Source organism: Cyprinus carpio, chromosome B1 (assembly GCF_018340385.1).
Source record: "Cyprinus carpio isolate SPL01 chromosome B1, ASM1834038v1, whole genome shotgun sequence".
Classification (NCBI taxonomy): Eukaryota; Metazoa; Chordata; class Actinopteri; order Cypriniformes; family Cyprinidae; genus Cyprinus; species Cyprinus carpio.
The window spans coordinates 19,885,505-19,957,593 of record NC_056597.1 but is presented as its reverse complement, the minus strand read 5'-3'; the positions used below and the strand labels follow the sequence as shown (position 1 = coordinate 19,957,593).

Below are 72,089 nucleotides of genomic sequence, written 5' to 3'. Positions count from 1 at the left end.
TGAGTAACCTACAATGTCCAGTCTGTTATGACTTGAATCTTTCCCATGCAAATGAAACGCACACACATACACACATCTTCCCCTCATTGAGACATGCTTCCTTCCTTTTTCCAGATGCTTTTGTGTGGAGAGCCACCCAGTTATTTAAAAAGTCCATTAGGCACTTGTTTGGAGAGGATGAGATTAAAAATAACAAAAAACAGGCCTAGAGTTCAACATGCTGGCATCACATGTTGTATGCTGTATGTTCGGGCATTTGCACAAAAATCGGGAGAAAAAAAGAAATACCAGGAATTGAAAAACTACTAACAAAGACATTTCCAATGTCTAGTTCAAAGTTATTATCTAAAAAGGTCAAATTAACTTTGACAATGGAAAGAAGACTAGTCTAAGCATATGGCCTTCCTCAAGGGACATTTTTATCGTCAAGCATGTCAGAGCTTAATCAGAGCTGAATTTGACAAACACCAGGAGTGTTGTTTTTTCTTCTGTTTTTTTTTTCCCTTTCTTTTACCACAACCTAAACGAAATACATAATGACATTATTTTTATAACTTTTGTCACTATCAACAACATATTTAAGAAACAGCATCAATTTTGTATTTCTGTATACTTGATGCACAAGTTCGGCTTTTAAAAACAACAGGCTACGTAATCCTGCCTATGTATGTTTCCATTTCCGTTGTTGCTTTAAAGCTAACTAACTAAAGTTAATGCATGATAATGGTAATGCATCCTTTCCAACAATCTATCATAAGAATAAACACTGCAACAGTTCATTGTTGCATAAAGTACTTCTTTACACTGTTGTCGCACACCACACACTGAGTGAAGGTCCCACAGTTGCCTGGAATCATAGATGCTGGCAGGCTGAAAATGGGAGGCATGACATAGTCCAAGAAGCATGAAACTGTCTCACCCACGCGCTCCTGCCTGATGTAGCCCACGGAGACCATGTTGTCCTTCATAGACTTGTAGCTACCTCTAAGCTGAAATGTCTTCCTCTATTTGTGCCTTCGTTTTTGTCACTTTGTCAAAATCTGTTGAGTGAGATCACCACTTTTGGCTTAGTGATGTCTGTGCATCTGGACATGCAGTATTTTTATGCATTTGTTAGCCACATGCTGTTATTTCTTTTTATTAGAACATTGAACACCTAATTTGTTGGATTCGCTATTCGTCTATTTTTTCGTGATTTATGCGATGAATATGTAAAGCCACGCATTAAAAGAATTCTCTCCTGATTAATCACTGTTATACTGTCATAAGTCATTTGCAATAACAACTGCCAGTTTGCTTATGTTGCTGTCTGTGCTGTAATAAAAATGTGTTCCCCTTTGCTGAAAACGTTATACAACGACGTCTTTCAAATGATGTCTGAGAGAGTCACTGCAAATGTTGACCGTCTTTTAAGAAATGATTTGTTATAAACTTCCAAATCTCTCTGGAAAAATTACCTTTTTGTATTTTGTAAGCGATTCATCATGAAACTTGAGTATGGTACTTGATTATATTTTTTGAACGTTTTTCAAATAACCGTGCTTTAACCTTAATGAAAATTGAAGGCAAATGTAACTTTAAGGGTCTATAGAATGTGCTCTAATTAGTTGGCTTTACTGAGAAAAAGCCATACAGACCAAATGCCTTTATAAACATACTTGGTTAAAATAAAGTAGACTTAAAATCTTTCCTTGTACAGCACTTCTGTAATCAAATTTACCTAATCTGCTTTTCTAAGGAATACGTAACTTTAAAAAAAAAAAAATTAGCTTTCTTGTTCTATTTTGTTTTGCAAGGATGAATTTATCAAAAGTGATATATGTGAATATACATATACATATACATTTCAGTAACAAATATATATATATTTTCTATTCATCAAAGTAAAAAAAATAATGTATCATGATTTTCACAAAAATATTATTCAGAACAACTTTTTTCAACATTGATAATAATAAGAAATGTTTCTTGAGCAGCAAATCGGCAAATGAGAATGATTTCTGAAGGATCATGTGACACTGAAGAATGGAGTAATGATGCTAAAAATTCAGCTTTGAATCACAGGAATAAATTATATTTTAAAATGTATTAAAATAAAAAGCAATTATTCGAAATTGTAATAATATTTCACAATATTACTGATCTTATTGGATTTTTGCACTAACAAATTAAAGGATTTTTTGAAAAGTTGTGGTTTGTTGAAATTGCAGTTTGATTCCCAAACTTTTTAAATATTTTAAGTAAAGTTTAATTTGGGTAACTTTGTTGTTTTTAATCAGTTTTTAGAATTTAAACTTGTAAAAACAGAAAAATAATTTAAATTTTAATTTGTTGAATTACACTTAAGATTAAGTATTTACAGTGTACAGTAAATCCATAACTAATTCTAACTGAGAACTCTAATGTCATGTTGTTGTTTTTATATATATATTTTCTTTTTTTAATTACACAAAAATGCAGTACATGCAGAAAAATGTTTAAATGTATGGTTAATTCATTATGTACTAACAAGACCAACCAACAGAATAAAAAAAATAATAATAATGTTTTAACTTTTTTCCCAAATAAACAGAAATTGTTTTAGTTCGCTTTCAGTAAAGTAACATTACATTAAGCAGTAAGCAATCCAAACAGTGTGCTCATGGCATGCAAACCCATTAGGCTAAATAATGAAGACAAGGCTTTTCCGTATTTAATGTGTACAATAGTCTACATGTTTACACCACATTCATTTCCCCACCAAAGTTTGTAAATAGTACTAAATCATAAATGTCTGCCATGCCATGGGTATGGGTGCATATGGCAGTCACCTGTTTACAGAGTGCTATTCAAATTTATGAATTTCTGTGGTTATGAGACCTCTTACAACACGATTAAGAAAAGTATTTTGTTTTATTTGAGATGAGAACCCTCCAAAGGTTTGGCACGATGCCGGCAGTTTGATTTGTGTACCGTGTTACAGCCCACAGCTAGATTGACAAATTCCCTCTCTCCGTCCTGGCTCTGTATGAAACACAATGCATTATGAGGCAGGACTTCCCCTATTGTCTGAGCCCGGGTGTGGACCAGAGCACTCTGTCGCCACATTGTGCCTCCTTTCCTTTCCTCTCCTCCCTCTCTACCTTGAGAAGCAGCAGAGAGAAGAGAAAAGAGTTCTGCTCCCTTCTTATCTTGGACAATATTTGTAGTGGAGTTAATTAAAGAACTCAAACTGAAAAGCAGATGAAACCAGGATGAAACTGCTGGCTGGATCAAGCCTAGATATTTGCTTAGCAACAGTCTCTTCTGCGTTTGTTCTTTAAACAGGAAAAGTGAAGTCATTTATTTAAATGCCTGTTTTAGAATCTCATTGGAAATATCTCAGTCACAATATCTCTAACCGAAAACTTTCCAAAATTTAACAGTACAGATACAATAGTTTTTGTTTGTTTGTTTGTTTGTGAAGAGGGCAACATTTTTAGTGAATAATGATTACATTTTCTGTGTTCCTCACATAAGACTATTGTATGGTTTCAGAAGAATTGGTCACATGATTAATATGGACTACTTATATATTTTTGTCTTTACAGATCACAGATTTTCCAGTCAATGTATGAAAAAATAGCATGCATGAATATTTTTCAAAAATTCCTCTTTCATGCTTCATGGAGAAAATATCAAGAAACGATTTTGGAATGACATGAGGGTGAGTAAATATATTTTTAATTTTGACTGAAAGCAAATTTTATCTTTCTCTTAATCTTTAGAAGGCACACACACACACACACACACACACACACACACACACACACACACACACACACAATAAAATCGGTAATACTGATTACAATGACAAATAACTGTTTTTGAATTTGAATATATTTTAAAATGTAATTTATTTCTGTGATTCAAAACTGAATTTTCAGCATCATTACTCCAGTATTCAGTGTTCCTCCAGAAATTATTCTAATATGCTGATTTGCTGCACAATAAACATTTACTATTGATGCTGCTTCATAATTTTGTGGTTGTTTGACCATAATGCAATGCATTACATTATACCTAAGTGACAGAGAGTGCAAATTTATGTTTCTGCCCCTGAATGCACTCTGTATTTGTTTGCATGTGGACACTATTTATGTACAGTCACTGCACATCAACATTGCAATTCGTATTCAGATTTAGGGTCAAAGGGACACTTGTGCTTCAGGGCAACAGCTCTTTCAAACTGCTGAGTTATAGTCCTGCTCCATTAGCAGAATCTGGCTAATGCATGCTTGAAATAATACAGTGAGTCTCCTCTGGGGCGAAATCATTTTTCCTGCTCCCTCGTTCACACACACGCACACCTCAATGCCTTACAGACTTCTGCACCTTTCAATCGGCAAACGCAAACTGTAGCGAGTGTGACCGTGCCGCATACTCTGTCAGACGCTGATGTGCTCACCTGACAAAATTGACAGTATCTCCTCCATGGCTTCACAGATGTTCTGAGAACAGAACAGAATCGCACGCAATCCAACAGGCTAAAAAGCCGAAACGGAGAGGATCTCACAGCCACATTGTCAAATCTGTCATGAAGGAACAGGGTTGAAATAAACCATCAGGACCCGAGGCTAACACACCGCACTGTAATTTATGGCTGCTGAGGCGAATGCTGACTGCCTAGTCAAAGTATAGCGGGAAGGCAAAACACAAGCTGTGAAAAGCATTTATTAACTTTCACTCCCTAGACGCTCGGAGCCTGCGCTTGTGACAGTGAAATGTTTTGTTAACCCCTTTTTGCAAACGAAACAGTCTAAAACGATTTTTGTGACTTATAATTATATATTTTTACAGATATACACCAGCCATTTTTCTCTGACATGTTGAGTATGTCCCCCATACAAAATATACATTCTGTGTGATTAAATTGGAACCTTCTGGACTATGAAACGGTCCCCTCACGGCAGGCCTGGAAATCCATTCACGTGCACAGCTCGCTATGTACAATTACCACACAAGTGGAAAAAAGGTATGTAAGTGCAAGTGCAATGCACAGAGAGACTTTGAGAGGAACAGAGAAACAGAAAGAAAGAAAAATAAGACAAAAACAACAAACTAAAGTCTGTCTGGAATGCAAAACTAGCTCGCTACAGGTACTGTGTAGCCTATATTATTTATTTTTAAAAACCACGTGAATGCAACGTTAAAAGTTTCAAGAAGTGGGAAGCTGCATTATTGCCATGTGACCTCTTTAATTCAGTGAACGGCGTCTAGTGCATTTAAAAAAATATTTTGCATTTTTAATCCAGTTTAATGTAAAATGCCTTGTCTGATTAAATAATGAATGAAAGAAAAAGCTGATAACACTTCCAGGTCATTGTCAAATATTTTAACAAAAATGTTTGTTTTTATTTAAACGTCTATATCAGGAATCCTCAAATCTGGACCTCCAGATCCACTTTCCTGCAGAGTTTAGCTCTAACCCTAATCAAACACACCTGAGCATGCTAATCAATGCCAATCAATGTCTTTGGGATCATTAGAAAATCACAGGCAGGTTACTTTGATCAGGGATGGAGCTAAACTCTGCAGCGCATTGGACCTCCAGGGCAAGATTTGCAGAAGGGGGATCTTTATGATTAATAAACTGTGTGCATTAGTGTTGGGACTAAGTAGTTCAGCTTTAAAACATAGTGTAGATTTTACAGTAACAGCCTACTTTTGCTGACTTATTATCAAAATACTTATGCATGTCACTAGCTTTCATTTATAAAGCTCTAAAAATGTTATTGAATGATGTTTTAGTGTATTTCCTGCAAATATGGAAAAAATAAAGGGTCTCAATTAAATATGTACAGTGCCACATGGATAGTGCAAATTGTCACATGACCAGAGCAGTTTACTTCCTGCTGGCACCATGAGAAGATGATGGCTGCATCAAAGCTCCAAAACAAAAGGCTAGTAAAATATGTAAACATAAAGATATGACAAAGATCTTTGGCAAACTTTATCTCAAAGGTGTCTAGCATTAATATATGAAATCGATTATTAAGTTTTGATGAGTGTGGTCATATAATTAGGAAACATGTGTACATATATACATATATATATATATATATGTATGTATGTATATATATATATATATATATATATATATATATATGTGTGTGTATGTGTGTGTGTGTGTGTGTGTGTGTCTTATATTATTGCTTATATATTATAGTTATAGTAGCACTGCCGTGGCATGATGTCAGCCTTGCTACAACTGCTCTCTTCCCTTCCCCCGCACTGCAAAAGCCAGTCAGAGGAAATTATGTTTTTTTTTTACACAGAATATTTTCCAGGGCTTTCTCTTTCTGTCTTTTTCTCTCTGTGTGTTATTTTCCTCTTTATCTTTTTTTTCTTTCACTTCTCTAATTTCACTCTCTCTTTCACAGTGACTTGTCTTTTGCTGTAACTTGTATATTTGCATGTATTTGCAGGGTGCCTGTGTTGCATCTTATGAACTAAACGCTAGGCTGCTGCTCATTTAGTACATATCTTTCTGCTCCTTGATAGCTTGGCCATCTCTGTTGATATAAAGCCCCTCTAGAACTACTGCTGGGTCTTCACATAATAACTGTGTGTTTTGCAAACCTAAAGGGATCTTGGAGCAGAAGTGGGCCCCAGAAATGCATCCATGCAAGTCCACTGTTGCGTGGACACACCCTGCCAGCAATCGACCTTTGCCCCACTGCCTTCTGGGTAATTCTAAGAAGACAAAAGCTATGGGAGCACACACACATACTGAAAAAAACAACATATTTTGGTGATCCAGTAGCACTTGTGGAAGGCCTCAGTTTGGGGAAGCATAGGATCTTTCGGTGCGAAGGAATAGTCCATCCAAAAATGAAAATTGTAATTGTATTTTACTGGAACCCTGAAATTGTTCCAGTGAGTTTCTTTCATTTGTTGAGCACAAAATAATATATTTTTTTAAGAATGCTGACAACCAAACAGTTGATGGTAGCCACTGACCTCCATATATTGAAATCTATACTATGGAAGTCATTGGCTACCATCAACTGTTCGGGTATCAACATTCTTCAAAATAACTTCTATTGTGTTGAACACAAGAAAGAAACTCATTCGGGTTTGGAACAGGTGGTGGATGAGTAACTGATGACATTTTTCATTTTTGGGAGATAAGATTTAAAAAATCCTAAAAGAAGCATGTAACATAATTAGTCTACTGATAATTGAAGGAGGAGGAAAAAACATTTCATATTTGATTCACGGATTTGTTCTAGTTAACTTGACCAAAATACAGCTGTGATAATTAGTAATTATATAGATGAGAATCTGGATCTCAAGAAGCGAAGCAGGATGTGCATGTACAGTGGACTGTATGTGGCATGGCTGTGGTTTTCTGTGATTCATGGGTTCCATAGACACAACAGTAGTGGTCTCTTTTTCAAAACAAACACAGAAGCTGCAGAGTTTAAACAAAGTAAAGATGGTGGTTGTGGCTAAGCTGGAAAAATACTGTGGCTTTAAATGTTTTCCCAAGCTTGGCCTACAAGGTGATGGATCGAACGTGAAGAGCAGTATTGACATGGCTAATAGCAATTTATTGCTTATTTCAGCGTGATTAAATAATGACTTTGATTAATAATGATTGTGAGAGACAAAATCTAAAACAGCTTTTAAAAGCCCTAACTCAGTTTGATTTACTGTGTGATGTAGCGGCCAACATATTTGATTTACTTTTCTCCATGAAATCAAAATGGACTCTATTTAATTTTTTAGTACACATTACTGTTCTTATTGGGAATGATTCATCAGCACATATTATTCCAAAGAAAAAAAAATGTTTGTCTTTGTAATCCTTCATCCTCTGGCCACGTGTCATATAGAGTCAACTTTTTGCAATTTAATCAGTTCCCTGTGGGAAAAAGTGCAAATCATGTTCTGCCTTTTTTTTTCTTGTTAAATTTCCTCTTTCACTCAGAAATATGTCATGATGCAATAAAAATTGTCTGCTAATGACATTTGGTGAATTTAATAATTACTTTGAAAGTTTAATGAGGTGTAGCGTAGCATTGTTGTTCACAGAACAGTTTCTTCATGTTTACATGTGACAGATTTTAATAGCTTGCAAGTCTATGTTAGTGCATACTGATCTGAATGGATTAAATTCTTATAATTTTGCAGGCATACTGGTTCAAGTACATGTAGGTAAATTAAATTAACCAAATTAAAAGCCTGAATTATTGAAACTTTTTATTTGTTTGTTTGTTTAGTTATTTTTAGTTTATGGATGACAAGAAAAAATAAACAAAAAATAAAAAGTAGAAAATCTTGGGGGTGGGGAGTAGTTTGGAATGATGTTTAAGAAATAAATAATTTAATAAAAACTGTCATCTTTTATCATGACAATTTTTTTTTTTTTCATTTTATTATGACAAGAAAACTATATGTGTGTGTGTAGGTATATAGTCTACTTTTATATTTATTAGATTTTTTTGTTACTTTTTAATGATAGGACAGGTTAAAATTTCATGGTATTCAATGGTTCAAACCAGTTTGAAACCTTTTGAAATCTAATGGTTAAAATCGTGTGCACACACATACAGTACTTTTTTTTTAAGTATGGTTACATCACATGACAATTTTAAAGTCATTTAATCAACATTTATTCTTCAAAAAATGTGTGAAATGAATTATCTAAATTTGTAAGATTCCTTCTTTTCATTAGCTCAGACATTCTTACTTTCCATTGATCCTCATACAGTAGAATGTTAAAAGCCATTGCATGAGATCCTCATACGAGACTTACAGTAACGACCTACAATAGAATTAGTCTTCTTTTGAATGCCAAAGCTGCTTTTATTTATTTATTTTTTATCATGACTATAAATCTTAATATTAAAACTCTAATCCAGACTAGCTAAATCCTGCAGTGGTCCAAATCCACCATATTCTGCTGAAACCTTGTAATCCCTCCGTGCACCAACTTGGGATGGATTTTGTCATTTGTTTAAATTATTCATCATCGTGTCTTGCCGTGTTGAATCTCTGGAGATGGTAGGAGCTGGAATGATCACTCTGGTGTCAAGCAAATGTGGAACGGATGCTCTGATGTTTCCTGGAAACCGTGTGTGTACCGTAGCGTTAACACGCTCTCCTCTCTTCTCTAGCCCGCTTCCCAGGGTGCACACAGAGACTTCGTCAGACTGTAGCGTGTGGCAGATTGGGTGGACTAATTCAGGATTAATTGCATGCTTGTTACAACAGGGCGCCCATATGGCCTCAAGCTCACTGGAGTGGCACTTTTGTGTCAAATCGCACATTTGCTTGAGGAAAGGGAGGATAGGGAGGTTGCTGGTGAACCGAGTTGCGTTTCTCGATTCTGTCGAATCGGCAGAAACATCCAAAATCCTGCTGGCACGTTCCACAGATCTTCCTGAATTGCCAGCGGCAGTTCCGCAAGATTGAAAAGGACGTGATTATACATTATTCTCAGGCAAAGAATCGCTCACAATGGAGAGTGATAGGTTGTATTGTGTATTCAATCAGAAATCGAAGACGTTCGAGATGAGGGAATTCATGAGCATGTGAAAGGCACGGTGGAAGTCATTTAAGCCTGTTTAGAGTCAATGTCACACAGATGTACAGGATGGGATCTGTTTCTCAGCAGTAGAAAGTTATTAGAATCAAAAGCTCCCCGAATGCTTGTTAACTCCGTAGTCATAAATCCTTGATCCGATTCAAATTTTCAGGAAGAATGCTGTCATGATCTATATTTCACTCAAGAGGCCACTTTTGTACCAAAGTGCTTCAATGGTGATCGGTTTTGGCTTTTCGCAAGAGAATAACATTAGAAAATTCACCCTTATTATTGCTTCTCCATTCCAGTTCCTCTTTACTTTAAGCAGATTGCTTTCAACATTTTAAAATTGCTTGCAAATTACCCGAGCTTCATTTTGCTCATTCTTTTGGCAATTCTGTACTTATATGGTGACATTTTTGGACACTGAATATTGGATGTGACATTTAACCTTGTGGGCTAAATGCACATGCAACTGTGACATTGCTTTGCAATGAAAGAAGAGGTGAGCTTCACCAACAAACCTGTTCTTTCTATCCCCTTTTACCTGTCACAACAAAGAAACATCAACTCTAAATGGAAACTGGTAATATACTCACTTGGAAAAATGGTGATCATTTGCAACAGATGTTTTCATTTCGGATTCCACATGCTAGCTTTTATCATCGAGACGTATGGGACAACCTTAGCGGGCTCTAATTCAATTACAAAGTGGCAAACAAAAGGTTTGCAGAGTTGTAAGAGCAAATGTTCAAAGGTGTCATCTTCTTTTGTAGTCCACACACTACCAATTAGGGCTGCTTCTATCTGGGTGTGAAATCTACTAGCAAGAGCGATTTACCGAGCAAGTGACAGCAGACAAACCAGTTGGCTGCGAGGGTAGAAATGAAGGTGGCAGGCGGACTGTTTGTGCTGTGCCGTAAGGCTCTCACAGCGTGTTTGGCTCTCACCTGTTTCCCTGCAAACATTTCACACTTCTCTACAAAGCTAATATCTCTACAGAGGTTTGATCTAGGGGCTTTGTTCCCTCTGTCTTAGTTGTTTATATTTAAAAAAGTTTAGTTTTTTTTTTTTCTTTAATTTTCTGAAGAGCTTAAGAAGTGATTTCTTGGAAAACTCATCTACCATGCTGTTGAAGTTGGCTTGACATCTTTCCCAGTGTTTTCTATTCTCTTGCCAGGGTGTTCTACATGGTTTCCAGAACATTCTGGTGGTTGGTATGTTGTTGCTAAGGTGTTTTAAAGACGTCTCCCTAGCTTGCAGCCCAAAGTCAAAAGAGCTACTTGGACCCCTCTTTCCATGCACTTCTACACTGTAAAAAAATAAAAACCTGTCCAACTCAATATTTTCTAGTGACTGGTCAACTGAATCTCAATTTTTCAGTTGACCTAATTACATTTATGGAATTCAATTCACACAAATTCAGTTTGGCCAATTGAAACATTTAGATGTGATCAGTCATTAGAAAATTTTGAGTTGGAGAGGCTCATTGAGGAAAAGGATATTACATGCAAAATGATACTATGTTGCTTCTTGCACATTTCGCAACACTTTCAAAGTGAAATGTCGAGTTAATGGTGCTAAAAGCATGTTAAGTTTTATTTAAAAGAGGTGAAGGTGAATCTGGCAGTTTTATTATGTAGGTTATTGTATGTATGTATTTTTATCATAAGTTGTATTTCATGGGGCTATCCGAGTGCTCTGCATTACAACTGTAGTGCTGTACCGGGTGAGCTACTGAGCAAGTTTACTACATCAGAAAAGCCATGCATATGGAGCTGGTTATGTGATAAAAAAAAACACCAAAAGTTGTTATTGTTCATCATGCACCATGTTAAAAATGTTTTGAGGTCATAACATAGTGTTGTGCAAGGAACTACACAGAAATAAGTATTTATTAATCAATAATCTGTTTCTGTAATCATAATTTACCTGGAAACAGAATAAAGGTTGTTGGTGTGTTACTTCCTCTACTGTTCATTTTAGCCAAAAACTGCAAACTACTCATAAGTAGGTTTTTTGAGTTTTGTAGGTAGAGGCACATTTTTTTCCAGTGAGGCTATAGGCTGAGATTTATTTCCTCTTATTTCACCATAAGTCTCACGTTCTTCAATAAGTTATAAAACTTGAGATGTCATTCATGTCTATAGCACAAATTATGTATCACCATAGATAGATAGATAGATGGATAGATAGATAGATAGAGGACATATGTAAGATTGTTTCTTTAGCGATCTGATTAGATATTCATCCCCTCCCGCCTCTCATTCTCCATAATGATCTGTAACAAAATGCAATCAGATGGCTTTCTAATCCCTGTTTTGTGAATGGTCCTCGTGGTTTACGAGGTCAAGGTTCAGCTTCGAGGGGTTGAACTCCAGTAATTGTTTCCCTAGAATGATGTCTAGATCGCTTTCAAACTGCTTTCATTGAGTCACATTTTGAATTCGATGCTTTGACTAGCTTTACAAAGACTAAATTACAGACACTGTGAATGAAGCGGCAGATACTTAAAATGTAAAAAAAAAGGCCTCCAGACAGGGATGTCACATCACAGCTTTAACAGAAGGGGAACTCCACACCCTTGGGTCAAAGTCTTTCTAGAGCCAAATAAACGACAGACAGCACATCTGGCTGTCAGTGTGCGTTCAGCTGAATGAGGGTTTGCTTTTACTGGGTGGTGGAACAAATGTAGAAGCATTTGCAATTTTAACACTGGTTGCGGTGCTGTTGGATGCTGCTGTATAACCTGCATTCACAAGACTCCTTGAAGGAAGACCAATTTTTTTTTGACCTTGAGTCCATTGGTATGACGTGCTGGAAAGGCAGCCAGATTTAATCGAGCTTTTAACCCCGTGCCCTGTGCATTAAGTGTAGTCGAGTTAGAGAATGGACGTGTTTTTTAAATGTTTTCACACCCTTTATTAAACCTTGAAGTTGCGGGATGCACCAAGCCGTGCCAGCAGTGACACTAGGCGCTAAAAAGTGAGAAATGAGATAAAGGCACAATCAAAAAGGTGACACTGGGGCTCGGTGGGACTGTTAGTCATCTGCTTGGGTGAGGATGGTGGGGGGTGAGAGGAGGCGTTCAGCCTTTTCCTTCTCCATTACTTTAATTGTTTCCAAACCATTTGGCCTTGAACATGCGCTAGTCTATACTCTGCACACATGCTTCAACCACACTTAACATTCCTTGGTGCGCAAGCCCTTAATCTTTCCTCCACTTTCCCTGTCACTTGAACGTAAGGAGGGTGATATATGGAGTTGAGAGACACACTGAAATTTCGGGTAACTTTGAAGGCTTCATCCGCAGGCAGTTTGTCTGCAGGTCTGAGTGATTGCGTTTTGTCTTTTGTGTTCGGCATTTACTGGCAACTTATTGCTTGCAATTTAATATCGGAATATTGCATTTGGAATGGCACTTCATATATATATAAGTCTGGATAAGTTTCTGCAAGGAGCCCAGCACAAGACATGCAGAAAAAGAATAGATATTGTGCCAATGAATTAAGATTTCATTCCCACGACTTCTTAATTCATGGCAACATTTTAATAAATCGTTCCCTATTTAAATGTACTTAAATTGTGGCCACATTTTACTATTTTTTTCCGTCATTTTAGGCCAGCTGCCTGTGACCACTTTGTACTAATTTGTTCCATGATCCTAACATGGCCATGCTTTAGCTAAATAAAAACGAAGAATTAGTCCAACAAGGGAATATACAGTGTGGCCTCGATTTACCTAAAACAAGTAAGTTTTGGGAATTCATTTAAAATTTGTGGCCTTGATATCTTATTATTTCCTCCCTCCATTTTATGTGTTTATTTATTTTCCAAATTGGTCCAGGCAAATGGTTAGGTTGTGCACTTTGTGCACTAAATCAAAATTAGTTGTTGACCAATATTTGAACTCAATAAAGTAAAAAAAAAATAATAATTCAAATGTTGAAATACAGTGATTTTTGTAATGATGTAACATCTTGTATAAAAATATGTTAAAAGTGTGTATCTCCTGTACTCGTGTTTTTCCAAACCTGTATGACATTTTTTAAAATGTCAGTCTTCGTTTGTGAGAAGAAAGAAATTTGGATCTTTCAAGAGAGTAATGATACATTTATAGATTAGCGATAACGTCTTATAATGAAAAGACTATGCAGACATGTTTTCGTGGCCCATTGTTATGTCAGGTCTACTAGACATCTTGTGGAGTCAAAGTGAGCACCTTGATTTAGTCTAATACAGGTCAAGCGACTTCATGTCGTTTAAGGAATTTAAACTTGTGTACAGTAGTGTATTCAAACAGAGCTTTTGTGACAGGTCCAAAATGATCTATAGCTCTCCTTTGGAGTAAAAACATACTTGAGGCCTTTTCTTTTCTCACCCTGCATGACAGATGTGTCTCCCTTCCCCCACTACCTCCCCTCCAGCACCCCCATTTTTCCTCACTGGCCCTTTATTTCATCCTACACACATTGGTGGGGAGGAAATATGCCTGCCACATGATGATATCTTGATTTTTCCCAAAAAGTTCCCCATTTCCTGTGAGTTCTGACTCACAGACATTAACAAAAAGGCGCACAATCAACCACGTCTCCAAAAGTTATTCAAATATGGCATAAGGCATTGTGAGTAATTGTTCCTGATTTTTAACCAGCTGTAAATGTTTGGTGCGACTAGAAAAGGTCTTTTGTCATTTCTAGTCCAGATGTGTGCTTTCTTCCGGATATGCAAGTTCAGCTGTGCTCTCTCTGATTTAATGATGCATTGTGTGTTGCGGATGATGTATTTCACTCATTGTAAGTAGTTTTTAGGTAAAGAGCGTGGAACAAAAACTCTCAAGATATCCATACTTTGGTGTAAGAACAGATGGCAGAATATTGGGCTGCTAGTTTAAATTTCCTCACAGGTTCTTCAGAATAGAGTCAGGAAACATTGCTACAAATTTGAGCTTGATTGATATGGGTTATTAAAGGCACAGTTACCCAAAAATGAAAATCTCATATTTATTCACCCTCATGTTGTCTTCTATTCATCTTCTAAACGCGTATGTGCATTGATCAGTGTTTAATATGTGAAAAAAAGCTTAAATAAAACCTGTTCATCATTTAAAGTGATCTTCAGTGCGTCTTCAGAAGACTTGATTTATATTTTTTACAAGCTCTTTGAAGTGCCAACGTTTTGGATGAGGGACAGAAATCTATCAGGTTTAGTTAAAAATACCTTCATTTGTTTCTCGAAAATGAATTAATATCTTATAGGTTTTGAATGACATAAAGGTGAGTAACTGATGACTGGATTTTCATTTTTAGGTGAAGTAACCCATTAAATGCCAAATAAAACAATTCAGGGATGGCAAATTATATGTATGTTTTGTTACACAATATTTACTCATATTTTACCCAGATATTTAAAACCAGAACACATCTCAAATGACGCAAAGAAGAACCTTACACACAAAGCTTTATCAGCTGTTTCTGTCAAATTGGACTAATAAGAGCTGCTTAATCATCTTGCTTGACATTTTGCCTGGTCGGTAATAGAAACCATATCAGACAAACAAACAGAGACCTTCTGACCAACTTCCTGACATTGTTAGCGTATTCATATAATCCTGAATGCAAGAAATGCCATTCGTGTTTCAATGATTGAGGAGATGAGAAAAATACATTTTGCATTTGCAAAAAAACATCAGAAACGAGTACATTCCAGGATGCAGGATTTTGTAAAATGACAGAAGTGTTTCTTTTGGCCGAATGTGACAGGCAGCTGGCTTGACTTGTAGATTTACCACCCCATTGTTCTGTCCCTCAATAACAAAACACACTGTTTCCTGTTCTGCTCTACACATGCTTAGTATTCAGGGTGGAATATTGTTTGTAACGTTAGAGGGTAGAGGAAGGGTCACAGATAATGTGCTGTGGAAGGTTAGAGGTCCCTATCTGAGTCTGTAAGAAAAAGTGCAAACGCGGTGTGAGAACGTGTGTGCGTAGCCGGGATTGTGTGAGACGGTAAAGTGTGTCTGAGGTCATGAGGTGTGAGTGCTTCTTTTGAAATGCATCACACTACACTCCCCACCGTGGGAGAGGGATGAGTGTGCTGTGACCCAATGCGTCATTTGGAAATGAAACCAAATGATATGTGCTTCCTATGTAGTCACCAGGGACATGAAGAACCTAACGAGTGGACAGTCTTGTTTTTGATTTGATTTTGATTATTGGTCTAAAGCTAGTTGAAAGTTGCTCTAGGTATTGATGCGTATGAGGCTAAATCTCACTAAATGTCAGAAATGAAACAATTACATATCACCCAAAAATATTTTTCATAAATAAAAAGTGTTGTCGCAATGCAAATACAATTTGGTTTAAAAAAACAGACCTTGATATTGTGTTGACAAAATATGACCCAGACCCATCCTTTCTTTTTCTTTCTTTCTTTCTTTCTTTCTTTCTTTCTTTCTTTGATTTTTTAACAGTAGTGCTTTCAGATATTGAGTCAAGATTTGTGTTTTGACTTTGAGGCCACTTATTTTATTTTAACAATAGAAAACAATTTTTTGAACTTTTCATTCATTCATTCATTCAAACAAAACTAAAAAATAAAAAAAATAAAAATATAGATTAAGAGAACAGCACAAGCAACTATGGTGAATCATTTCATTCAACCTTGTCAGCCATCTGGAATGTGAAATTCCCTCAACACACTATTGGCTAGAATCAACAAACAAGTTTAAGAAATGCAAGATTTCCAAAAAAAAAAAAAAAAAAATGTCCATTATAGCCAACAAGTCGCTTCACGTCTGCTGAAGTAAACTCCTGAAGTATCTGAACAAAATCAACCGAACATTCAATGATGAAACGTAATGGATGAGCAATGTCCAGATTCACACAAAAAGCATAATTTCAATGCTTGGCTATTGTATTTACATTACCGAGTCAACAAAGGATCTTTCTGTATGTTGATCTTTAGTTTTGTTTGTTTGCTGTTTAAATAAATGTTTGAAAAGTTATAAGCAAATGGGGATAAAAGAACCACATGCGTTTTGGACCACACCGGCTTGCACGTCAACAGCATAAGGACTACAAATGTCTGAACTGACATGTTATATGCATCCATCAAGCCAGCTTTGGGATGCAAACTGTTAATATCAGCTTAAATCGCATCGGATGGACTCAAATACATTGAAGAATTGCAAAGTACAGGAATAAAGGCCTCTTCTCGTGCATGAATTAAGATCTGGGAGTTTAGAAACTAAAATAACAATAAATAAAAAAAAAAAAAAAAGGTCTTGTATTTTTGTAACAAAAATCAGTTGCTGTTCTCAGATCCTTCACATGAGATGTTTATTCAGCATGACTTTCATGTTCATCTGTAAGATTGTTTTAGGCTTTGAAAGTCATCCAGTTTTAAGGTATAAACAGAAGAGCAAATTCCCATGTGCACCAGCATCTAATCCAGAATAAAGTCTCAAAGCCAAGTTCTTCTGAATTAGACAACACTTCAGCCCTTCTAGCATCCAGCTAATAGAGCTTAAACCTCTGCCACAAGCATCTGAGCATCAGAGACGCATCAAAACACTGATGTCCATCATTTGAAACAGAGCCGGTCGGCTTTTCCGTGTCTGTGGCTTGTTGTCTGTTATCTGTCAAACTTTGTAGTAAATGTTTGCAGGATTTTGTGGTGGCATTTCTTGGACGATATAGACAGGGTGGCCGTAGTCACCGCTGACCTTCTCGTAGTGCGGGCAGTACATGCTTCCTGAGGACCGCAGCGGAAAGATGATGTCACTCGGCTCAGAGCCATTATTGTTGCTGCCACCACTGGCAGCACTTCCGCGTTTGGGCAGCGTGTTTAATGGCAGCTGGGCGGTGCACTGCGCCGAGTGTTTCTGATGACGCCGATGCAGCAGTGCTACCAGAGCGATGATGATGATGATGAAGATGACCGCACCAGATGCAATACCAGCAAACAGGGCCACTTCAGATCCAGCGGATCCTACAGACTCTCCGCTATTGGCTCCGGACTCACCGTTCTGCACGGGGTCTGGGGAATGAGAGAGAATGGGGAGTTCATGATCAGATACAGTTTATTATGTGTTGGAATAAAACACAATGATTGTGAAAGTAAAATATCCAGCTTTATACATGTAAATCATTTCAAATCATGAAAACAGGATATGCATGCCCATGTTAAACTGGCAACACTTAATTGTTTTTATTTATTTTGTACATAAATCTAAACATTTACATAAAACTGAAAATGTATAGTTATTTTACATTTCTCTCTCTCTCTCTTTCTCTTTCCTCTCTCTCTCTCTCTCTCTCTCTATCACTCTCACACACACACACACACACACACACATTTTTACAAATCCTTGAAAATCTGTCATCTATATTAACACAAAACAGATTCAAACTTTTCAAGGTTTTCAAACCATATTTAACCTAACTACAATATAATAAATCCAAATCTGGTGTAAAAACTTTTAACATTTTGACATCTGAGATATATCAAGCATATTTAATTGAATAATTAATTATTATAGTATTTGATATTATGATATAACATACTATATATTGTATTTTATATCATCTTTAATTATTTATTCCATTTATTTATTCAGATTTTAATTTTGGGGTGAAATTGAATTTTTATGATGCATGACTTTTTATATTTATTTATATTTTATTATTTTAGTAATTTATTCATTATTATCACATTTTATGCTCTAATATATTGTATATTATAATCTGAAATATAGTTTACTGTATTAAATATGTTTAGAAATAATAAAGTTTAATAATTATTTTATAATTTATGACATTTAGTGAGATTTACCTTCGTATACAAAAATACTTACCAACTCTGTTGACAGCATCGTTTTCTTTGCTGAAGGTGTTTTGGTCCTGACTGTCAGGGTATTTTGGAGGATATCTAGTTGGATAGTTTTTTGTTGAGAATGAATCTGTAGGACCTAAAAATAGAGAATTAAATATTAACAGACAGCAACTAAACAGACTAGTGGAGCAAAGCAGTACAAAATTTTCAGTAAATTGAAAAACTGATCATAATATCGGACCACCCTTACATCTTTTTGGCTTTTAGGCATTATGCCCCAGGTTTTGAGAGAGAATTTAATGAATTGGCGGAAAGCTGCAAGTATCTCCCCACAAGCCCAAAGAAGGGACAGCTGGCATCGCCACAGGAAACAAGCTCACATGACATTTCAATTACACGCTGAGGCACACTAGCATGGACACCCACTACAAGACCAGTGACGTGAAAGACTGTTATGGAAGCAGTGATCTTCATCGATGCAGGTGTAGGTATGGGTGCTACTCACTCTGTCCAACTCGCAGGACCAGCTTCATAGATTTGGTCTTACAAACACCGCCGTCGTGGTTGTCCAAACCTTCAAAAGTGCTGTTTGATGTGGCTGGAAGAGGGAAGAAAAAATTAATTAACCGTTTTCATAATTCTGTTAAATATATATATATATATATATATATATATAAATATATATATATATGATAACATCACACAGAACATGTCTGGACCACATTTTTCCTAATGAAAGCAATGTGACATTATTATGTACGGAAGCCCATTTCTGCCACTGAGAAATTGCAAGTTTTAATCTCACAATTCTGATTTTTTTTTTTCTCGCAATTCAGAATTTTCTCAGAACTGCAAGATATAAACTCACAATTCAGAGTTATAAAGTCAGAATAGTGGGATATAGATATTAAGTCAGAATTGCGAGATAAAAATTCTGACTTTTTTCTTGCAAATGCGAGTTTGTATCTCACAATTTTGACCTTTTTTTTTCAGAATTGTGAGATATAAACTCGCAACTGAGAAAACAGTCAAAATTGTGAGACAAAAAGTCACAATTAAGCAAAACAATTCTATCAATTTAATCAATTTTCTATCAATTCTCACTATAATAATCATGCAAAATTTAATTTTCATTTCTAGAATGCAACAAAAACTATATTCAGTATTTAACTGTAGTAATTACATATTATAATTCATTAACATTTGGTTATTATAAAGGTCTTTCCACATTTGCTGCATTGCTGCTGTAATACAGTAAAAATTGCAGTAATAAAATGTTTTTAATCATTTTTATTTTGCATCAGCATTATGCTTATTATTACTAAACAATGTGAATCTAATAAGAATCAACTTTGAGAATAATGAGAACTACATCTTAATAGTGAAACATCCACAATCAAAGCAATATTTTAAAAAATAGGAACATTTCAGTTCAGTTTTCTAAAGCAATATAAATTCTGTAATTCTTTTTTTTTTTTTTTTTTTTAGATTCATCCATCCAACATTTAGTAGTCTACATCTCTGATGTTGAATATTTAAAGCCCATCATCCATCTTAAAAACTTCAACATGCCACCGAATTATTCTTTCCTCCCGAGGCCCATTTCTCTTCCAGTCCTCTGTATGTATTTGGCCATATAAGGTTTAGCAGCACTAAGTGAGCTAGTTTATGAACGGGTCAGCTTTCCACATGTGTCCCCACAGGTGCTCTAAAACCTTTCAACTGTTCCTTGCGGACATTTGAGTCATGTGTTCATCAGTCACTATGCATGCGTACGCAGAAGGTGAAGGTTCAGCCTGCTCGTACAATGAGAAAATCTCACTTTTGTGGCGCGCCAAAGCTTCTTAAAAGCTTCTGTTTGTTTGCCAGTAAATCCTTACGAATGGCGCGCACGCACTCACGTGCACACTAATTTAGAAACCCCTCATACTGTGAGTAGTAACCGCAGCGTAATCACACAGGTTTGAGTTTTACAGAAACTAAGCATATTACCAAAGCCTTTTCACATCATTATCACAGAATATCAAGGATTTGCTTTGGCCGCCAATCCACGGCTAGTGGAGTGGCTTGGTCGAACGATTTAAATGCCATTGTGCCTGCGCACACATGCTGTGTCCTCTGATAGCGGAGCTAAAGAATTCCATTGGGCCGTAATCTCTCTTTCACTGCGAGGATTAAGACCAATCCCACATGAACAAATGGACTTCCCCTCCAAACTGCTTAGGGCACAGAAAGAACCGAGTGACCAGGGAGTGAAAGGGCAAGAGAATGGGGGGTGGGCAGAGAAAGCCAACCAAAGAACTAAGGAGAGAAAAACAGAGGGGGAGAAGAGAGCGCTTTTACCCAACATGTCCCAGTTCCCTACAACCGTTCCCACATTCATCTGCAGCGGCCGCTCTAGATGTGACCCGACTCTTCGGCTTGAATGAAGCCCGCTCATTTCCTAACCACAACAAGCACATTCAGCGCCTCGGGCCAGCGCAGCTCAGCCAGTCACGAAGCCAGCGACCGAGCAACAAAGTGGAGGTGGAAAATTGAAGCTGCGCACATACAATAAAGCAAGTGTATCCAAGCAGATGTTATGGTTTCTGCGGGTTATTTTTAGATTTTTGCAGACATTAAGAGACCTAACTATCCTAGCGATCATATTTTAACCACACATCCACATAGATGCATATCCTGTCTGTATGTCTGGAAGAAATGCTAATTATTTGTTGGAAGTTGCAGCTGCGGCAGGACATGATGATGTCTTGTACTGATTGTGCAGGTTTTTAATGGTTGCTCCTAATTTTGTCATTTTTATTGGCTGATGTACACACACACTCAACGTGTTTATCTAAAACACACACACACACACACACACACTCAACGTGTTTATCTGAAACACACACACACACTCAAATCTGACACAAACAAATAAATGCAATTAAACCTCCTATTTTTAATATGGGCCTACTCTTTCTACTTTCCTCTAGTTAAATCTGTACAGTAAAATATGTTAGAAATACAACATTATTACTTTTAATTATAACTTTTGTTACTAGTTTTCTTAACTTACTGTATCAAAAAAATCAGTTCATTAAAAGAAAATATTCATTGTTATAAAACCTCAATGTGTCTCTATAAACTGAAAATCTAGTACCTGGTTTAATGAGCAATAAACAAAAAAACAAAACAAAACCTACAATTCGAAAGTTGAGGGTCGGTATGACTTTATGCTCACCGAAGCTGCATTTATTTAATCAAAAATACAATAAAAACAGTAATATTTTAAAATTTTGTTACAATTTAAAATAACCGTTTTTATTTTAGTATATTTTAAAATGTAATTTATTCCTGTGATGCAAATCTGAATTTTTAGCATCATTATTCTAGTGGTCAGTGTCACATGATCCTTCAGAAATCGTTCTAATATGCTGATTCGTTGCTCAAAGAAAAACTTGTTGAAAACTTGCTAAGGTTGTATAAACTGTGATCTTTTTTTAGGATTCTAAAAAAAATAGAAGTTAGAATAGAATAGAAAGTTCATAGGAACAGCATTTATTTGAAATAGAAAACCTTGTGTAACATTATAAATGTCTTCTAATGAGCGTCTAATGTCTTTTTAATCAATGAAATGCACCCTTGCTGAATAAAAGTATTACTAAAAAAAATAAAAACTTTTGAACGGTATTGTATGTCAAGTCTTTCCAACATGCCTATAAAAAGTTCTCTTCCTCTCATTTAGTCAACTCTCACACACATCACAGTTACATGCACACGTTCTGACATTTGCATGCACACAAGGCACGCACACACACATGCAGACACAGAGGTAAGTCTCTTTAGAATCATTTAGGTCAGATATCCATGTCCCTCGGGCTGCAGGCCAAGCTGCCTTGAAAAATCACATCAAACCGATCAGTCTCATACTGGCAAAGGATTGGGGGATTTGGAGCGTGTAAATCTTAAAATCACATAGACGGCCATTAAGGAATATGCCAACTGAATAGGGGCTGAGATCAACACACGCTAAACTGAACGATAACCCCTTTTTTGTAGTGGTGGTCGATTGATACTAATGACATCCATGTAAAGGGCCATCAACAAGTCTTCCTTCCCAGATAACACTGAACACTTGTGACGTTTCCATCCCCGGAGGGGAAGAGGACAAAAATAGGCTTGGGAAAAACTACATTTAAAATTTAAAAAAAAAAAAAAAAAATGATGCAAGCTAAACAATATAATGATTAATGATATCTTTATGTCTATAACAAAGACATCTTGTGTGGTAAACCCACTTGCTAATGGATTTAACACATTTCCATTAACTATAAACTGATTTGTGCTCTATTTTTGGAGGGCTACACTAGTCAGTCGCCTTCCCAGATGAAACCCGGAAAAGATATCTTGGGAGACAATGCCGGAGGGCTGAAATTCCCACGGGTGGGATCAGTTCTGCATTTGGCTCCTTCTGCACAGTCGGCAACGGAGGTGAAAAACGATCATGAATCAGCACCTGGGGTAAATTCTTGAGTAAGCATGGCAATAAACTTACAGATGATGTGATAGTCCTTCCTTTGTAGAACTCCAGGCCCCACAGGTTGGGGCTGAACTCTTGAAACTTGAAGGTGAACTTCACGTCCTGGTCTGGCTTGTCACAGTTGAGCAGTAACATGTCGCTTTTAGTGACTCGACAGGTCTCAAGTTGTTCTTTGGGAACAAGATAGACCCGGAAATATTCAATGTTCGTCTGCTCAGTGAAGCCTGGCTTGATTCTTGGACACACAATGTCCATTTTGTCTCCGATCTGAGGATATAGTACTAACACCCGTTCCTGGGACAAACCTGTAGGGAACACAGCGATGTTAAACATTGTATAGAGTTACTGAAATGGCAAGAACATACTAATTAGCATGCATAATAATGAATAAATTCTCTATAGTTTATTAATTAGGCATGAGAAACCTTAAAGTTTGATGTAAAAATGTTTCATGTTTGGGTATTTATTAAATTTATCTGCATAGCAAAACTATTAAATATTTGTAGCTTGTTGGTTGGAAGTTGCAGCTGCGGCAGGACATGATGATGTCTTGTACTGATTGTGCAGGTTTTTAATGGTTGCTCCTAATTTTTTGTCATTTTTATGGCTGATGTACACACACACTCAACGTGTTTATCTAAAACACACACACACACACACACACACTCAACGTGTTTATCTGAAACACACACACACACTCAAATCTGACACAAACAAATAAATGCAATTAAACCTCCTATTTTTAATATGGGCCTACTCTTTCTACTTTCCTCTAGTTAAATCTGTACAGTAAAATATGTTAGAAATAAACATTATTACTTTTAATTATAACTTTTGTTACTAGTTTTCTTAACTTACTGTATCAAAAAATCAGTTCATTAAAAGAAATATTCATTGTTATAAAACCTCAATGTGTCTCTATAAACTGAAAATCTAGTACCTGGTTAATGAGCAATAAACAAAAAACAAAACAAAACCTACAATTCGAAAGTTGAGGGTCGGTATGACTTTATGCTCACCGAAGCTGCATTTATTTAATCAAAAATACAATAAAAACAGTAATATTTTTAAAATTTTGTTACAATTTAAAATAACCGTTTTTATTTTAGTATATTTTAAAATGTAATTTATTCCTGTGATGCAAATCTGAATTTTTAGCATCATTATTCTAGTGGTCAGTGTCACATGATCCTTCAGAAATCATTCTAATATGCTGATTCGTTGCTCAACGAAAACTTGTTGAAAACTTGCTAAGGTTGTATAAACTGTGATCTTTTTTAGGATTCTAAAAAAAATAGAAGTTAGAATAGAATAGAAAGTTCATAGGAACAGCATTTATTTGAAATAGAAACCTTGTGTAACATTATAAATGTCTTCTAATGAGCGTCTAATGTCTTTTAATCAATGAAATGCACCCTTGCTGAATAAAAGTATTACTAAAAAAAATAAAAACTTTTGAACGGTATTGTATGTCAAGTCTTTCCAACATGCCTATAAAAAGTTCTCTTCCTCTCATTTAGTCAACTCTCACACACATCACAGTTACATGCACACGTTCTGACATTTGCATGCACACAAGGCACGCACACACACATGCAGACACAGAGGTAAGTCTCTTTAGAATCATTTAGGTCAGATATCCATGTCCCTCGGGCTGCAGGCCAAGCTGCCTTGAAAAATCACATCAAAACCGATCAGTCTCATACTGGCAAAGGATTGGGGGATTTGGAGCGTGTAAATCTTAAAATCACATAGACGGCCATTAAGGAATATGCCAACTGAATAGGGGCTGAGATCAACACACGCTAAACTGAACGATAACCCCTTTTTTGTAGTGGTCGATTGATACTAATGACATCCATGTAAAGGGCCATCAACAAGTCTTCCTTCCCAGAGAACACTGAACACTTGTGACGTTTCCATCCCCGGAGGGGAAGAGGACAAAAATAGGCTTGGGAAAAACTACATTTAAAAAAAAAAAAAAAAAAAAAATGATGCAAGCTAAACAATATAATGATTAATGATATCTTTATGTCTATAACAAAGACATCTTGTGTGGTAAACCCACTTGCTAATGGATTTAACACATTTCCATTAACTATAAACTTGATTTGTGCTCTATTTTTGGAGGGCTACACTAGTCAGTCGCCTTCCCAGATGAAACCCGGAAAAGATATCTTGGGAGACAATGCCGGAGGCTGAAATTCCCACGGGTGGGATCAGTTCTGCATTTGGCTCCTTCTGCACAGTCGGCAACGGAGGTGAAAAACGATCATGAATCAGCACCTGGGGTAAATTCTTGAGTAAGCATGGCAATAAACTTACAGATGATGTGATAGTCCTTTCCTTTGTAGAACTCCAGGCCCCACAGGTTGGGGCTGAACTCTTGAAACTTGAAGGTGAACTTCACGTCCTGGTCTGGCTTGTCACAGTTGAGCAGTAACATGTCGCTTTTAGTGACTCGACAGGTCTCAAGTTGTTCTTTGGGAACAAGATAGACCCGGAAATATTCAATGTTCGTCTGCTCAGTGAAGCCTGGCTTGATTCTTGGACACACAATGTCCATTTTGTCTCCGATCTGAGGATATAGTACTACACCCGTTCCTGGGACAAACCTGTAGGGAACACAGCGATGTTAAACATTGTATAGAGTTACTGAAATGGCAAGAACATACTAATTAGCATGCATAATAATGAATAAATTCTCTATAGTTTATTAATTAGGCATGAGAACCTTAAAGTTGATGTAAAATGTTTCATGTTTGGGTATTTATTAAATTTATCTGCATAGCAAAACTATTAAATATTTGTAGCTTGTTGGTTCTTCAGGTAATTGAATTAACCAATTGGTCATCTGCTTCATTAATGTCTTTTAAGAGTCAATTCTAGATCCAATCCTGTATGATTTAGTTTTCTTCTGAGTAAAACAAAATATGACATTTTGAATGTTGCAACAGATTGAGTTTCATTAAGAAAAAAATAAAAAAAATAAGACATTTTTCAAAATACATTTGACCCATGGTTGCCACCCTCCATTTATTCTAAAACAAGCAACTCAACGCAATGGATTGAGACAAGCAATTTCCTTTGGCTAATTTTCAGAGTTCTGTCTTGAAGCAGAATGCAAATGCATCTAAAGCATTTGGGACCTTGGCTTACTTGCACAGTTTTTGACTAATGTATGCAACTTTGCAGTCTTATGTTTCTCCCCATTACATACTTCTCTACTCTGTAATGCATTTGCACAATTAACAATCGCTCACTCCTGACCGCTTGCTGGCAGTCCTTTCCTGCCCTTGATGTTTATTACAACTTCACTATATCACCTATTACAATGTTCCCTTCTTGTAAAAGTGTTCTGATATTGACCTTTCAGTTATTTGCAGATTCTCAGATTAATCTGATTTCTCATTAAACACACAAATCCCATTGTAAACAGGTCATTGTGTGCACTGGATTTGTCCTTTATTTTCTAAATCTGCCATGACAAAGTTAGACATGGTCTCATTCTCTCCCATGCTTCCATAAACACCATAAGGCAGAATAAAAGAGTCACTTTCTAAGACTAGCTTCCATCCTCATAAAGTCATTAAGAGCTAGAAAGAAAGGGACCCTCGAGCTTCTGCTGGGGGTCCTGAGAAGACAGGAAGCTTTAGTGCCCCTCCTCCACCCCCTGCAGTACCAACTTCTGTGTGGCTCAAACCGGGATGGGGGTTGAACTGTGCCTTCATCCCGGCGCACCTTTTGTCTCCAAAGCTCTGGGACAAAGATGACCCACTGAGCTACTGGAACTCATGAAAACCGATTACAACCTGCGGCAAAGCCCCGCTACACTACAGCTTAGCATCTTAAAGAAACGTTATCCTGCATCTAAACAAAACTGATCTATTTGAATACAGGTTCACCGCTGTGAAGAAACAGCCACTAAATTGACCAGTTTCACTTGAGTGGCCAGATTGTAGAATAAAAAAAATTGGAAATTTAAGTGCAGTTTTTGGTGAAAATGCTTCATAAATATTAATGTTAATTAAAAAAATTCAGGTATGTTGACCAAATGTCAAGATCAAACTATGGCAGGAAGAGAGTGTGTACTACTTTGGCAGCTGAGAAAACACCAGGCTTGGTGTTTCGATCTCAAAGAGTAGCACTTACCCTAGTTTAGCAACTATTTGTCCCGACACAGAAAGGTGTGGTGGGGAACAGATGTACAGACCTCAGAGACATACTTCACAGTGGAAAAAAGGAGCTCAGGCAACAGATCTCTCTATGGCAATCAGCGAGAGGCTGTAATCCACTCTTCAATTTAACATTTCTCAGTTTATAATCAGTCCTAAATTTAGGTTGTGGCTCAGCACTCTTACACGATATTAACCATGCTGTAAGGTCTCCACAAGTTTGATTGCTCTAAATGCAGATTCATTCTGCAGCTTTTCTTCAGTAAATACCAAGACATGTCAACCTCACCATATAATTTCTACAAAACATCGCATTTACCCTTCAGTTTTTGACAGGGCACACACAGGGTAATTGCTTAAATTATGTAAATTAACATTTACAAATAGTGGGAATGGCTATGAGGTGGAAGTTCGTTTTAGAAAAAGTTTATACAGTGGTCGCTGTTCAGCTTCATTCTCCAAATGAAAGTACTTGCATCTCAATGTTGCTGCCAATAAAGCATCATTGTAACTAATACCCTGCTGTCTGGAAAGGTGGGTGGTCCTCCAACAAAGTGGCATGGATTACGAATATGTTTAGTGGGCTGTCTTGTGTTTAAATGACTATGACAGGGTAATAAATTCAATAGAGAAATAAGCAAATTAAAACTGTAAAAGAAAGTGAAATTACAGATACATTTAAATCAATGAATAGTTCTTCTACTCGAGTAGACTGTTTTTGATGTGTCTGTGTGGTACTTTAGAGATTAGAAAAATCATGTTACATTACAGGGTCATTCCTATAATGGTTTCCTTAAAGTCCTAGTACATATTTTTTGCCTTTGAATTATATTTGGATCTGTGGTTCAGATATCAACTTACAACTGGTAACTATTTGTTAAGTACAAAAAAAAATTTCTAAATTGTATTATAATTATGCTAGCACTTGTTTATTAAACAATAATGCGTATTCTAATTTGTACTAGTAACATTTTAATTTCTCTAGCATCAACGATAATTAAGCCATTCCAACTAGTCATTACATATGACAAGAAAAACACTACTGGAAACTAGTGGACTAACTGGAATAGACATTAGTGTCAGAAAAGGGTATTAGTAAAGTACAACTGGAACAATAACTTATACAGTTGCACTGAACCACAGATCCCCAAGTAATTCAATGGCAAAACATTTTGCAATTTGTTATCAGATACAATGGAACAGTTATGTTACTACTGGGACAGTAAAGGCTATTAAAGCAGGCTATTGAATGAAGAAATGCAGGTGACTGATTTATAGAGCAATCATTTTTGGAATAAATATTCACTGTATAGAGATCGAAACTAGTCATAGTTAGGCTACCTACTAATAATTAATAATAACCACTAGTAAAAAAAAAAAAAAAAGAAAGAAAGAAAGACAAAAGCTAGAATAAACAGAGTAAATGTTAAATGTGCTTGCCATACAACGCTTTTTGGTTAAGCCCCACTTACTTGGTGTTCGAAGTATTCCAATATATTGATTCTAAAACTGTTGCTCGAGCCAGTTTTACTCGACAAGCAACCATGAAAAGACCTAATATATAACTCCACATAGTTGTATCCATTGCGATGCAAAACAGTTCACCAGTCCAAATTTGATTATAACATGAGAGATCCACAGGCACTAATACGAGAAGAATCCGATGTTGCTGGTCGTTCTCATCTGCTGAAAACCCGTTCGATTTCGAAACGGGGGGGGAAAACTATTTGCCAAGACCTCCTAAAACCACAGCTCCTTCGCAACTGGCAGTCTGAAGGACAAATTTAACAAAACGGTGTTTGATAATCCATCAGGTTCTTTAGACATTAATTAATTAATGCGCATCCTTTGGGAAACAGTGCCTATGAACATTCTTACGAACGCAGAGAGAACGGTTAAATAGTGCAGGTTCCGCCGAATGGCAGCATAGCTCTGAAATTCGGATGTTGCTGAGGTCTAATCTAAAGGCAGTATCAGAGCGTCTCCTGTTCTTCGTCTTTGCATTCAACTCTGCCAGTCTTGGAGTGCCCTCAAGACGTGCTCGGAGACTTCTTAGGACAACCCAGTGTTGCCGCTAAACCCCGCCCACATTACTCTCGATTGGATGACGCTGAATGAGTGACACCTAGTCGAATGGAAGAAGACTAAACAGGAGTCTGGGAGCGGTACTGCTTTATTAAATATTAGACTAGCACCTGAGTTTACCTGAGGCGAAAAGCGGCGTATAATAATTTTTCAATACAGTGGTTTTCAACCGGGAGGCCGCAACCCTCTAGTGAACTTGAGACAAAGACTGAAAACTACTGGTATAACGTTACGTAAACACGGCGATATTTTCATTTCTGGATAAATTTTGTACTTAAATATCGGTATGTATATACAGGCTAGATAATTTATAACGTACATGTGTTTGAAATCAAATAACTAATAGTTCATTTTAATCTAAACCCGTATGGAAGCTTGAAGTAAAGGCATTTCCCACGAGATTAATCCGTTTACGTTAGTCACGTAACGTTAAAGCTCAAAAAGTCTGTATTGCTCACGCGGGTGTAGGTTGTTTCGTCACCCGTTTAATGTTTTGATAAAAAAAAAAAGATTTCTCACAATTATAGCTATTACCTTACAGAATACATACAGGTAAACATTTCGAAAATAATCCAATGAAACATTTGTTCGATGGCCCAGGCAACTTTTGTGTATTGCCCTTCGCGTGTTTGGACAATAATCAAAAGGAAAAACTAACAGGTAAGAGATAATTGAATGTCGATCGGTGTTAAGGTGTGATGCGTTTGCACTTCAATCGTCTGGTCTGTCTTGAATCCTTTGTGTATTTGCGCTCTGGCTTGCGCCGACCTAACAGAGGTGTTAAACAAACTATTAATTAGTCTGCGGATTTAAAGCATTAGGTGGTGATGACATCCTGACCTCAAAACTTTAAGCCACTTTGATTTGTTTGTCCCATGCGTTCCAGATTCTTACAATTAGATTTTGTGACAGACAAAACATGTCGAATGCATATTATTCCTATTTGATTTTAGGTACTTGATTTTTTTATAAGTGTGCTTAATCTTATCCTAAAAACTACACAAGTTAATACAAATATGCAAGCAAATGTCAGAAACAAGACACATTCATGGATTTATTGGAGATTCATGACATATTCTCAGTAAGTGGGTCAAATATTCAACCACAAACACAAATTCTGGCCAATCGGCAACCTTTCACTCGATCACCTCTAAAAGCATCTCATCACTAACATACACGCAGCTCACTGACATGCAACGACCAGGTACCCTTTATTACAGCATCACTTTCCCTCTTGAATGCTCAATTATTAATGTGTAAGTAAAAATGATAAAAGGAGGTTATTCTCGTTTTAGGATGCTTCTTGGTTGGACTGGTTACCATTTAACTAATAGTGGTCTGTGCTATTCAAAACAGAGGGATGGAATTCCAGTTCAAGCAATTTCCCTATCAATCTTTCCTTCTAATTATTTTATACTATGAATAAACTATTAAAAAAATAAAAATAATTCAATCAAATCAGCCAGGAAAATCTGTTGAGGCCTTGAATTAGTGAAACCGGAAACCTTTTGGATGAACAAGCAGGTCGGGCCGGTCCTTTTTTAACCTACTCGTACAATGCACCGAATGAGTTTGCAGAGTTTACATAGAGGACAAGTGGAAGTTATCTATACAAGAGTCAGTTATACAAAACAGACAGGTAAAACAGGAAAAATATGAAGGGTATCTGACAAATCTGATTGTTCCTGTTGTTCTGAGAATTTGAAACACACCACTTGAGACCTACGAAGAAGACCTTGTGCTGCAGCACAATGTCTCACACGAAGAGGTGGTCTGGAGAAAGTCTAGACAAATCCTGGCCACATTGTTTTCATCACTCAGAGGCCTTTAGAGAGAAAGAAAGTTTAGGCCTCGACTTCCCTTTCCCCAAAATGATCTTCTGTTCTTCTTTCTGCTGTTTCTGTCGCAATTGCTCCAACTTCATACGCTCCTCGTGTATTTTCCTCTGCTCTTCAACTATTCGTAGTTGTTCCTCTGCCTGTAGGACAGAAAAAGTGGAATTAATTAGGAGCTAGATATTAACATGTGAACAGAACTTTGATCCCTATGTGTCCAAAGCATCGCCATCATGGAATGGTCATCTTTTGGGTTATGACACATGCAATAAAATGTTTGCAATCAAATAAATTACATAAATATAAACAATTTAAGACTATTCATTAGTAGTTGACTGATATATCAGTTGATTTGGGATAAATAAAAAAATAAAAAAATTAATTGACATTGGCTGATGTTTCTGACTTTTATTCTGGCAGTATGTGAGACTTTTATTTTGACAACACTTTGAATGGCAGTTCCTGAGCGCACAGAGTCCCCATTCTCCGTCCCATTTCACAGGCTTACAAGATCACAGAGTTCACAGCTGTTTACAGTGTTTACTTTCTTTTTATTTATACATTTTTTTTTAACCATTTTCAACCGCAACCATAAACCTTCTGGGATTACTTCATGAGGTCATTCCAGCAAGTAGCGCTTTAAGATTGTCTTCTACAATCTTATTTTTTTTCCATATTTATTCATTTTCTAATTATCATTTGAATATATACACATAGAAAACAAACACATTTCAGCAGTCATTATGCATATGCTTTTACTATCTTTAAAGTTAAACAGTGTGATATTGTACAAGCAAATCCATATTGGTCAGCCACTACTATTTATGCATGGATTGTTACAGGATAGTCATAATTTATTGAGAAATGTGTTTATAGTCATTAATCCCACACTTTAATTAAATCCTTCAAGCTTTCGGCCTGTGCTCTGATAATGTTCAATATACCGCACAAGAGTATTTTACCAAAAGTCTGTTTAATTTCTAATCTTATAGCATGTGCGACATGTAAGACTGCATCTGTCAGATCACTTTCATGTGCTGACAGATGTATCTTGACCTTTATAACTCGGAGTTGAGAGGATCCCTTATATAAGCTGTTTTGTAGCTGGATTCATCAGGATGAGAACTAAACTGCAGTCTCTTTTTCTTCTAAAAGACTGCTCTACTGAGAAAGAAAACTCCATAATAACATGTCAAGTAGTGCTTATGCAACATTAATGTTCCACATGGCTACAAACAGTGCAAGGGGACATTCATTCTATATGAGAAGACAGCAAGGCCAATCTAGTGCTTGTTAGAAGGGCAAAACATAAATGTTTGTACCCCTACTATTAAAAAGTTTTAGTCTGAAGGATGTTTGAATGTTTTTGAAAGAAGTCTCTCATGTTCACCAATGGGAATGAATTTCAAAAATCAGTTAGCTTTTCTCAATTACACAGTACTACCACACCTAATGAACAATTTTTAAACGACACGTACCAGTTTAGCTTGAGCGTCTGCTATCTTGCGATTGTTCTCCACCAGAATCTTCTCCAGTTCTTCACGCTTTGATTTCTCCTCCTCCTGTAAAGGCAAAGTGCTTCAGTGGAATCGTAGTGACAAAAATCATAATTATTCCCAAAAATAAGTGGCACAACTTGAACAAACAACACACGAGTAGATAATGAAGATACATTCAGCTCACCAGACATGGATAAACCTACAGTAAACTTGTCCTTCACTCACGAATAAACAGTTCCTAAAGGAGTCAGGGTCAAATTGGGAATATGTTCTTTGTTTCTTTGTAATTGCACAATGTACCACCAACCAGCAAGGGAGGTTCTTTCAAACCACTGACCTGTGTTCTCGGTACTTCTCTACTTACTCACTCTGAGAAAAAAGCCACACAGTGAAGTGCCGTCTGAGGAGCAGTCAGCTCAAATGGTGTATAGGAGGAACAGAAGTGTGAACAACTTTCATCACTTCTAATCGTAAGCAACTGAGAGATAGTGAAGTTCAGGCGAATCGCAACAAAGGCTCATGGAATCATGAGCTGTTTTGTTAAGAGAACTGTCAAGGGTGAAATATGAAATTTAAGGATAACAGAATGGTAGCACTATGTCATACACAAAGATTCTATGATGAGTGAAAAGCTAGAGTTAAAATTTGAAAAAAGAAAACCTATTTCGCTTTTAATTTTGAGAGGAAATAGGCTAAAGCCTGTTTAACACCACATACTTCAAGTATTGTGTTATGCTTTCACTTCGGTAACTTTCCAGCAAATAAGCAGCAGCTCCAAACTGAGAATAATTAAATTTCTGGGTTTCTATATTGAATATTTTATTGGCTTCTATTATACTGGTAATATGGACTGCAAAATATGTGTATGTGGTGTGAAACGGGCCCACTTCCAACAAAACTACAGGAAATCCTACCCACTGATTCAGGATTAATAAGAACTTATATTTTGTTTCGCCTGTTCACATGAAAGTTACCTCCCGAGCTTTCTGAGCGGTCAGCTCCGCTTGTCTCTGTTTTTCCAGCTCCTCTAGCAACTGCTTCTCCATGATGCGTTTGGCCTCCTCCACCCTCCGCAACACTTCTCTTTCAATCTCATCCTTTCGTTTTTCCAGTTCCTCCTCCACACGTTTGGCAACAAGTTCTTCTACGCGCCGCGCAGTCTCCTCCTCAATCAGACGCTCCTCTATCTCCTGCTGTCGACTAAGGAAGACAAGATTAAAGTCAGTGGTTTCATTGGGTATGTTTTAATTTTATCATACTAAATGGCAATTATGAAATCACACACATGAACAACTTTAAAAACTATCTATCATTGTGCACAGAAAATCAAGCAACTACAAAGCATCACTTTATCAGTAGTGGTTCATTTGTAAAGGCCAACATTGATACTGACATCAGTGTTGAATATTAATTGAATTATTGAAAATCACTTTCTTGTTTTACCTTTATGCATGTTTTATGACGGTGATAATTCAAAGTTATTATTTGTTATTGCTTACTTCCCTAAATGACACAAAACAATATAATTTTTTTTTTCTTTTAGTTTATTGATTTATTTCTTTTAGTCAGATGAAGTTAATATATATATATATATATATATATATATATATATATATATATATATATATATATATATATATATATATATATATAAAAATGTGATTGTTTATTCTGTCACTCCATTTTTAATCATTTTAATATTATATATACACACAAACACACACACACAGTGTGCCCTCCAAAATATGTTTTCATTGTTCACATGCAGATGGTTGCTCTGAGCACAACTAATATTAGATGAAGAGAGTCATTCTGTTTTTATCCACTTTTAACTTTAATATTTGGTATGTCCACCTTTTGGAGTAATCACAGCAGCACATCTCTCTGGCATAATGTCAATATTAACTGAGAAGATCAACACTAACGTTATCCTATGCCTTCTGCAACTCAAGCCAAAGGCTTTCCTTTGAATGTACAGTAGATCTGTCTAGTTTATTTTCCAACTTGCCCCAAATTTGTTAAGGTCTGGACTTTGAGGGAGTCAGTCCATCATTTTCAATGTTCCAGCAGATTCCCTCCGTCGCAGGTAGTTCCATTTTGACCACCACTATTGGTCAAAGTTATTGATTTTTCTTTTATGGCAAAAATCTTCAGGATATTAAGTAAAGATCATGTTCCATGAAGATATGTTGTAAACTTCCTACCATAAATATATCAAAAGTTACATTTTGATTAGTAATATGCATTGCCAAGAACTTAATTTGGACAAATTTAAAGGCCATTTTCCCAACATTTTGATTTTTTTGCAACCTCAGATTCCAGAATTTAAAATAGCTATATCTCGGCCAAATATTGTCCTATCCTAGCTGATTTATTCAGCTTTCAGATGATGCATAAATCTCAATTTCAAAACGTTTACCCTTTTGACTGGTTTTGTGGTGCAGGCAGGGTCACATATAAGTAAGTAACGTTACTATTACACTGAAATGCATGCGTTAACATGGCATTTCGACATACTTCCCAGAATACGATGGTAGTGCTTTAGTAAGGGTCCTCATGTGGCTCACAGTGTTCAGGTGATGTTTACATCTGTGACACGTCTGGATGTGGAAACTACAGGTACTCACATTCTCCTCTGTCTTTCCATTTCGGCTTTCTTCTCTTCTTCCTCCTTTTTCTGCTTTTCATCTACAGCACTCCTCTTACTTAACGCCCTGCCGAAAATATCGATTCTCTCTGGCGGAGAGACGGGTCTGTCCCGTTCCCGGCGAGTCGTGGCCGTGTTAGATCTGGACCGAGAGCGAGAATCTCTCTTCCGATTCCGTTTGGACTCTCGGGACTTCGAGCGCCTCTTCCTGTCTTTGTCCCGGGACCGAGAGCGGCTTCGCTTTTTACTGTGCTTGCTGCTTTTGGAGTGCTTGGTGCGGGAAGAGCTGCGGCTCCGCGAGCGACCCATTTCAAACACCGGTGGAGTTCAGTAGCAGTGAGCAGGAGACTGAACACCTCTAAAGCATCGGAGAGACGAGTGCAAACACCTGAATGTCTTTCAAACAAGCCCCAAAACGCACACTTAAGGAATCAGCCAAGACTGCATGACAATAACCCTGAAGGCGAAACTCTTGTTTACAAATAAACTGTTTAATTACAACGTGATCATTTAACTGCACGGTACCACTTATCTTGTATGGTTAAAAAGCAAGATGGAGGACGGCTGATCTCAGAGCCCAGAATGCAATTTTCTTTTCTTTTTTTCTTATGTTGTGACGATCGTTACTCAGTTACAGTGATTACTGCCATCAACTGGCGTGGAGCAGAAACGAGACGCCCCTTTCATTGCAAGGGACTGCTGGAAGTGCATTGAAGATCTTGATCTAATCTGATACAGGCCTCGTCTGCATTAGACACGCCATCAATTATGAATGAAAACAGCAGAATATTTAATGAATCTACTCAAGTTCCAAAAAAAAGGCTGAAGCAACATCTTGCAGGAGAAAGGTGGAATATTCTTCATTAATACACTTTAAGAAAAATAATATTATTTTTTATATTATTCATATTATTTTATATTTTTATTAATTAGTAATAACATTAGGAAGTATTACAATTATAATTTATTATGATTATTGTTGTTGTTATTATTAACTAGGTTTAGTTATGTTCACTTGAGTGTTTTGTTTGCTTTCCAACACAGCTAAAACATTTTTAGTAATTGGTATAAAAACTGAAGGCTGTGACAATAATGACAAATATGACAATCAAGAAATTATGTTCCCCATTCATGAGTAGTTGATATTAGGCTAATTGCTTTTGGACGGTTAGGTGATAAAACTCTTAACTAAATCTGTCAATAATGCATTTTTTAAAGATCAAATTAATAATAATATTAATAATAATAATTGTTGCCATTTCAAAAATATGGTAAACATGTTAAAACTAAGATCATTATTTCTTACACGTTTTCTTATACATTAATAAATATACATCCTGACATGTGTTAGGTTAATGTTTATAAACAGGCTCTTGAACATTTTACACGTCAACTATCCTCATATCTCTTGTATGTAGATGAGTCAGTGCAAATATACTTTTGACACAAGGATTCTTATGAGATAGGTTTGCTTATACGAGCTTGGTCTTTGTCAAAACCATAGACTGTATAAAAACAGGTCAAAACCCTACAACACTACCCTGACACCTGCTGGTCAAATAAAGCTACTGCAGGATTCGGCCAAGCGTAAATTCTATTTGTTCAGTCCACATAAATTACGCCACTTAACTCCTCCCAAACGGGACTACGTCATCAGCATTCCCTTGAGAAGCAACTGCGAAACCCAAACGTCAAGTTACATATGAAGAGTCGTTCAAAAATCATGTTTTTTTAAATTCTGCATTCCAATTAATATCAAACGGCAGCTGGGCTGTTTCGATTAAATAATAATAACTATAAAAAAAAACAGCTAACACAATAAAACGCAATAAAAACATAACACAATATTATTATAATAATAATAATAATAATAATAATAATGATTTATGATAATGATTTATGAAAATATATGTTTTTGTGTTTTTGCTATTAATATCTTTATGTCTTTGTGTTTTTGTAATTTTGTTTGTCATCATACTGCCAGCCTTTTTATCTTTCTTTGTTTTGTTTTGTTGTTTATTTATAACTATTTTCAGTTTGTTCATGTGTTTCTTCTGTTAATTATGTTTAATTTATCTATTGTTGATAATTATTTCATGAATTTGTTTGTAATCCCTTGATAATGTTATTTTTGTAATTAGTCTATTGTTCAAGCACAAAAACGTTAAGTTTCATGTGAAGACTAAATAAGTATAATGTAAAAATAAATACTCCCAGATATTCAGTGTTCATTCAAGAGATTAAACTAGGAAAATGTTTTATATTTAAAAGATGTCTGCGTAAATTATGCAGGCTATGATGTTTTAAATAAATGTTTACAAAAATGCTTATGATGCTTGTACAAGTAAATGTGTATTTGGTCCATTTTAACGCTTATAATCAGTGTTGGGTGAAGTTACTTTTAAAATTAATGTATTACAATATTGCGTTTCTCCCTAAAAAGTTAACTAACTGCTTTATTTAGTTACTTTTTATGAAAGTAATGTGTGTTACATTACTTTTAGGTGTTACATTACTTTTTCCTTATCTGGGCTACTTGCTTGTTTTTAATATAAAAAAAGTTATATTTCTCGAAAATGTATAGATCTAAGCCCTTTTTTGCTTTTATGGTTGTAATGGATCATTGAGTGCCAGCAGCAAATACATTGGTTATTTATGGGAGAATATTTGTGTTATTTAACACATTTAATAATTGCAGGTTTGCATCATATTCTGAGTCAGTAAATGGGAAAACAAAGTAACTGATATTAGGCTACTTATTTGAAAAAGTAACTCATATACAGTGGTGTGAAAAAGTGTTGGGCCCCTTCCTGATTTCTTATTTTTTTTGCATGTTTGTCACACTTTAATGTTTCAGATCATCAAACAAATTTCATTAGTTTAATTAGTACATAACACACAAGTAAACACAACATCCAGTTTTTAAATGAAGGTTTTTATTATTAAGGGAAAACAAAATCCAAAACTGCATGGCCCTGTGTGAAAAAGTGTTTGCCCCCTAAACCTAATAACTGGTCAGGCCACCCTTAGCAGCAACAACTGCAATCAAGCGTTTGCGGTAACTTGCAATGAGTCTGTTACAGTGCTGTGGAGGAATTTTGGTCCACTCATCTATGCAGAATTGTTGTAATTCAGCCACATTGGAGGGTTTTCGAGCATGAACAACCTTTCTAAGGTCATGCCACAGCATCTTAATAGGACTCAGGTCAGGACTTTGACTAGGCCACTCCAAAGTCTTCATTGTGTTTTTCTTCAGCCATTCAGAGGTGGACTTGCTGGGGTGTTTTGGATCATTGTCGTGCTGCAGAACCCAAGTTCGCTTCAGCTTGAGGTCACAAACAGATGGCTAGATTCTCCTTCAGGATTTTTTGGTAAACAGCAGAATTAATGGTTCCATTTATCACAGCAAGTCTTCCAGGTCCTGAAGCAGCAGAATAGCCCCAGACCATCACACTACCACCACCATATTTTACTGTTGCTATGATGTTCTTTTTCTGAAATGCGGTGTTACTTTTACGGCAGACATAATGGGACACACAGCTTCCAAAAAGTTAAACTTTTGTCTTGTAAGTCCACAGAGTATTTTCCCAAAAGTCCTGGGGATCATCAAGATGTTTTCTGGCAAAACTGAGACGATCCTTTATGGTCTTTTTGCTGAGCAGCGGTTTTCGTCTTGGAACTCTGCCATGCAGACCATTTTTGCCCAGTCTCTTTCTTGGTGGAGTCATGAACACTGACCTTAACTGAGGCAAGTGAGGCCTGCAGTTCTTTGGATGTTATTGTGGGGTCTTTTGTGACTTCGTGGATGAGATGTCGCTATGTGCTCTTGGGGCAATTTTGGTCGGCCGGCGACTCCAGGGAAGGTTCTCCACTGTTCTGTGTTTTTGCCATTTGTGAATAATGGCTCTCACTGTGGTTCGCTGGAGTCCCAAAGCTTTAGAAATGGCTTTATAACATTTTCCAGACTGATAGATCTCAGTTATTTCCTTTTTATTTTCCTCATTTGTTTCTGAATTTCTTTGGCTCTCGGCATGATGTCTAGCTTTTGTGGATCTTTTGGTCTACTTCACTTTGTCAGGCAGGTCCTGTTTAAGAGATTTCTTGATTGTGAACAGGTGTGGCAGTAATCAGATCTGGGTGTGGCTAGAGAAATTGAACTCAGGTGTGATAAACCACAGTTTTAACAGCGGGGAAACACTTCTTCACACAGGGCCACGTAGTTGTGGATATTGCGTTCCCTTAATAAAAAAAACTTAATTTAAAAACTGCATGCTGTGTTTACTTGTGTTATCTTTGACTAATATTTAAATTAGTTTGACTATCTGAAACAGTAAAGTGTGACAAACATGCAAAAAAAAAAAAAAAGAAAGAAAGAAATCAGGAAGGGGGCCAACACTTTTTCACACCACTGTATTTTTCTTGTAAATTTAAAAGTAATGCGTTACTTTGCTAGATACTTGAAAAAGGTAATCAGATTACGGAACTCACATTACATCTAATGCGTTACATCTAATGTGATGTGAGATTACGGAACTCACATTACATCTAATGCGTTACATCTAATGCGTCCCAACACTGCTTAAAATGTTCTTGAGCCCAAACATTGACCTGTCGAAAAGTTTGTCCTCTTCATGTGGACGTTATTACCTTGACCACAAGATGGCAGTCAGGGTTCGCCAAAATTCGCCCCCTTGGAATTATAAGGTTCTATCTGTAATTTTTGTCAAAAAAATTGAGTTATTCACATGTTCTTATTCTGTGACAACTTTTTTATATCATGTGATAGATTTTTTAATGTTGTGTACTTTTTTAAAATTTTTACTTAAAAAACAAAAAGGTTCTATCTATACAGTTGATAGTTATTCTGTGACAACTTTTTTATATCATGTGATAGATTTTTTAATGTTGTTCCAAGAGGACGAAATGGCATGATCTTGTTGAAGGACAATTTTACGCTTTTCGGATACAAATATTCGGGAAATGGGAACTTTTGTTTTGTTTTGTTTTGTTTATGATAATAATAATTATTACTATTACTATTATTATTATTTGTGTCCAGTAGATCGAAAATCGCAGTCGGAAACCGTTTGTTGCATCAAAAATGTCTACTCTTATAGCCTACATTTAATTAAAAACAGATAAATTACTAAAATACTAAAAAGAAGCCAACTTGTTGCTGTTCTTTGGTAGTTTGGTAGTGTTGTATTCATTTGTATATGTACTGTAGGCCTATAAGTAGGCTATTTAGATGTAGGCTATTCATGTTTGTGCCTTGATCAAGGGTTTTTTTTTTTTTCATCCGATCTCTCCCTGTTGTACGCAGAACATCCATTGGGAGGCGTTCATGTAATTGTAGAAAACCACTTGATGAAAAAAAACGACACCTTTTGACATGCAGCAGGCCATCGTTCATTGGGTTACCTCTGTTTTACAAATTCACAGTAGACCTACAGATTAACATGAATTTATTAGCATGTGAAATGCAAAAACATGAAATAAAAATACCAAATGGTGAACTATCATTTAGGCTATAAGGACATTAATAAGCCTAACGTTATAAATACGATAGCCTACGTCACTTTAATGCAGATCGCTTATGATGAAGTCAAACTTAGGCTATATTTATAATTGGTCTAATGATTCAAATAATAAGGGTAGCCTATTTTCACCTATACCAGATAGCAACGTGTCCTGTAAACCCCGTATATTGGCTAAAATTAATAACAGAGACATATTTAAGCTAAACAGAAATAGTAATAATAAATTTAACGCGCTTAATTTTTTTTTCGTTACATCGTTATTGTGAGCCACTGCCTAAGGTGAAACTTTGCCTTTTATTTTTATGCGAAATTAAAGTATACAAACGACCTGTTTTACATAACTCAAGTCAAGCAATGCAAATAACTGAGTGTACGATACAGTAAAATCAAGACACCCATGCTATGCAAATATTAATAACATCTAACAAAACAACCAGAGAAGCACCTTGCAACTTTCTTCAAGAAACTGTCACCTTCGTATCATTATCAAACCTACGTCCAGTTGAAAGATTCAGAATTATTTAGAACTATTTCATATAGGTTAATCAACCTCTGATAAGACAACTTTGGACAATTTGCACCAGCCTCTTACTAGAGGACAAAAACTGAACTGGACAATAGTAGCTGTTGTATAGTCCTATATGATGACATGTGTAAAAGTTGCTGGTTAAACGACAACAGTCTGCGGGTTAAGAAAGAAAAAAAAAGTGAAAAACCGAAATCATCATCTCACTTTTATATGTTTCGGCTATATATGCTACATGTTTCATTATGTAGCCTATAAACATCCACCTTAGCTGTTTCTGTGTTAATTGAAATAGTAAATACAACTGGCAGCGTTTCTCATTGATTTATTTTGCAGGACGAGGCGGCTTATTATTTTATGCAGCGGCGGATTTTTCATATTTTAATGAAGGCAATTATGCTATTAACTAATTTGCTATAACAATTCTGAAAAATAGCACAACTAAAGCAATCCATAAAACACACCTGGGATGAAACGGGGGTAAAATTCACTGACGATCTGTGAGCCCGAGCAGTAATGCATATGGCTGAGCAGAATTTTTTATGCTTTCAGGTGCGTTTTGATAATCATTGGTGTCACGTGTGTTCCCTGTTTTTATATATCAAATACGATTGTTTATTCACGAATATCCCATTGTGTTGTCAGGTCCTCGCTGTGAGCGCCCAGCCTATTTTATGTAGAGTAATTCAATATCCCGCGAGCTATCATTGCAACAGAGCTATTCAAGACCGAACAATATTTCAACCTGTCCATAATGAAATTAAAATAGTTACAACTTCGATTTTTACATGATTTTTGAGACGTTTAGAGAAGGGCGTGTGTATTACATTCAATAATGCGAGGTGCGGCCCGTTGCCACATTCATCATCCCATTACTGTACCCAATCCAGGTACGACACGTGAAGGGTAAAATGAATTACCGACGTTAAGTCGTCAATAAAGTCATTTCAGAAAATGGTGTCTCGGATGACTCCGGCATTATTCAACGGGCTTTATCAGCACTGGGGAAATTACGTCGCCTCTACACCTCGTGTAATACGGCCCTGCTTACCTTGATAAAGCGCCCTGCCAGCGGGTAGTGACAGTGCTTTTGACCGGCTTTTATTCAGTCGCTAGTGATGAACGCCAAGCTGATCAGGCGGAATGGGCGCTAATTAAAACCTATAAATTATCTTTTGCAGCCCCTCTCAAGACGTCGCATGCAGCCGAGATAAGAGCTGGAGTGCTAATTTACCGCCTGAAAAGGAGCGTGCCTCACAATGGCTACTTGGCTCAAATAGCATATTGATAGTGTCCTAATTAGAAATTTATTAAGTACCCACTCGAGCTTTTCGAATAAAGATTTCAACCCAACCTGTTTTTTTATGAATAAATGCTGTATGTAGGCTACTAAAATTCCATGTTTGTGCTAATTATTGTTCTAAATGTTTTGTGTGCGTTCCTTCTTCGTTTTTTGGCGTAAAGCATCCAGGCCTATTAATTTGACGGAGCTCTTTGCTCACGTTTAAGCCATTTACTTATTAACACGTCCTTGTCCTGCTTGTTATAAGATACTGTGATTTGTAGCTACGTTTGCTGCAACATTTTCTTTCTTTCTTTCTTTCTTTCTTTCTTTCTTTCTTTCTTTCTTTCTTTCATTCTTTCTTTCTTTCTTTTTTGTGCTGACGTAATGTGTGAATCAGTTTTTAAGGACAAAGGTATAATTTCATGCAAACGGATTGTTAAAGCAGGAAACTGTCTTATAGGCTACACTGCAAAAATGTAAACTGAACGTGATTCATTTGTTTTTATTCAAAACTAAATATTATTTAACATGGCTGAATTAACCTGACCAGCAAAAGTGTTTAATTAAGACTTAGGTCAGGTAGAAATAATAGCCTACTTAAGGTAACAATTAACCTACATACTTTTACAATGACCACTTTTGAGCTACTCTGCGGTTAATACGTTTCGAATGCAGAGAATAATGATAATAAGTTGTTGTTGTTGTTCTTTTATTGCAATTATTAGTTAAATTATAGCTATACCTTACATGTTATTATACAATATCCCGGATATATTTACCCTAATATAATAAATTTACTAAATTAATTGAAAACATTATTATTATTATTATTATTATTATTATTATTATTATTATTAGGCCTATTATTATTCTTAAATGTGTCATTGGAAGATTCAGTTTCTTAGCCTTAATTTCATTGCTTGATAACCTTGTCCCACAGAATAATATTTCCTCACTCCGTCGCCTATCGCCTACCTTCACTACTAACGGTCTCAAGAAAGAGCTATTCGCAATGTTATTAGTGTCTAGTTTTGGCACACACAAATAAATAAATAAATAAATAAATAAATAAATAAATAAATACAACGAGCAACTGAAATAATGAATTGATGGCTGCACCATCAGATCTTTTTTTCTGTCAAAAGGCAATGCCGATCCAGAAACATCCAGTCCTCATTAGAGTGGATTTAATGTTCGCCAGCTTATTTGGTCTTGGAAATCCATCCGTTCTCTATTTGCATAAGATTTTAAAAGTCTATTGGACGTTCTCTGCTTGTGACACCAAGGATGTTGGTACCCCATTGGTCCATTGCACGTGTGTCTCGCTCACGTGCTTCCGGTTAAGGAAAAAAGTATGTGAGGGGCACGGCGATTTTAGAAAGAGTTTGTTAAGCGCGAGCTGTCACACGGGGCAGCGAGTCAGGGACTGCGGAGCATCGCGCGATGTATTGTCTGACATGAATAACGGGTGTGTTTTGACACTTGAAACGCCTTGATCGGGGAAAGCATTCCGATGCTATGACAGTCGCTTCTCTTAAGGTATTTCGTTTACCTTTATTTTAACACTATAGACTGCATTCTTGTTTGGTGCTATCCGGATACTGCTCTTTGCAACAAGTGGAATTTTGGTGTGCAGACCACGATCCAGCTGTCATGGAGGAGCAAAAGGATCAAAATAGTCGTGATTCGACTGAGTCTGAGAGCGTCTCGCTCTCACCCAATATTCCATCTCCTCCGATTTTACCTCACCAGGCTGCGCAGCAAGCCCACAGAACCACGAACTTTTTCATCGACAATATTCTAAGGCCAGATTTCGGCTGCAAGAAAGATCTTGGGAGTAGGGACCGTGCGCAAACCTCGGGTAGGGAGAATGTTAACCCTATGGCGATAAGGCCGTCGCATAATAGCAGCCTTTGCCAGGATTCAAACTGCAGTAGTGACAGCACTTCTTCGTCCTCGTCTTCTTCGCCATCCTCAAAGCAGACCTCTGCAAAGCTTGTCGAAGGAAATGGAACTACCACAGCAAGGTACGGGGAGAATACGACGTCGATAATGGTGGTGAACACTAACGGGGGAACTTCGCAAGCGAAAGAATCGCAGCCTTTACTATGGCCTGCGTGGGTGTACTGCACCAGGTACTCGGACAGACCCTCATCTGGTAAGGCGCTAGTTTCTTAATTGCACTGCATGATTCACAAACAGCGAGTGACGCTGCGCGCGTAAAACTTTTTTGAGGGCGCATCGTTGGTTGTCATTTTTTATTTGTTTATTTTTGTAATCACTGGGTAGCCTACATTAAGTTTTAGTCATTTCACTGGTTTTACGCAGCGTCTGCAGCTATCGCTTATATTCAACAGATGAGCGAACAATTATCACTTAGGCCGCAAACCAAAGTAGAAACATATTTTGTTCACTTGAACCGTTTCTGAAGAAAAACGGAAATGCAAAGTACGTTCATTATGGCGTCAAAATTCTAATTCTGGTTGCCCTCTAAATTTCTAGGCTAATTCTATACGAAATAATAAATGTAGCCTTCTATAACACCAACTAGCCTACCGTCAATAGAAAAGGGGAATACTAGGCTACTTAACTGTGCTAATGTGAAAAATGTAGATCATATTTATAGATTAATATTTAGATAATAGTAATTTGTTTAAAATATTTCGCTATCCACAGTTTCTTTTGTTATTGTTGTTATGAATCTTTTTACTGTTTCATTTCATTTATCTTAGTCCATGGGTTGTATGTGTTAATCTAAAAGTATTTGTGTTTATAATGTTAATACAAATAGCTTAAACTTAATGAAGGAAAGAAAAGAAGAAGTTCCGTGATATAAGGCATAATCAACATTGTTTTGTGGCGTTCTTCTTTAAATTTACGATGACCTAATGCTGCTAGCTTTAGGCTATTTGTAGTGAAATGATTTTAGGATATTCGATAGATATTAAACAGATAGGCTATTTCTTGTGTGACAAACCAGTAAAGGGTCAGCCGAAAGGGTAGATTTTGTTGAATATTATGAATATCCTTACATTAATCACATTGTGTGCACTTCCTATACCTTTAGGTGCTATTTCTATCTGCTCAGACCCGTAAACTCAATATAATCATTTAGATTTCAATAATTTTAAATAATCTGCTTGGCTTGAATAAAGCCGGTTCATTTGGCGGTTATCACATGAAGTAGGCTACATTTTCTGACAAAACATTTTACAGTGCATACCTGACACAAAGTCAGCTAGGCTGTTGGAAAAGATGTTTTGATTGACTTCACTGATTGACTTACTGATTGAGCTATCAGACACTGGACTTTCACAGAATTTCGATCATCCGAGTGCAGTTTCCTGAAGGAAAGACTTAGGGTTCTGTTCAGTTGTTGATTGTTAATGCAGAAAATAGTTTTCTTGACGTGAGTGTAATACCACGTGCGTGGTGATAGGTTTGCTTTGCAAAATATGCTGTTAACAGGTCTTTAGCTTTTGCTCTTTTTTTTTTTTTTTTAAATTGCACCTACTTTGCATGTATGGGTTTGCTTAGGAGCTGCATTATTCATGGACGTATTAAAGGTAAATAAATAAATAAATATATAATAAAACTATTTGCAGACCAATAACAGAACAGTTGTTTCAACTGAGCAGAACGAAGGCATACACATGTAATAATGTCGATATGTAAAAATATAATTTTGGCTTATTTTCTGTAAACACTTTTGCAATTAACTGCTCATATGCAGAGGTAAATAAGTTGTACATTGTCCCTGTCTTTCGATTATATTTGACACAGTGATTTGCATTTTAAAACGTTTTATTAATTAGAAATTCATATCAAAATAACAGTTTATTACTTACCCAATCCCTTGCCTGTTTTATAAAGAGCGAGGCCATAGAACAACAAAAACTGATTAACCTATCGATTTTCTTTTTCTGTGTGACTGACAATAACACGGTGATTTCGAACTTAAGAGCTCGATATGCCATTATTGTGGAAAACAGGGCGAAATATAGGCTAGGCCTACTACTGATGTGTCGACAAGTTGTCATTTTGTCTAAGACGCGTGCAATAATAGCTATAGCCTATACTAGCCCAAAAATGTAATGTAGCCTACAAAAGCCATTATTGGAGATAATGTTGGTTTACATGGTTCACTTTTCACTCTGTGAATTCAATGCAAACTAAAATTTCAGAAAATGATAAATAGCTTTAGTAAGAATAAGCAGACTCACATAAAGCCTCGTTCGGCTTTCCCGCTATTTTCGCTGGGTGTGACAATCGAGGACTGAGGCCTACTTTGCAGGTATACATATGAATTGCTTAAGAATAAATATCTTATGCATTTTAAAGTTCGCTGCTATTTGCGTTTTAAAACTATTAGTTCAGCAGCATTTTGTTTCCTGGCCTTCTTGGCAATTGTACATGCACATGTCAGCTAAGGTCAATCGTTTTACATAGATTAGAAACACGCATTGTGATGTTTCTTTGCAAACACCTATTGTTTAATGCAATATGAAAGAGACAAGCGCTGTCGTATAATGAACTGCAGTATGAATTCGTTATCGACGTTTCTGAAGAGAGTGCATCAAAAATAGCTTTTCCAGTAGCTTCGGCAGTGTCAGTATAGGCCCCAATGTTAACATCGCATCAATCGTTTCACTTACCTGCCAAGGCATTCTGCGTCAGGTGTGTGGCTATTGTTCATGCTGCTTTATGATATTTATGTCTTCGTTTTATTGTTGTTTCTACACTAGGCCCAAGGACACGAAAATTGAAAAAGAAGAAAAGCGAGAAGGAAGACAAGCGACCGAGAACCGCTTTCACGGCTGAACAGCTGCAGAGACTTAAAGCCGAGTTTCAGGCGAATCGGTACATTACGGAGCAGCGGAGACAGTCGCTGGCCCAGGAACTCAACCTCAATGAGTCGCAAATAAAAATCTGGTTCCAGAATAAGAGGGCCAAAATCAAAAAGGCCACTGGCTATAAGAACGGCCTCGCTCTTCAGCTCATGGCTCAAGGACTCTACAACCATTCCACAACAACAGTTCAAGAAGATAAAGACGATAGCGAATAAAAATGGCCCGGCTTCTCTCCTAAAAAGGCCATGGACGCTGACGCCGACAAAAGTGATTTTTCATATTTTTTATGACTCAAATGAAAAAGGAAATGTCTTCGAATTCTGCGAAACGAAGATACGATATTTAAGCAAATTTCTGTTTATCATACAGTATATGGACATGCATCTAAATACGAACACTATGAAAATTTATATATAGCCAAAACTGTAAGATGTGTATATTTAATTCCAGGTAAGGGGATGTCTATATTGCTCCTTACTTGCTGAATATTTCTAACGTTTCTTCTCCTTTTCCCCATGTGGTTGCTCACCGTTCCAGTAGGCCTAAGTGTCAGGCTTGTTAGAGTTTTTGTGATAGCCCTGTCTCTTAAATCCCTTATCTCACAGTTCTTCAAATGCGTGACTGAACCAACGCTTCAAGCCAAAGATTTTAATATGTTCAGATTATGTTGTCTGAAATAAAAAAAGGTAGAATGTGCCATTGTTTTTTTTTTTTCTTTACTTTTTTTTCCTAGTCTACAAAATCTCAATTAGCCTACAAGATCTGTAGCTATTTAAACGCTACGATGACTTGTAGTTTTCCCAAACCCCTGAGATTTTTTTTTTTTAATTAATAAATATATCACAAAACGATGTTTTTCTACGCTACTCTAATTTTCTAACCGAGGCAGTGGGTTGTGGTTACACTGTAATAATAAAATGTTTTAGGCTACGTATATGTAGGCTAACGCATTGCAATGATGGAAGATATTACTAATATTGAGAGAATTCTTCAGAGGTCAGATTGTTTTAAGGTTTAGGCCTAATATGTTTGTCATTTTAATACACATTGGAGTATAAAACAAAAGTTGAATTGAACTTATAAAGGCATTTTAAATTTAGGTAATGTATATATGCGATACATTTAAGCATGGCTTGCAGTCTAGTAAAAAAACGTTATTATTCCAAATGAAAACATATCGTGGAACTTTTTTTTTCCCTTGCTTTTCTAATTTTAAGATTGGACAGCATTCATTCTGATGCAAGCTATTGACTTAAAGCAAAATTCTGCGCATGACAATAATAGACTATTAAAGTAGCTGTGCTCTGCGAATCTGCCAGACTTTATTTGATGTAAGACGAGGCAATATCTGATTAATCTTCCACCCTAAGGAACGGCATGCTTAGACACATTCAGATATATATTTTTCCATGTAAAGGCTCATGATTCCACGTATTAATTTCGGTATTCGAAGGATTCGCTCATAGTAGGCTATCAGAACTAGCCCCAATGTATCTCATGTGTTTGACCACAGATTATTTTAATGAACTGTTTGAATGTAGTTTACCAACCATAAAAATAGTCTTCTCATGTTGCCGTCACACATCTGACTTCAGCAATGCAGAAAAGCGCTCGGCTTCTGGTTGTCTTGGCGAGGCAGTGTGCAGGAGTCTGTCTAAGGATCAAAGAACAGATTCAAGAAACTCTCCCGTCGAGGTTAAAAGGTCAAGTTAAGCAGTCAAAACAAAATCGTGGATGTTTCAAAACACGACATTCTCTCTGAATAGTTTACGTATTATTTTAACACAAAACAGCTTAGACATTGCGTTTTGTGGGCAATAAAGAATCTCTTGCGAAATGTTAGCTTAACAAATGTTGACGTCCTGTGAGCTGTGAACATTATTACAAAATTATCTGGGTGAATAATAACCATGTGTTTATATTTACATGAAACGTAATCATCAAACGCGCAGACCATGAGCAATGTGTTTACAGTTTTATACAATCATTTCAACCGAGGGGTTTAACAGCGCAAATAACAAAAATACTCTTATTATTGTATATATGGTTAATGCATTGCGTTCAATGTACCCGTATTTTTTATTTTTTTATTTTTTTTGTATTTTGACAAGTCAGTTGTGACTGAAACAGTAAGACGGGACGATTTTCGAGAAAATCTGTCTTAAAGTATAATGCAATGATTACAAATGTAAACTGCGCTGTTAAACACCGGTGTCCAGGTATTGTTGGGACGAGACTTTTAATTTGTTATGGTTAATTAGCATAGTTACTCCTGAAGGCTTACCCCATATGAAGAACAACAACAATAACAACAACAAAAGGAATAATAATAAACAGTCAAAGTTCACAGGCTAGACCCTCAAATTTTTGACATCAACCGAAAGGCCTTGCCTATCTAAAATGTGATATTTTGACTTTGAGATGTCTATAAAAAGAACGAGTTTATATCAGAGGTTTATCATCACTTATTGGTCAGAATAAATTGTTTTTGGAATATAGTGTTGTCAGTAAAAAATTTTTGGTCAGCTCATGTTAAGAGACTGTTATTTATAAGCGTGTGGGACTGGTGTTGTGCTGGTGCTGCTTGAATATTTGGACGATTAGTCATCAGAATATGTTGCAGAAGTAGGGCCACAAATCTTTTCCCGTTTAATTGCCGATTTTCTGCATAAAATTGCTCGACAATTGTTATTGCACAACTATATGCTTTACATTATTTCGCCTATTTCTTAAATATTAAGCCAAGATCATGTAGGTCGTGAACAGAGATATAGGAATGCTTGCTTGCTTGGTTGTCATAAATATGTCATAAACATGTTAATATGGCAACAGGCCTTTATTTATTTATTTATTGAATCACAAATACTTTTCACTATGACTATATTGCAAAACATGGTAAATTGGTCAGACATAAATCTATTGATAGGCCTACACTTTTTTTATGTTTTGGAGTTCTCCAAATTTCTAAACATAGCTTGTTACAAATGATATAATCAGGGAATTCAATGACTTAAATCTGCTTTCTTTCACTCTTATAATATAGAATAGACTATAAAATAATCCCTGTCATTCTTTAAAGTAAAGAATTCGTTGAATTAATAAATATTTTGCCATTCCCCGTGGAATTCGAGGGGTTTTCCACCACAGGAGCCCGTAGGCAGCTTTTATTTTTAATTATTCTGCTGCTAATAGAACTGCTGCGCATTATATTGAGTGGATTTAATTACACGCCATTTCTAAAACACCTGTACATTAAATATTAAATGCCATAAACCAACTGACATTACTTATGTAAACAGGTTAGAACGATGGGGTTATTTCATTACAATTATTGCAGCATTCATTACTTGAAATTAATTTGCTTTAGCACGAGCCAATCCCTCGTGTTTTTTTTGTACATTTAATAAAATGTTATGTGAATAGGGCTTATATCATTATGCATTTTAAATTGTACAAAAATAGAAAATAAAGCCCATGTCTTTCAACTTGCAGTGCTATTGCAAATCAATTGATAACAGCGAGATTTTCAATGTGAATCTTGGAAATTATTTTCCGACCATCTAAATAAAAAATAATATAAACCTCTTAAGGCCCGGTTATACTGACAAGTAATAAGACATGTAAGCCTACACTATAGATTTCTACCTTATTAAGCTTTTTATGTCCTTACAATCTGGTGTTTTTACCTAATCTTATGTAAAGATTTTATATCATAATGCGGTGCAAGCTAGTTGTTTACGCATCATTCAAATAAAACAATAAATATTATTAATTTGTTCAGATAACAAGCTTGCATCCCTTTTTTTGTAATTTTTTTAGGCTCAAAATGAAACAGTAAAGTGATTGATCACATCAGCATTAAACACAGGCTAATTTCAAGGGCTATTCTATAGCCATAGCCTTAGACTATGACTGAAAGGGTGTTCAAACTAAGCTATTTGTCATTGTTGTCAGGTTGATTTTACTAGTCGTTTACTAACGTCTAGGGATTTTAAAGTTCTAGTGTTTATATCTTTAAAAATGCTATTTTTTCTTGTTCGCTTTAAATTAATTTATCTAGGCTACTCCGTATGCGGATGTGGGCCAAATAAAAATGTTCAGTCCACACTATATAACACATTTACTGCGAGGACCATAATTACATTGCCATTACCTTGTGAAAATATATATCGCACGCATTCAAAACCGCTTTGCTTCGTTCAGCAGGTGCTTTGCTAAAACAAAAGGCAGCTGAGATTGGCGCGTGCTCAGTACACTCTGCCCTGCAGCTACATGTATTTAATATATATGCAAATGAAAGCGATAAAAGCCGAAACTATGGAGATTATTTAGTAGGGTAGCTGCAACACTAGAAACATAGAACTTTAGATAAAGATAAGAGAATGTCAGCCAATTTTCAATGAAAATTGAAGAGGGAGAGGATGTGCTGCGAAATGGCAAGAAAAAGCAAGAGAAAAGGCGAAGGCCATGGGATTGAGGACAGGAAAAGCCTGCTGCATCGCCGGTGTTCTGACACCAGCACAAATTTCACAACCTCCCTTGGTTGTCTCGGTTTGTGCCCTAGTTGACCAGAGGCGAACGTGCATCATTGATCAAAGGAGAGCGGAAGAGGCCAGTGACCCTGAATAGGACTAAAGGATGCAAATATAGGAGCTAAGTGATTGGTAATCCTATTAGAACACGCCGTGGGTGGGGGCCAGCGGTTCAGGGGCTATTCGCGTCACAACACTACAGCTCTCGATGCTTACAAACTGCGGTGTGCTTGTACACACATAGCTGACATGTGTTTCTGTTGTGCGCACGCGCGCACGCATGCATGCACAGGCATCATCACTGCGATCACAAACCAGCACTGCTTAACTCAAATGTAATCCGCCATGGAATTACTGAGCAGTAATGTGTGGTAATCAGTTTGGTTTTCTGTAAAGGATCAAATCAGTGGGACTTGCATTGGAAAGAGGATGCCTTTCTGTCACAAACTTCTAAAATAAAGCACAATGAGAGATTAACTAAATTCACACGTGCTTTGGCAAATCTAGACCTATATGCATAAAAAATAAGTATCACAAAACTATTTCCCCTTTAGAAAAGGTGCTCTGAGGCCAATCCTCTGTTCTCCCATTTACAGAATTTCACACAAATGCAATGTCCTATTCTAAACCGGGTCCCCCCTTTCTTCAAGGTTCGCATCACTTCAGTTTTTGCTGTTGAAATGTGTGACAAATGTATACAGAGGCAACACTGGTGGGGTGATTCAACAAAGGACGGCATTGAATGTTAACCTCCCAATGTGCCAGTGTAGGCATTAGGACCACTGGGAGAGCAGCCACAAATGTGGGAGCAGATAAATGAACATTACATGGTGGATACAACCAAGTACCTTCATTCCCCTCCACCCACCCCCAACCAGTCAGCTGCACAGATCAGACACAAACACACTGCTGCACTAGGCTTTGCAAAAGAAGAGCATGGTGACATATGTATATATCAGTTGAAAAAGTTCTGCACAGCTTTATCTGTTTCTGACTTTAGCTATCTAAATACAATTCTGTTTTTGTTAAAGGTATTCCTGAAATTTCTATTTCACACATATAGGAAAGAGAAAAAATATATTTGTAGCAAACATATTCACTTAAGTAAAAATTAAACCATTCAGTGTAATATATAGGCATATATATATATATATATATATATATATATATATATATATATATATATATATATATATATATATATATATATATATATAATTGAATATATAGTGAATATATATATAATTTTATATGTATTATTTTTTCCAAGTAGGCTACTTTGAGAAATTACAGTATTTCTTATCACAGTTAGGCTAAGCTGACCAGTTTGGATGCATGATGTTGATAAAATACCTATAGGCCTACAGTTTTCACGTAGTTTGGCTATGCAGAGTATTCCTCTTCTCAAAACGAGCCTCAGCTGGTTTTACAAGATAAGCAACATCTTATGATTTAGGTTTTGCTTATAAACTACTCTGGGTTTTCAGTGATCCGCGACAGCCTATTCAACATCCCAGTACCAATTTCTGAAAGGCCCTGCAGTGGTATGATGCAGTCAAAACACTTTTGCCTAGACAAAATTGTCATTTTGTCACACCTCCATGGAATGTGGTTCAATTAAAATTAAGAACAACTGAAAAAGGGCTTTATTTCATTTTCATAAAAAGGTCCAAATGTGTGTGTGTGTGTGTGTGTGTGTGTGTGTGTGTGTGTGTGTGTTTAACAAATGACCTTGACACAATCATGATCTTATGCAGTCCTGTCACGACAACAAAATGGCTTGCTAAGGTTTTTAAAAAATAATCTTCAAATTAATAATATTGAAAACATTTTTAAATGATATTCATAGTGTTTAAAGATAAGTGACAAAATTCATCCAGTTTCTACTAAGTCTAAATCTTTCTTGTACACAACTTAACTTTAATGAATAATAAAAGCAATACATATAATGAATAATAATAATAATGTTTTATATAGGTATGATTTTTTTTTTTAATTATGAAATTAGTTTTATTCCAGCTGTTATTTTATTTTTGTTTTGTTTTTTTTTTCGTATGAACTGCATTTTAATGTACGCTTTTTTTCTTTTCTTGTTTTTAACCTAATAGATTCGGACAAAAATGAGTGTCATGTCATTGACCCATATATGAAAGGAAGAAGAGTTGACAAGAATTCTAATTACAAACAGAAGGGGTCCTATCGTGGGACAACGGTGGGTGTTCACCCCGTGCACAATGGCATCTGCTGTGCAGATTTTTCAGAGCCCATCCCTGTCAGGGCGCTTTTTTATATAATGAAGGTACACGCACAAAGAGAACAAAGCGCGGGACACCTGGTATCATCATATGCGATGGGTGGTCAAGAGGCTCTTCACTCGGCGTTCCTCTCACATGTGGTATTACTTTACCGTCTCCAGCAGACGCAGACAGACAGACAGGGCCTTCCACGATGCGCGCTAGCATTAGCGGCTAGGTTTTCACCGTCGGCCTTGCACTTCAAAAGGCGGCTAAATCGCGAAATCTCCTTCTCGGTCTCTCATCGCTGGCTGTGCAGTCCCGAGGTGGCGAGAGGTGAACCGGAGAACAGTTCGTCATATTCAATTAGCACACGGCTGTCACAGCCGCTCTTAACGGGCCGTGATGTCATTCCCCGCGAGAGACTATGAACCATTGTCCCACCTTTGAGAGGACATGATCTGAAACAAGAACCACCACAGAGCATCAGTAAAAAATGGAATATTAGAACAATAAGCGATTATTTCACTGGGATGTTTTTAAAGATAAACAGAACCATTCTTAACATAATGTTATTGACTATTGTTATAGTTATTGTTTGTGTATTAAAATTTTAATTTTATTTAAGTTTAATTTTATTTTTGTCTTGAAACCAAACTTTTAATTTCCTCTCTCTATTTAAAACCTTGGGGGAAAAAGTCTTAAAATTGTTTTAAAAAGTTTTCCAAAGCACTGGTGACTGGTGTAACCTAGTGTAATAGGGTTGGTTCAGTCATAATAAATAATATTTTAGAATTGAATAATGCAAGTTTTTTTTTTTTTTAGATGTTACGCACAAACACAAAATAGATTACTTGGCTTTTTCCTTTTTTTTTTTTTTTTTTTTTTTGCATTGTGGTTTGCACATCTCAAATGATCTAAACAATAAGAGCAAAACCATAAAATGTTTCCTCTTTCTATACAGAAGGCCTACAGTGTTTAAAGATCAGTGACAAAATTCTCCTGTATTTAGGCTAATACTGCAGTTTTCATAGTCTCAGCCGGTAGATTTGCATGAGCAATAAACCAGATTCTTGAATTGCCTACAATTTTAAAAACCATCTAATTTCTACAAAGTCTAAATCTTTCTTGTACACAATTTGACTTTAATGGAAATTTAATTCCTATTCAGATTATGAGATTTTATGGTTGACAGTACATCAAGGGTCATCTATCCATCTTCTAAATTGGCAACAAAGAGACATTTAAAAAGCTGCTTGTGACTTTAAAATGTCTTTGTGTCGATGTCTGGTTTGTATTCATTACTGCACGTTTATAAAAATTTATTGAAAACTGATATAAAGTGATACAGTAGGTTTGTATGTTGTATAGGTGTCAGTGGTGAAACATGCCTTTCAACGCATCTGCATGTGCCTGTATCATTACCCAATAAGGTCCTGTTCAGGGACTACTTTAACCTCACCTAAAATCCATATGATAATCTGTTATGGCACTAGCTCGCTCCACAGCTCCATGATTTACGGTTTTGCGTCAGCCCCAGCCCTCCTGCACAGCAAAGTTAAATGACCCGAAAATAACATTAATATGTACAAGGGTCTGATGGAGTACCGTACAGGAGGGGTGGTCTGTGGCGTCGGCTTTCACCCACAGGAATATAAACTTGAGAGTCAGTGTGGGTCAAGGGGCGGCATCAACTCTACAGCTGAAGTGCAAAGCCGACAGAAGAGAAGAGAAGTGGAAACCATCCTCAGGCTAAAGATGATTTCATTTGATGTGACCAGAAGATTAATGTTGAATGAAATATCAGATGATAATAAAATAACTGTCTGACAAACACATCAGAATGCAATTTCTGTTCATAACTGCCTTTTAGGCGATTGCACTTTATTAAGAGAGAGAGGCTTAATTTCTTTGGCAAGAACATGATAATTTGTAGGCATATAAATGTTCTTTCCTACTGAAAGTATCCCTTTAATTCAGTTCAATTGATCTTGAATAAGTCACAGATATGAACTAATAGTAGAGGCAGCTGTTTACCATCCACTGAATGAATTAAATGAAAGAGAAACAGGGATAAAAATAAAATAAAAGTACAAATAAGATCAACTGAAAGAATTATGTGTTTCTCTCTAGCCACTCAATTATTCATTTTTTAATTTTGAAAAAAAAAGGAAGCATTATTTAATTTAGTCTTGTGTAATAATTAAAGGAAACACTTCACAAATATGGTTCAAATTCTTAAAATGTTGTGGTCTGTATTTATTTTATTATTATTATTATCATTTTTAAATGAATTAATACTATTAAGACTCAACAAGAATGAGTTAAATTCATCAAAACATTTATGATGTTTCATTAGATTTCAGCTTCAAATAAATGCTGAACTTTTTGTTCATCAAAGAATCCTGGAAAAATCTGTTTGCATAAAAATATTGTTTTCAACATTGATTATAATAAGAAATGTTTCTTGAGCAAAAAAATCAGCATATCAGAATGATTTCTGAAGGATCATGTGACACTGAAGACTGGAGTAATGCTGATGAAAATTCCGCTTTGCCATCACAGGAAAGAATATATTAAAATATAATTGTAGAATAACAGTTATTTTAATAACATTTGATAATATTAATATTTATTTATAATATAATATTTCACATTATTACTATAAAAATAATTAATGTTTTTACTGTATTTTTGATCAAATAAATACAGCTTTGGTTGCTATAAGAGATGTTTTTCTTTCAAAAACATTAGAAAATATCTTACTGACTCCAAACATTTAGCTAGTAGTGTTAGTGTATAAATTTAACAAATGCATATATAAATATATATACTTAAATAAGTAGCAGTCATTTAGTAGATATTATTATCTATTCATTTGTTCTTCTGGAGTAACCTGGGATCTTACTTAAGGGCAAATATTGATTTTTGAATTTCCAGTTATGAATTTCTAGTTACAAGCTTTAACCAATACACCACACTTGACTCTTTCACTCACTGACTCACTCCTCCTTTCTTTCAAATGACAGAACCAGCTCAAGACACTGAGTGATTTCTGTGGCAGCCGCACAGCATTGAGCGTGAAGAAGTCCTTTTACACACAGCCTGCGAGATGTGTGGTCCGAAGGGCACTATCCCATTCCTCTCTCTTTGTCTTGTGTGTGTAAGCTCACTGCGTGTCTGGCCAGAACAGACCCACACACATGCACACATTACAGCAACAACTGTTCCATGTGAGTAAATCATTTTATGGATGTTCAGGAAGTTTGTGTTGGGATCAGGGTGGGATGGCTGGACTAGCGTAAAGACGGTAATACGCTGGAATGCATCAGGGTTTTATCGGAATTGCAGGCTGATCTGTCCCATGACAACAGGTGCCGTGTCTGAGACACCTGTAGTCCTGGTGCATTTCAAAAGTGGAAAAATTGTGCCTTTTTATGATTTCATCTTTCTAAAGACATCAGTGTTTAACATTTACAACCAATTTTCAGTCATAAAGCAATTTAAAATCATACAAGTTTACGCAAAGATTTATATGTTGTCCTGTCTTTTCCACTTTTGCATTTGTTGATTTGTAGCATCGAGCAGTGGCAGATGTCTATGAAAAAAAGAGATCCTGACACACACAGCTGCTGACCAAATCTGCCTTGATTTAACGGACGAACTGTCACACACTTCACACATTCCTTTCAAAGTCACTTTTATGCATGTAAACACTGTTTGATCAGAACAAAATCCCTATTAGGTATAATTTTTGACTGAAAAAATAAATGAATACATTTTATTTGAAGTTTCATACAACGTTAGAGGACATGAGCATGGAAATACTTGTGTAGGAGGCCCGGATGTCAGTTCCCCCTCTTGCCCTCTACAGAATGGACCTCCAAGCAGCGTGACATTGCTCTATCAATCTGTGTTTAAAGAGCAGTGTGTGTCCGCAGTGCAGCATGTTAACAGGCATCTCTTTCTCTTCACGTTCATGTTCAGGCACACACAAAAACCCACATATGCTTGCATGCTCATCTATTTGTGTTTCCATCACTCTTGTTCGTACACACACACATACATCTCCCTCGCTGTCTTATCTTTTACCAGAAGCCTCGTGAACACAAGAGCACTTGTCAGCCATCACTCTATCAAACCAAACATTCGGCCGCTGTAACTCAAAGAGCAGTATCTATCTGTCCATTGCAATGAGATCTACTTGTAGCTTTCACATCAGATCTCCATTCTACATCTGTTTTAGAGGTCACTGGGGTTAGAGCCATGACACAGTGAACGTTCACTGGGATGCAACTTCAAATCTGGCACCAAATCATACCCTGAACCCTCTCCCCCTCCCTCTTCCTTTACTTTTCTGTCCTCTTTCCATTAATTTTATATGAGTATAAAAATGATTCAATGCTCCATGTTGATAGATATATGTAGGACAGTTATTATAGTAGATAACAAAAGATTAAACCAAGTCTCTGAAGCAAAATATCAAAAGCATTTTTTTTTTTAAACAAAGCATTTCATAAAACAAAGTTTGTTAGGTATTCTGCATTTTTCGATACATTCTGGTTCTCAGACATTCATAGATTAAATGTAAAATACACCTGAGGACACCTATGTTAACCTAAGCTTCAGTCATTTGGTCAGAATCTGAGGTCAAGTTGGTTAACAGTAATTGCAAGCATTGCTTGTAAAACTTACACTAGCATCCAAAAGAAATTAATGATTATATTCAGCAAGAACATATCAAATTGTTCAAAAATGGCAGTAAAGACATTTCTAAAGATTTCTGTTTCAAATAAATGCTTTTTAACTTCCTATTCATTAATACAAAAATATTAAGCACAACTGTTTTCAACACTGATAAGAATAAATATTTCTTAACCACCAAATCAGCATATTAGTATGATTAAAGGACCATGTGACACTGAAGACTGAAGTAATGATGCCGAAAATTAGACTAGAAAACAGTTACTGTTATATATTTATATACATCAATAAGCCAAAACATCAGTGTATATATATATATATATATATATATATATATATATATATATATATATATATATATATATATATTTTTTTTTTTTTTTAACATGCACTCTTTCATTCACAAGATCATTGAACAGTGTTTTCCCTATAATCCTCAGGTAATGAGCTGATCATATTAGGCTGCTCTCATTTATAAGCCCTAAATGCTTTAATGGGGTTGGCTGACCAACTGGTTTTCCATTAGTGTAAACATTAGGCAACAGGTCGATCCTCCACTCATTAGCCATTACCCTCAAGTCATTAACTCCAGCAGTCGATCACAATGGTGCAGAGTTCAAGTAAACACAGACCATCTCATACTGAAGAATCTTAATTAGTGAACACTTACAACACACTAACAAGACATTTACAGGATCGCTGGATATTGTTTTGACTATGTATATATATTTTCAAATAAACAGTCCTAAAAAACAGTAAGATCAGTAAATATTGTTATAATTTAGAGATGCTTTAGAAATACAGATTTGACAAAGTCAGTTGGAGCACACTTAGTTTCAGATCAGAGGCAGGAAAATAATGATGAAATGCCTGTCTAGTGTATTTTTCATGTAACAGTTATTTTGTCATTTACACTTTAGCGTGCTGTGCTAACATGCGAAATGCCTGAACGCTTCAGCACATATTGCAATACAAAAAAACAAACACACACGTAAATAGATTAAACAGAATCTGCCAGACTCCAGGGATCACCTGAGAGATGCTGGAAAGCTGCAAACCTGCTTGAGAATATTTGCTAAGGTAAACTCAGAGGAATAAGAGAGGCAACATGGGAGACGCTAGAAAAAAAGCAACGTGAAGCAAAAAACAATGTGGGGTCTGGAAACACAGATGTTCAGAGACACTTATACAGACTCGGGGGGTGTACAGAAACTCCCTGCCAGATGTGGATGCACACCACGTAATTTCACAAAAACGAACTATACCCAGTCAACGTGAACCAACGAGTAGCCGTTCACTCATGTGCTTCAAACTACATAATATTCCCAAACAGTGAAAACAAATTTAGGGGTAATGTCAGCACTTACAGTATTGTCAGAAGCTGATGACAGCACTGAAGAAAAACGGCATCATCAAAGAGCTCTTACAGTTCTTGTCAAAACTGTTTTCATGCTTTCTCTATATTGTTTTGAAAACTTCCAGCAAAGATTATTTTACTAGCAAAGGGTCTTTTACAAGTGTGTAATGATATATGCATATTGCTTAAATTCAATGCCTATCAGCTGTTAAAAGGATGGTTTACCAAAAAATGAAAGATCTGTCATCATTTACTCAACCTCATGTCATTCTAAATGACTTTCTTTCATCTGTGAAACATAAGATATTTTAGGGAATGTTTTTATCCATACTAATTGCACTGTTAAAACAAAACAAAAAATAAAATAAAAAATAAGGTTCTTTATTGGCATCTATGGTTCCGTGAAGAACCTTTAACATTAACTGAATTTTTTTCCTCGCAAAAATGTCCTTTAGATATTGACACATTCTTCACACTAACTGTGCGTTCACACCAGACGCGACTTGCGCGAATAAATCGCGCTATTCGCGCGTAGTTGGACGCTTGAACATTTTGAGTTCATTCGCTTCATTCGCGCGTGAAATTAACTTAACAACAGACGCGAATTCGCGTCATGGGAGGGGCTTCTGCCAGTTGAGTTCACGCAGCATTGTGATTTCAACCTCCATTTTTATTCGGATAGTTTTCAAAAATATTACTGTTATCGTGTCATGAAAGTTAGTTTTAAAAGTATTTCAGGCGAGAATGTAGTTGTTTTAAACTCAGATATGCGGTTTATTTATAAAAACAGCGTCCATTTAAAAAATGTGTTTCGCCGATTTCGGAGACGAGCTCCATGCGATCAGCGGGAGCTCAGTGATCATGTATCCGCCTAGAGCAGTCTCAACTCGGCTAGTCCTTCTGACATTTTGCCGCTGGCTCTGATGTCTCTTTAGTGGTTCAAGATAAAATATAATTCACTTTCTTCCAAGCAAGATCCTTTTTATTCCTGTTTCTGTAGAATTATGAAGAAGTATCATATAGCTCCGGGTATCCACATTCAGCGATGATGACTTTGTCCTCCATTGTTGTTTCGGATTTTCCCTCCGCTCGCTACGTCGTAATCACGTCACTACTAGAGCAAGCTCCTGATTGGTTAACGCGGCGCGAAATTTCGCCAAAGTTCAGATTTTTCAACTAGCGCGTTTCGTGCGTCAAATGCCCGAAACGCCTCAATTTGCGTGAATTGCGTCATTCGCGCCGCCTCATTCGCGCGAAACGCGCCGCAGGTTGTCTATTCGCGTCTTTGCATTGACTTAACATTGAAATCACTCGCGCCAGACGCTCTATTCGCGTCTGGTGTGAACGCACCATAAGAACAACATGGTTCTTTTATAGGAATAATTCTCTAAAATGAAAACGTCTTGTTTTACAAGAGGTTAATTGATGAACCGAAGCCATGACGATTACTTGTGGATTATTATGTTTTTATCAGCTGTTTGGATTGGCATTCTGACGGCACCCATTCACTGCAGAGGATCCATTGGTGAGCAAGTGATATAATGCTAAATTTCTCAAGACCTGTTACAATGAAGAACAAACTCATCTACATCTTTGATGGCCTGAGGCAGAGTACTTTTCAGCCAATTTTCATTCTTAAGGTGAACTATCCCTTTAAGAACTGTTAAATGAAAGGTTCTTCTGGGAACCAGTAATGGTTGTTCTGTGGCATTGCATTTATTTTTAAAGTAATTTTCAAAACAGCACTGAATAGCCTACAGAGACTTTCTTTTTTAAAAATTAGGTCTGGAACAAGATGAGGATGAGTAAAGATAACAGTATGTTATTTTTTGAGTGAACTACCCCTTTAAGTTACAGACTAATTATCAATAACATATTATTCAAGTGAAGAATGGCTGTCCATAGAGGACTAGGTTTTCTACTGATGACAATGTAAAATAAATATTTTCTTTGAACTTGATGAGATTATTGAGCACCCAAAAAACAAGGAAGCCTAATTATTTATTTGATGTGTACACACATTCATCTGATGCAAAGCAATTGGGTGCTGTTTTCATGTTTAAGCCTGACTAAGTAAATACTGAATCACTTGATTGGATTGCAAAGGATTTGTAAAGGACGCCGAATCAGTATTGATTTTTTTCTAAAACAATCAGTGAAGTGGTTCGATGAAAAAAAGTCTAATTAAAAAGTAATAAACAAAACATTTCATCACTTTGAGAGGAAGTTTGTTGAATCTGATTGAACTAGAACAACGCGTCTGTTTTGTGGTGCTTCACATGTGATGTCTGGGACATGTCTGATGTCTGTGAGAGTGTGTGAATATCAGTTTGCTGCACAATGAGTGTGTGTCTGTGTGACATTAAGATACATCTGCATCAGTTTAACCCATTGGGAGCGTTTCTCAGCAAGTAGCTGTGCTTTCAGCTCTGGGTCGGCACAAATCTTCTGGACAGCCAGGAGCGTGAAATCTCTCCAGGCCTCTTTTCCAACACTCTCTGCCCTCTGCAGGCCTAGATAAACGGCTCTGCTTTAGTGTCTGCTGCCTGATCTGCCCAGTATCCAGTCCTAGGTGGCCACTCATTATTAATGTTGTTTTGATGGTCTCTCTTTTGCAAGTATATCTGATCAGAAAGCTGTTCCTTGTTATCCACTCTAAAAACTCTGAAGAACTATCTAACCTGATAGTTTAGCACCTGATGCAGATTAAAGTTGATACTGATATTCATTTAATAGTCCTGTAATGCTTATACAATGTGTCGCATTTAAATATTGTAACTATGATTATGCACAGAAAGGGGCCCTATAACCTGCTTTCAAAAAAAAAAGAAAGAAAAAAAGTATATATATATATATATATATATATATATATATATATATATATATATATATATATATATATATATATATATAAACCTGTAGTAAAACGTAAGTACATAAGTATATATAAATGTATTTATAAAATTATAAAATATAAATATAACTTTTAAATATATAATTTTACTAAATAAATAAACAAACCAATAACCTAGAAGATTTTTTAAATGAATGAATGAATGAATAAATGACAGATTTTAATAAAATATATATTTTTTATCTTCTAGATTACGTTAATATTTAAAATAAATAAATAAATGTAATTATTTAAAAAATATATTTATAAACAAGTAATCTAGACTAATAAATACAGATATAATAATAATAATAATAATAATAATAATAATAATAAATATAGTAATCTAGAATAATAATCTAGATAATAAATATATTATTTTATTTATTAAATAATTTTAATGACAAAAAGAAGAAAGAAAGAAAGAAAGAAAGAAAGAAAGAGCAAGAAAGGAGAGAGAGAAAGGAAGAAATATAAAAAGATATTATAGTTATCTTCTAGATTAATATTTTAAAATAAATAATTTGAATGATTTAAACAAGTAATCTAGAAGATAATGCATATTTTATTTCATGAAAGAAAGAAAGAAAGAAAGAAAGATCTAGAAGATAATCTACACTTGTGCCCTACTCCCAAAAGACAGGATTCCACAGTGCTATCATAGTCTGACACCTTGAGTTACAACATGCAGTGAGCAAAAGCAATCAATTACATCCAAGCATTTAATCCTCTCATAATCCACGGTGTTAGTGTGGTATTAGTTCTCACAGGGGTGACTAGACATCCCTGATCCCTAGAGTCCCTTTCCATTGACAGCATCTACTTCAGCGTCCCTGAAAACCTCACTGGAGACCAATGTGAGACCCATTTTTAGGTCAGTGAGTCAGAGGTTAAGCAGGAGGACATACGATGACAAACTGAATTTGACTGACAGAGTTTAAAGACCACGTTTTCTCAGTACTTTGAAATCACTGCAAAGGGGTCCTATATAAAAATAGTTCACCCAAAAATGAAGATACGCTGAATATTTACTCACTCTCAGGCCATCCAGGATGTAGATGAGTTTGTTTCTTCACTGGAACAGATTTGGAGAAAAGCAGCATGACATCACTTGCTCACCAATGGATCCTCTGCACTGAATGGGTGCCGTCAGAATGACAGCTGATAAAAACATCCCAATGATACACAAGTAATCCACACCACTCCAGGCCATCAATTAACCTCGTTTGAATTGAAAAGCTGTGTGTTTGTTCTTTTCACTTCACAAGATGGTATTGTATGGTGTCATGTTGTAGATTATTGAAATGTTTTTTTCAGCGATTTGGACTGTCATTCTGAAGGCACCCATTCACCGCAGATGATTAATTTGTGAGAAAATGATAGAATGCTAAATTCATCCAAATCTGTTCTGATAAAAAACTTTAATGATTTTCAATTGACTCTAATGTTATTCTTAAGAATTTAGCCACTCTTATTCTATTAATACAGACTATGCACCAAACTAAACCCTCTGAGAAGAATCAGATCACTTCAGCTATGAGTCAGGAAGCTGAGGGCTAAAATATGGTGACAATATGGTGCTGCTCCTGAAAGGAAGAAGTACGCAGTATGGTATTTTTCTTCATGAATTGTTTGCAACATGACCCTCCCTTCAACCAGAGCTTCATATGTTTACTCACAGGGAAGCTCTGCAGCTACCAGTGTTCCCACTGATTGAGATAGTGCTATCTTTGGCTATTGGGATGGATGGCTTGATGTCCTAATAGAACACAGGTGTGTGTCTGTGTTAGCTTTCGGGCCCCACTGAGAAGAGAAGGGTGAAAAGTTGAACCACATGGGCCGAGCTGATAATGAGGAGAGTGTTTGAGTTTGGCTCTCAGATGAACAGAAACGTACAACGCACAACTTCGTTGTCATTTTGTCATTATAATTTGTGTAGAGACAGTAAAAATTAAGAGCATGCCATTTTTATGTCATTTTACATTTGTAATGAGCTCAGGAACAGTGATGTGCATGCATGCTAAACTGATGTCACATATACTCATTATCATTCAACAGTTAGCACATAAAATCAGCTCAGTCTACAGGGTATATTACCTATTCCTTGTTTTGTTATTTTCCAGATTACATGCACAATGTTAGACAATTATGCTTAATACTGTGATGAAATGTAAGGTCATCTAAACACCATAAACAGTATTCCTTTGTCACGGAAAGGTCATAAAGTTTAAACAAATCACATAAATGTTTTGTTCTTGTTTCTTAGTTGTATGGAAGCACACTCATCTTGTCCATATTTAAAAAGTGAATTCTAAAACTCTATATATTGAATCACAGTCAGAAATGAGTTTTAAAGGCAAAGTATCCATGACTGAAAAAATGAATGAATGGATGCATGCATTCCAAAGTCATGGGTTTAATTGCCATGAATGTATGAACTGATCAAATGTATGCCTTGAATGCAATGTAAGTCGATTTTGATTAAAAAAAAGAAAAGAAAAGAAAAAAAGTCAGTAAGGAAGTAAGTCAGTAAAATAAATGAACAAACATATCTGTTCCTGAAGCAGTGCTGTTTGATTTGCAGGGAAGGCATGAACTGATAAAATGTATGCACTGAATTTTAATGTAAGCCACTTTGGATTAAAACACACACACACACACACACACACACAAAGCAAGCAAGCAAAGCAAACAAACAAACAAACAAACAAACAAACAAACAAACAAACACACACACACACACATAGAAGTATATTCCTATAGCAATGCCAAGATCATAGGTTTGATTACCAGGGAACGCATGAACTAATAAAATATATGCCTTGAATGCAATGTAAGTTGCTTTGGATAAAACAATGCAAGTAAGTAAATAAGTAGGTAAGTAAGTAAGTAAGTAAGTAAGTAAAAAACAAACAAATAAACAAAAATAAATAAATAAATAAATAGATAATTTATATAATAATAATAATAATAATAATAATAATAATAATAATAATAATAAAACCAACCAACAAACAAACAAACAAACATAAAAGTATGTTCCTGTAGCAATGCAATGTAAGTCACTTTGTATAAAAAAATGCAAGTAAACAAAACAAAACAAACAAACAAATTAACAAATAAAATTATTTTTCTGTAGCAATGCAGAGTTAATGGGTTTGATTCCCATGGAATGCATGAACTGATTTATGCCTTGAAAGTAATGCAAGTCACTTTGGATAAAATAAGCAAGTAAAGAAAAACAAACCAATAAATGTATGTTTCTGTAGAAATGCCAGTGTCATGGTTTTGAGTCTCAGGGAATGCATGAACTAATAAAATGTATGCCTTGAATGCATGTAAATAGCTTTGGATACAACAAAGCAGGTAAGTAAGTAAGCAAGCAAGTAAATAAATAAATGAACTGAGCATCAAAAGTTGAGAAAATATTAATTACATTAACAGTATACCATACATACTGTACATTAATGACAAAACAAGTTTTGAATAAAGTTTTGGATCTTTGATCTTGGTTAATGTTTTAGCACTATTTCACATTTGTCAGTACATAATCTTTTAACAGGCCTGAGCGTCTCTTGATGTGGAACGAAGCCCCTGGCCAAATTCAAAATCAACCTGGCTTGTTAACCAATCTGTCTCAAATCGGTTAAAATAGCAGAACAGTCATGACTATTTTACAGAGGCTTTTAAAATCAAATTTGGACAGTAAGATGATGATGTCATAACCATTTGCAAATGCATGCATGCACAAGTGCACATGCCCAAATAAATGTCACATACAGTAAATGCATACCTGTACCAATGATCAATGATCTTAAAAATGCTGATTTAAAAATCAGTAATAGGAATTGGCTGGTCCGTTTGCGGTCACTGATATTTGTCTGCTGTGCTAGATACTTCTCTCACAGTTATTTTCTTTCAGTTTCATTATTTTCTAAACACAATTTTTGTCAAATAAATGAATAAATAAATTCTCCAGTATTCAAGATAGAGACCATTGTTTGCTGTTCTCTCAACCGTTTGTCTCTCTAAGTATCTCTCCCAGGCAGGAAGCCCTAAGACAGAGGAACTGAAGGGCATTACCACACTGCATTCATCAGGCCAACTTACCAGTCCACACACACACACTGCTAATGAACTGGTGAGCGATGTTTATGAGGAATCACTTACCAGCCAGGCAGATCACTAACAGATGCCTGCTGGCATACGAGCAAGTGGTGGTGCAACACTGGCCACTGCTCTGATTCCAGCATATGAAAGACTGGAATGTCAAAGTGTTCCCTGATCTCTTAGCCAGACTGTCCACCTCTCTATGCCACACCTTACAAATGCATCTTAAAGGGACAGTTCACCTAAAATAAACACATTTGGAAGCATTCACTTGTTTTTGTAAATGCATTCTATATCAACACCTATGTTGGTATGGGATACAAGATTACGAGATAAAACTGTAACTTATTATAAGTTTTGTTGTTGTTGTTGTTTTTATGTTTGTTTAAATGAAATATATACAGCTATATATATATATATATATATATATATATATATATATATATATATATATATATATATAGACAGAGAAAAATCCTGGGGAAAAATGTTGGAACTAAATTCAGCATTCTAATCAACAACATGAGTTGGCTTAACCAATAGAGTTCCCAATGGAAGACACAGAGAGTGTTCAAGAAGGCTTTTTGGAGGCAGTGATAATTTTTGCAGTTTTGTTTAGTGATGCAGAAGTTGCATACACCCATTTTAATGAAGAAAAAGTGTTGACAAGACAGACTAAATAACTTTTAGGCTATTGCTTTAAAGTCAGGGATCCGTATAGAAATGTAATGATCATGTTTGTTTGCATGTGGCCTCCTTATGCCTGTATTTAGAGAAACTTCAGGGATTGAAGATGAGCATGAAAGGAAATTATGATGAGCTCAATACTCCAAATGTCAGAATCTGTTTTAAATTACACTGGGAGCAATATCAGTCCATGCTGCTTCTCCCTGCGCTGGGTTCACGACTTCCTTCCAAAACATAGCCAAGTGAGGAGAAGAGAGCGGGCAGAAATCATTAAAGTTCTCTTTTGACATATGGGACATGGCAGTTATGCTAATTCACAGTCTTTTGGCAGCCTATTTTGCCTCTCTGTCCTCTTTGAGGAATGTTTGGTTAAGGGATGGATGGAAATCTAATGGGTGATTGCGGGACAAATGAAGTTAAAGTATTGGGTTTAATGGAAGTTTGTGTTTGTCTGAGTTAGAGGCATTTGACTTTTGGATAGTAAGCTACTAGCACAGTGAGAAAAGCTCTGCTTTCAGAAACCATTACCGTCTTCAGTGTCACATGATCGTTCACATTTCATGTCACATGTCACATTTCTTATTATTATCATTGTTGAAAACAGTTGTGCTACTAGTAATATTTTATTTTTTTTGTGGAAACTTAATACATTTTTTAATCAAACTCTGATGATCAGAAAGTTCAAAAGAACAACATTAATTGGAAATATAATTATTTGGTAATATATTAAATGTCTTTATTGTCATTTTTGATCAATTGAATGCATCTTTGCCTCCAACCTTTCAATGCTAGTGTACAGTTTATTTAAAGTTGAAGGTAATAATGTCCGAGTTGCTCAAACAAATAGACAATGCTTCAAAATCACCAGAAAGTCACAATGTTTATACTTTTTGGCAAAGTTATATGACTTATACTTGTTTCTGCATATAATCGAGAGTAAATTATCACAAAAAATGCAAATCACTTTTAATTTGACTATTACAGAGTTCTCCAAATTATTAGTTGCAATGGCAGATGTTCCACCCTTTAGAACCCACTGAAAATTTATGTTGCAGAGTGCATCTTTGCAACACATGCAGAAAACATGTGAATAGACTGGTTCAGATCACTGTCTTATCCTAATTCATTTGTCAGGACTCATCTGATGTAAATATTGTTATTGCACCACTCCATCCCATCTGTCTGTCTCTAGTTCACTCGTTCTCAATTTCTACATCCCATATTCATATACTATCCACATGCCTTATATTTAAGATTGGCAGGCTCAATTGCATGCACATGCTTAAGAGTCAACTTTGCTTAATTTGAGGACTCCTGAGTGTCAAGCCTTGCTACAGGATCGTGATCCCAAATCAGACTTAGTAAATGTCTTCATCCTCTTCCCCAAGACAAACAAACTGCCTATATGAAAACCAAAAAAGCAGTTCACAGGCACATCTGCTCATAGACAGCCACTCATTTCTGGAGTGCAACTTTAAAAAAAAAAAAAAAAAAAAAAAAGGCATAAGAGAATAATAAGTGTGGTGGAATTTGTGTCAGGCCGGCTCAGGAAAATAAGATATCATGTCTTTCTGTCAGCCTTATGTCAGCCCCGCAGATTCAAACCTAAATGCCTCATCTCCAAGCAACCTCCTAAAGCAGTCTGCCAGAGTCACGGGTTCAGCCAAAGTTCAAATCTACAACCACTAAACAGCTCTCACTTTCTCACTTTACTATCTATCTATCTATCTATCTATCTATCTATCTATCTATCTATCTATCTATCTATCTATCTATCTATCTATCTATCTATCTATCTATCTATCTATCTATCAATCAATCCATCCATCTATTTGTCTCTGTCATTCCATTCATCCATCTATCTTTCGTCCTTCCTTCCTTCCTTCCATCCATCCATCCATCCATCCAGGTAGAATTTAAGAATTGGATCCCTTTTATTTAATGACTGTGACTTTGAATCAAGAAGCTGAATGACAGGAAGATGAATTTACTGAAATGCAATTCTAAGTAAATACAACAGCCACAAGACAAAGGAATCTGTACAACACAAGCTTTGTGATAAAATATAAATAATTATATAATCTGTAATAGAATCTTTTTGTTTGTTTGTTTCTTTTTTTATTCCTTTTTTTAATACAAATTGTGCCTATTTATACCCTGATATGTAGAACACATTTCTTTTCAGATATGTTTTTCTCTAAATTCAAGTTCAGTATTGACAAAACAAGCTATAAAAAATGATTTTAAATATAATTTACACCTATTTTTTATTTATTATTATTTTTTTTTTTTTACTTTTGATCATATATCAATGCTTGCCTGGATAAACGCTTGAAGCTGGAATATAATGGAGTATTATGGGAAAAGAATCTTAAATATTTGTCCTAATTGAAATATTGTTTTATTCGCATACATTTGCATAAATACACACACCCATACACACACTCACACACACTCAGTGTGCATTACATGCATATACATCTAAACAAATTATGCATATTTCAGACCCAATAAACTGTGCCCGTGATGAGCATTTTCATTTAAGCCCAAGTCATAAAGAGCTGAATCATCTTAATTAAAATAAATAGGAGAGTAAAAAGTATGGGATCCCTGACACTTTAACCAAACTCTTTATTATAGTAACAGGAAGGGACTGCTCATATAGTGAGGTTTCGGTAAGATTTAATCTCAAAGCCCATCTCAAGTCATTGTTTTACTATGCAAACCCACTACTGAGAAAGCTGCATGCCTGGATTTCTGTTGCCCAATCCCTGGAACATGCTTTCAATTTTCTTAAATCAAATACGTCATTAAAAGCGACATATCAATGTCCATATTGATACTATTAAAGGGCAAAGATAAGAGTGACTTTAATATATGCTGAGGTCTGTCTAAGGATAGATCGGGCCGCTTTCTCCTCTCTGCTATACATTACCAAGATAGATAAGCTATGTTCGATGTCAGATCAAATAGACCATGGTAATACCTTACAATGTAGTATCCCAACATCTGCACAGTTGCGTACTCAGAAATGTTTGTTCAAAGCTAGTTTGTTCAAAGTTGAAGATGAATTCCACAGCAGAGCTGGTTTTTATAGAAAGCGTGTTCATGTGTCTAAGGGCAAGTAGCACTGTGTATTTAAGGGACCGTAGGGGTTAAAACAGTCAAATACAATCAAAGTGACTTCCTTCCATCTAATTCATATGCAATCTGACTGTGCAGAATTATGAAACATTGGTGAAAGTGAATTTTCAGTTAAACTTTAGTTTAAGGACCAGTTTTCACTGTTAACTAACTATTAACTATGAATTTGTGCTTCAGTAAACTCCTAATTTGCTGCTTATCAATAGTTAGTAAGGTAGTTGTAAAATTACAACTTTTATGGTTCTTTTAATGTGATTATTTTTGGTCAATTCAAACATTTCAATGGTCATTCTCAAAACCAAAACATACATATATATATATATATATATATATATATATATATATATATATATATATATACACATATATATATATATATATATATATATATATATATATATATATATATAATGTAGGCATGAAGTTCCACCCCTAAACATAACAGTCACTGTGGTGTAAGCAGATTGTACGAAACTCTATGGGATCGAACAAACTTATACGAATTAGCAACCAATTTTCCACAACCTAAAATTTAATCAAATTGTGATTGTGTTGGACTGACTGTATAGTTATGTCTCCAAGTATGTTAAATAAATATATAAATATTTTATCTGTATTATAATTTACTAGTTTTATTTTAATAAATAAAGCAACACATACATACATGCATACTAGAAATTCCCATTCATCATGCCGTATTGAATGTTTTCTGTAGCTCAAACAGCAAAGTATTGTACAACGATGCCAAGGTCATGGGTTCAATTCCCATGGACAGCAAGAACTGATAAGATTTAAAACTGTGTACCTTAAAAGCAATGGTAGTCGCTTTTCATAAAAGCGGCTGCCAAATGCAAGAAAAAAAAAGTATGCATGAAGGTTTTTCCCCATATGTACCTCTTGTATTTTTATCTGTCTGCGTGGCTTTGTTTTCTTAAGGACTGCAAGTCAGGAAAAAGAAGTATATTCTTTCAATCCCAAAGCTTATATCTTCTGACTCATACAGCACAATGAGGAAGATCTGGCTTCTATAAAGACATTGTATAAGATTACGGCTAAATCAGTCTTGCGGCTTTTCC

General features: G+C 36.0%; 3 protein-coding genes across 4 annotated transcripts; 1 reads left to right on the top strand and 2 right to left on the bottom strand.

Annotated features, from left to right (window-relative positions):
* Positions 1 to 15,966: 15,966 nt before the first annotated feature.
* On the bottom strand, positions 15,967 to 29,125 carry efnb2b (ephrin-B2b). The gene is made up of 5 exons (XM_042716964.1): positions 28,558 to 29,125; positions 25,236 to 25,525; positions 18,894 to 18,986; positions 18,411 to 18,524; positions 15,967 to 17,593 (listed from the first exon to the last, which is right to left on the bottom strand). Exons 1-5 carry the CDS (start codon positions 28,668 to 28,670, stop codon positions 17,196 to 17,198), a joined length of 1,008 nt encoding a protein of 335 aa, XP_042572898.1. The 5' UTR covers positions 28,671 to 29,125; the 3' UTR covers positions 15,967 to 17,195.
* Positions 29,126 to 30,199: 1,074 nt separating this feature from the next.
* LOC109064947 (arginine and glutamate-rich protein 1-B-like) lies at positions 30,200 to 35,739 on the bottom strand. Its single transcript, XM_019081967.2, has 4 exons — positions 35,132 to 35,739; positions 33,479 to 33,704; positions 32,484 to 32,567; positions 30,200 to 31,148 (listed from the first exon to the last, which is right to left on the bottom strand). The coding sequence occupies exons 1-4, from the start codon at positions 35,458 to 35,460 to the stop codon at positions 30,984 to 30,986; spliced, it is 804 nt and encodes a 267-aa protein (XP_018937512.1). The 5' UTR covers positions 35,461 to 35,739; the 3' UTR covers positions 30,200 to 30,983.
* Positions 35,740 to 43,876: 8,137 nt separating this feature from the next.
* On the top strand, positions 43,877 to 48,048 carry LOC109071095 (homeobox protein engrailed-1-B-like). Of its 2 annotated transcripts, none has more exons than XM_019087565.2 (2): positions 43,877 to 44,660; positions 47,236 to 48,048. In XM_019087565.2, the coding sequence occupies exons 1-2, from the start codon at positions 44,156 to 44,158 to the stop codon at positions 47,565 to 47,567; spliced, it is 837 nt and encodes a 278-aa protein (XP_018943110.1). In that variant the 5' UTR covers positions 43,877 to 44,155; the 3' UTR covers positions 47,568 to 48,048. The 2 variants fall into 2 exon arrangements, with proteins under 2 accessions (XP_018943110.1, XP_018943111.1); XM_019087566.2 differs by having other exon boundaries at positions 43,879 to 44,660; positions 47,248 to 48,048.
* Positions 48,049 to 72,089: the final 24,041 nt, after the last annotated feature.

What these genes read in the sequence shown, in the direction of transcription:
- LOC109071095 (XM_019087565.2), top strand. Translation starts at nt 44,156, where the DNA reads ATGGAGGAGCAAAAGGATCAAAATAGTCGTGATTCGACTGAGTCTGAG. An exon ending in CTCGGACAGACCCTCATCTG is followed by an intron (nt 44,661 to 47,235) that starts GTAAGGCGCTAG and finishes GTTTTATTGTTG; the next exon opens with TTTCTACACTAGGCCCAAGG.
- efnb2b (XM_042716964.1), bottom strand. Translation starts at nt 28,670, where the DNA reads ATGGATACAACTATGTGGAGTTATATATTAGGTCTTTTCATGGTTGCT. An exon ending in AAAGGACTATCACATCATCT is followed by an intron (nt 18,987 to 25,235) that starts GTAAGTTTATTG and finishes TCCCTCTTCCAG; the next exon opens with CCACATCAAACAGCACTTTT. An exon ending in CGATGCTGTCAACAGAGTTG is followed by an intron (nt 17,594 to 18,410) that starts GTAAGTATTTTT and finishes CTCATTCCCCAG; the next exon opens with ACCCCGTGCAGAACGGTGAG.
- LOC109064947 (XM_019081967.2), bottom strand. Translation starts at nt 35,460, where the DNA reads ATGGGTCGCTCGCGGAGCCGCAGCTCTTCCCGCACCAAGCACTCCAAA. An exon ending in CCGCTCAGAAAGCTCGGGAG is followed by an intron (nt 32,568 to 33,478) that starts GTAACTTTCATG and finishes TTGCCTTTACAG; the next exon opens with GAGGAGGAGAAATCAAAGCG. An exon ending in CAGACGCTCAAGCTAAACTG is followed by an intron (nt 31,149 to 32,483) that starts GTACGTGTCGTT and finishes TCTGTCCTACAG; the next exon opens with GCAGAGGAACAACTACGAAT.